Raw genomic sequence first — 68,462 nt, forward strand, 5'->3', positions numbered from 1 at the left:
ATAATATTAGACTTTCTCTCTCTATTGTTTCTGTGGGTGTCAATTGTGTGTTTGAGGCATTACATCATCTCTAACTAATTCTCTCTCTCTGTGTCTCTTTATCTCTCTCTTTCTCTCTCTCCCTCTCTCTCTCTGCACCACTTACATGACATCATTATTTTTTTCTTTTTCAAAAAACGAGAAAAAAACGGACCAATCAGCGTCGACCACGGTCTCACTCACACACGTATGAAGCGGGACACCCCCATCACACACACACACACACACACGCACTGACCCAGAATCTCTCATTCACTTTAGTCGATCTTAAATAATTCAAAGGTTATTAATTATTCATAAAGACATTTTGGAAAATCCTTCTTTTTGTTTCTTTTCTTTAAACATTTTCTTTATTTTCCAGTTGTTTTTTGTTTTTCTTCTCTTTTCTTTTATTTTCTCTCTGCTTTTATTTTGTAAGATTTTCGCTCCACATCCGTCGCTTTTGTTTATGTTTATATTTTGTAATCATTATATACATTTTTTTTTTTAATTTAATTTAATTTAAAATAAGGAGAGTTTCAGCAGCGGCGGCGAGCACGCGCACACGCCTTTGGCAGTTCACGCCTCCCTATTCTGTCAGGCACGCGCGCACCCATTCACCCCACCTCCACAGACACACCCACCTCCGACACACGAGGACATTTTACGCACGTAATTTTGTCTCTTTTATGATAAAAAAAACCCTGAAAAACAAACAAAACGAATTCGAACTAAAAACACTTTTATTTACATGAGAAACAATAATGATGTACACATGAAACCTGGACTTATCACGTGAACACATTAAAAACCGTGGAAGAGAGTCACGTGGTGATGTGGTGCAGCAGCGCGCGCCAAATTCGCCAAACCTCCGCGGGCAGCAGCCAATCACAGAGCAGCAATTTATTACAAAATAAATAAAATAAAAAAAGACAAAGAAAGATGGAAATATAAAAGTATCTTTGATTATATTTCACCAGTTATTAATTATTAATATGAATTATTTCTATGGAACATTGTTCATACGTTTTTATGTTTTTTATTTTATTTTACTTTATGTTTAAATAGATCACACACATATATATAAATATAACTTAAAATGTAATAAAAAAAATATTAACAGCTGTTTCTGTAACAAAAGCAGTGACTGAGGATCCTGCGTCTGAATAATTCATCACACACACGGACGCGCGCATACACACGCACACCTCCTCCACAGCCTCGTTATGCAACAGCACGAGGACAAATGATCTTTTTATTTGTAAAAAAATGTTGTTGTTTTTTCTGTTTTTTTATCGATTTTTTAAAATCTTTTTTGTTTAATTATTTAACGTTTTCATAAATAAATAAATAAATAAATAAATAAATAATGAGATTTAAAAAATCGTGCAGGATCTATTTTTGCACCCGTCATGCACGCGCATGCACCGGAACACGCAGGATTTCACGTGCTTCTTTTTGTGTTTGAACAAATGAAATAAAACGAATAAAAAATAAAAACAATTAAAATTCTTTTCATGTCTTTTTTTCGTTCGTTTATTTATTTATTTATTTATTTACTTATCAGAACCGGAGCCGGTGCCGCGTGATTCTGGCTCGTTTTAGCCGCTGTTTTTTTAATCCCGTTTTTACTGAACACACATTGACGTCATTTATGAATAAACGTGAAACGAAAAATATTTTTTTTTATTAAATGTTTTAGGTTTAAATGATGCGGGTTTTTTCTGCAGGTGTGAAAATGTTTGAGCTGTAGTGAGTGAGAGGGTGAGGCTGGTGACGGGGTGAGGGGGGCTTCCCCTTAGCACACGCACACGCGCACACGCACAGTCTCCGGTGTGAAGCGCAGAGCTCGCGTGCCTTCAGTGTTCAGCGTCATTCAAATATCAATAAATGAATGAATAAATAAATAAATATAAATCATTAAAAAACCGCTTTACTTTTATTCATTTTCAGTGAAAAACGAATTCAATTATTAAAACAGAGAAATTACATCAAACGAAAACCGATCTTAAATGAAAGCAGAAGCGCGTGAATCTGCGAGTTTTTCTCTTTTAAATTATTTAAAAAATACAATTAATTCCTTTAAAAAAAATCCGCAGCAAATACGAAAAAAAAGAGATTTATTTAAAAAAAATCAAGGTTTTTTTTGACAGAAACAAAATCAAAGTAAACATATGAAATAATAATCACGCGTGTTTTCTCCGTGTCTGCTGCTGTGAAAGGATGAAAGTGATGAAAACGTGAAGATAGAAATAAAGGTGAGAAACTCACGGATGTGCAGAGCGAGGCAGAGCGCGAGGCTTCCTCCTCCCATCCTCCTCCTCCTCCTCTTCTTCCTACTCCTCAGCCGCAAACACTCACCAACCGCCGCACATTCCCGCAACAACTGCGCTGAAACAACACCTACATCCGGAACTGCGGCCCCGCACCTGCTGCTGCTCCTGGTCCCGGTCTTGAACCTGGTCCTGGTTCTCCGGGTGAACCTGCTCCTCCTCTGTGTGTCTGTGTTTTCTGCGTCTCTCGTCCTCTCTGCTCCTCCTCCTCTTCCTCCTCCTCTTCCTCTGCAGCTCCCGCCTGGTTTTAGTCTGAGGAGAATAAAGAGAGTGAGAGACACACACACACACACACACACACACACTCTAATAATAATTTGAACAGTACATAAGTGAATCCTTTAGTTTTTACTAATATTTCTTTGATTGTATTGATTATGTTTTTTTATATAAATTATATTTCATTCCAATCTAATTGTCTATGTTTATAAAGCACATGTAAAAACAACAACAGCATGCTGCACATTCATATTAAACAAGAATAAAAAGATAAAACATTAACATTTGTACATTTGTTTTTCTTATATATTTTATTATTATTATTATTGTTGTTGAGTATATTTTGTCTCTTACTTGTTAGTTTTGTGTCTTTTAGTATTTGTATGTTTCTGTTTAATTTATTTTAGTTTCTCTGTGATTTTTTATGTCTTTTCATCATATTTATGTTTTTCTTTCATTTGTTTATGTGTGTGTTTATGTGTCTCTGCGTGTGTTTCTCTTTTATTCTTGTACATTACATTACATGTCATTTAGCAGACACTTTTATCCAAAGTGACTTACAATAAGTGCATTTAAACATTTGGGTACAAACAAGAGCTAATTATTCTTCATCTTGTAAATGTTTTTTCTCAGCTTCTGTTTCAAACTTTATATTTTTAAACTTTTTTTCCAACAGAGAAAAGTGAAACATTTAGATGTGTGTGTGTGTGTGTGTCTTTGACTCTGACCTTCACTCTCTCACCTCCTGTCCCACTTATGACTCTTTAAAGAAACAGATTTAGTCTCAGCAGTGACGCCTGGTGGCGAACAGGAGGAACTGCAACGTCAATCAAAAAGAAAAAAATTACCAAAAGAAAAAAGAGTAAAAACATTAATTTAAAAGATGCAAAAATAGAGCAATAAAAAACATTTATAAAAAATAGAATAAAATGTAAAAATGCAAGAAAATCATTGAAAATTCATTGACTTTCATTGTTTGACACAGTGGCGCCATCTTATGGACAAAACATGTAACAACAGGTGAATTTTGTTTAAATCAACTTCTTTGATACTTTAACAACAAGTAAAACAAACAAAGATGAAAGAGTTTGTTTTCGTAACGTGTGTGTGTGTTCTCCTGAGGCTGTGACGACGAAGCTCAGAGGAATTTACTCATGTTCAAACACAAACTCTAGACGAGACACGAGGACACCACTCACTCTCCCACACCAAAGCCCATAGAGAAGTCAGTGATTTTAGCTGACAGGGACACAGGAGCTGCTGGTCCTCTGCTGCCTCGTGTGGTCACTGTGTCACTGAGGTCAATCTGAACAAAGGTATTTTAAAGCCGAATGAACAAAATAAAACATTAGAGCTTAGTGATGGAGGCAGCAGTGGACCCTGAACTCCTGTGTGTGTGATGTTAAAATCACTGATTTTCTCTGTGAGGTTTGGTGTGGGAGAGTGAGTGGGTTTTGATTTTTCTGAAGTGATTTGTTTGTAATATTTAAGTATAAAAACACATCAAGTCCATTTTTCTACAACCACACTTTAAAACAGTGGTTCCCAAACCCTGGGTCGGGGCCCTCAGATGGGTCACCAAACTTTGACTTGAGATGAATGTGTTTGAAAGTTTTCATTCATGTATGAGATCAGCTGACCTCTGCTTTCACTTCCTGCCTCAGAGATAAGTTGACCCGACTTCTGGTTTTCTTCTGTCACATGACCTCATCCTTCTCTGTCCTCTTTGACATTTTTCTTCGTCCTTCCTCTAATTTCTCCTCTTGTTTTTAATTTTTTTGTTTTTCTGTCCTTTTCCTTAGTTTTTTCGGGGACAGCTGGAATGTGGAAATAAACATTTCCTCTCTGTCTCTTGTTGTGTTCTGCTGTTCTGCTGACAGACCATAATAATCCTCTGCTGGTTCTGGTTCTGAGTCAGGACAAAGAGACAGTGACTCGTCCTGTGAGGACAAATCCTCCTGAAAACCTGAAGACAGACTCACAGACTCACAGACTCACAAACTCACAAACTCACTGACTCACAGACTCACAGACTCACAAACTCACAGACTCACAGACTCACTGACTCACTGACTATCAGACTCACTGACTAACAGACTCACAGACTCACAGACTCACTGACCAACAGACTCACAGATTCACAGACTCACAGACTAACAGACTCACTGACTAACAGACTCACAGACTCACTGACTCACTGACTCACTGACTCACAGACTCACTGACTAACAGACTCACAGACTCACAGACTCACTGACCAACAGACTCACTGACTAACAGACTCATTGACTCACTGACTCACAGACTCACAGACTCACAGACTCACTGACTCACTGACTCACAGACTCACAGACTAACAGACTCACTGACTAACAGACTCACAGACTCACTGACTAACGGACTCACAGACTCACTGACTCACAGACTCACTGACCAACAGACTCACAGTCTCACAGACTCACTGACTAACAGACTCACAGACTCACAGACTCACTGACTAACAGACTCACAAACTCACTGACTCACTGACTCACAGACTCACTGACTAACAGACTCACAGACTCACAGACTCACTGACCAACAGACTCACTGACTAACAGACTCATTGACTCACTGACTCACAGACTCACTGACTCACTGACTAACAGACTAACAGACTCACAGACTCACAGACTCACTGACTCACTGACTCACAGACTCACAGACTCACTGACTAACAGACTCACAGACTAACAGACTCACTGACCAACAGACTCACAGACTCACTGACTAACAGACTCACAGACTCACTGACTCACAGACTCACTGACTAACGGACTCACAGACTCACAGACTCACTGACTCACTGACTCACAGACTCACAGACTAACAGACTCACTGACCAACAGACTCACAGACTCACAAACTCACAGACTCACAGACTCACAGACTCACTGACTCACTGACTATCAGACTCACTGACTCACAGACTCACAGACCCAGTGACTCACTGACTAACAGACTCACAGACTCACAGACTCACAGACTCACTGACTCACAGACTCACTGACCAACAGACTCACAGACTCACAGACTCACAGACTAACAGACTCACTGACTAACAGACTCACAGACTCACTGACTCACTGACTCACAGACTCACTGACTAACAGACTCACAGACTCACAGACTCACTGACCAACAGACTCACTGACTAACAGACTCACAGACTCACTGACTCACTGACTCACTGACTCACAGACTCACTGACTAACAGACTCACAGACTCACTGACTCACAGACTCACTGACCAACAGACTCACTGACTAACAGACTCACAGACTCACTGACCAACAGACTCACTGACTAACAGACTCACAGACTCACTGACTCACTGACTCACTGACTCACAGACTCACTGACTAACAGACTCACTGACTCACTGACTCACAGACTCACTGACTAACAGACTCACAGACTCACTGACTCACAGACTCACTGACTAACAGACTCACATACTCACAGACTCACTGACTAACAGACTCACTGACTCACTGACTCACAGACTCACTGACTAACAGACTCACAGACTCACTGACTCACAGACTCACTGACTAACAGACTCACATACTCACTGACTCACTGACTCACTGACTCACAGACTCACAGACTAACAGACTCACTGACTAACAGACTCACAGACTCACTGACTAACAGACTAACAGACTAACAGACTCACAGACTCACAGACTCACTGACTCACAGACTCACAGACTCACTGACTAACAGACTCACAGACTAACAGACTCACTGACCAACAGACTCACTGACTAACAGACTCACAGACTCACTGACCAACAGACTCACTGACTAACAGACTCACAGACTCACTGACTCACTGACTCACTGACTCACAGACTCACTGACTAACAGACTCACTGACTCACTGACTCACAGACTCACTGACTAACAGACTCACAGACTCACTGACTCACAGACTCACTGACTAACAGACTCACATACTCACTGACTCACTGACTCACTGACTCACAGACTCACAGACTAACAGACTCACTGACTAACAGACTCACAGACTCACTGACTCACTGACTCACAGACTCACTGACTAACGGACTCACAGACTCACTGACTCACAGACTCACTGACTCACTGACTCACTGACTCACAGACTCACTGACTAACAGACTCACAGACTCACTGACTAACAGACTCACAGACTCACAGACTCACTGACCAACAGACTCACTGACTAACAGACTCATTGACTCACTGACTCACAGACTCACTGACTCACAGACTCACAGACTAACAGACTCACAGACTCACAGACTCACAGACTCACTGACTCACTGACTCACAGACTCACTGACCAACAGACTCACTGACTAACAGACTCATTGACTCACTGACTCACAGACTCACAGACTAACAGACTCACAGACTCACAGACTCACAGACTCACTGACTCACTGAGGACGTGGACAAAGTCAGAGGCAGAGGACTCATCTTTGTGTCAAAATAAGAAAACAACGCAAAAACAAAGTCATGTGATAGTTAAAGGGATTATTCAGTGCTGTGAGCGCCCCCTGCTGCTGAGAACCTGCTTCAGAAAACATGTCCATAAAGGTGGTTTTCTCTTTGAGGTTTGGTGTGGGAGAGTGAGTGATTTACAAACTTCAGTTTCCTGTTGGAAAAGTGAGAAAAAGATGTGAACGTATTCTTAAAACATCATAGATTTGTGCAGATTATATTAAGTCCGTCTTTTGATCAGTGGTTGATCTTTTTTTCCAGCTGTTTTGCAGCTGTTTTACAAATAAAGTGACTCTTAAACATGAGTTTTTAAACAATTTTTAAATTTGCTGTGATGAACAAACTGATGATCAACAATTAAGATTAAAAACAACAGCAGAATAAATCAGATTTTTATTTACTGAACAAAAACTGCATTAAATGAATCAAATCAAATAAAAACAGAATAAATGCAGAAGTCAAGTAAATCACTGTGTCAGCTGTTCTGAGGTCAGAGTGACCATGTGACCACAGGTCAGTGTGTTTGGGTTGAGGTCACCTTCACACACACACACACACACACACACACTGATGAATCTTCATCTGAACAAACAAATTGAATGAGTTAAAACTATATTAATATGTGAGGAATAATCAATAATATGTAACATTTGCAAAAAAAAATTAACAACCTGATTGTTGTTTGTCTTAAAGGAAAGACATGAATGTTACACACACATCACAATAATCACAACCATAACCTAATCTAATCTAATCCAAAACCAACATAACAACATTTAATCACAAAATCACAAGGCAAACAAAGCAATATGACAAACAACAAGTAACTTGACAATAAACACAAAAAATCATAATACAAATTTAAAGTGTCACAAAATAAGTGAATTGTATATTTTACTTTTAATAACTAAATTATTCAAATGGACTACATATAATAATATACAGTGTACACATATGTATATACATATATACACATATACATATATATACATATACATATGTATATGTATATATATACAGTATATATATATATTCAACCACTAAAACTCTAAGTAAATAACTTTACATTTTAATCAGGAAATAATAATAATCTGCTTTACTGTTATTTTTTTCTTTTGGTAAACAGTAAATTTGAAAATTCATAGAAAGGTTTTTTTATATTTTAGCATTAAAAATATCGTTTGTGTTAAAGAGCTTCTACAAACTGGTGTATGAACCATTACAGACACAGAAAACATGATTCTGTTAATTTAGGGCAGCGGTGGCATTTATACTGTATATATTGATTTATTATTAGACCACCTCTCATAAAAATAAGAAAACATTTTAAAAATCTTTCAAAAATAAATAATAATAATAAATAAAAATAATAATCATTTACAATATTTACAATCATATTGTTATTTGCTTAAGACTCAAATTTGAGCTGAGGGCTTCACTGGGCTTCTCTGACAAGTCCGGAATTACAGGAACTACATACATACATACATGTATACATACATGTATACATACATACATGTATGTATACATGTATGTATGTATGTATATATATGTATGAACCATAGGGAGTGAGGACATTTAGTCTGGTCGTTACAACTTTAAAGGGCTTTTATGGGATTAAGACTTGGTTTTAGGGTAGAATTGGCTTTAGGTTAAGGGTCAGACATTAACATGTGACAGTTAAGGTAAGGGTAAGGTGGTTCTAGGTCCTCGGTAAGAATGCTGTGCGAGAATGTGTGTGTGTGTGAAAAGAGGAAGTGGTGTGTGTATATAAAGTGATGCTGAACGCTGATCCTTCATCTGATCTGATCGTCAGAGACTCCACAGGAAAACTTCTCTCCTTCTTCTCGGTGGTGAGACTCACATTTTTCCCAAAAAAATGTATTTAATGAATGTATATTTTTCTTGGATAAATATGTGTTCACCTCATTTTTGTCTAAACATCACCAACAGATAACAATGTTTTTATCCTCTCATGAAATTTGATCACAAATTTAAAATTTTACTCAGCATTGTACTCAGCTGTTGAATATTTGATTATGTTTGCTTGTATATGAATGTCACATCATATTTATACCATATTGTTTTTAAGAGCTTTTTAAATGATGGAAATATAGATCAGCATGTTTTTAAATATTTTGTTATAATTTTACCTAAGAAGAAAGTAGCTTTGATGTTATTATTATACTTTTCAATGTGTATTTTGTAAGTTTTTGGGTTTTTTTTTGCTTTATTTTAACTTTTTATTTTCATATATCTGTTAATATTACTTATATTTTGAATTAGATTCAGATTTAAAAGTGGTTCTGATTGTATATGGCAGGTTTGTTTTGACTCTCCGTGTGAAGTCGTCACCATGTCTCAAACACGTGTGTCAAAGAAATCTAAGGGGCGTTTCGGTGCAGAGGTATTCCATCCAATAATATTTCACTTTGTTAAAAAAAAAAAGAATGAAAAATACTTTTTATTTGTTTAAATTTTGTAATGTTTCAGGTGCCAACCACCAACCTGTTAGATGACGATGATATTCCAGAATTTGAACCTTATGAAGACGCAGCGGTCAAACCCAGATCCCACCCACAAGGTGCCAATGATTTCATAATTTTCTTCTTTGATTTAAGTTTGTTTTTTCGTCGTGTCATGCAAATTATTTGCGTTTATTAGGTTTTGTGTTTTTTTTGCATGTAAATGTTGGTAACCACAGTTTTAAAGTGATATAAGTTGTTATGGCAACATTTTGAATTTCAAGTCATGTAAGACAAGAAAAAAGTAACAATAAATTATCACATAAAAGAAGTGGGAACCAGGAAATGACATTTACTAAAACGTTTTAATAATAAAATAATTATTTTTTATATATATTTATATTTGTATATATATTTGAGCCACTAGTGGCAAACAAAAAAACAAAAAAATCAATAAATGATCACACATGAGGAACCAGGAAATTTCATTTACTGAAAAACTTCTGAAATGTTTATTTCATTATTCATTTTATTTCAGTGTTAATATGTGTGTTGTCCTCACAGGGGCGCTGTCGGTGCAGGACGTTGACATGTGTCAACAGGTCAACAAACCAAAGCACTACACGGACAGCTACCACATCGATCAGCTGGTGACCCGCCGTGGTCAGGAGTTTGTCATGAGAGTGACCTTCAACCGTCCCGTGACCCCGGACGACGACTTCCACATCGAGTTCCGTATCGGTGAGTTTTTAATTTTTTACGCTTGGCACAAAATACTGAACCACGACTCATCGCTGAGCCTTTGGTGTTCTTTTTATACCCAGAATACATCTGTAACAGTTAACATGCTAATTATATATATATATATTATATTTACATGTATGTTTGCAAACTGCAAACCTAGTTTTCATATGTACAGTATGTTGTCCCAATATATATATGTATCTATGTATATATGTATATATATATACATATATAAATACATGTATATATGTATACATATATATTTCCAAACTTTTTTGACTTTCCAATTTTTCATATATATATTTTATATATTTATGAACAGTTTTTTTTTAATATTTGTAAAATGCCCCAATTTTTGTTACATTACATGTCATGTCATGTCATTTAGCAGACGCTTTTATCCAAAGCGACTTACAATGGAATTGAGTACAATCAGCCAGGGGTGGAGCCGAACTTGCGACCATTGCGACCATGACGTCTCTCGCACACAGGGTACCGGTCTTAACCACTGAGCCACTCCACCCCCTAACCTAACCACCTTGTTGTTGTTAAATGTGTTCAATAAATGTTTAAGTGATTCAACAAATTACAGCCACGTTTGTTTGGTGTCGTCACCGCTCTGTAAATGGCGTCTGTATTTGTTAGATTTTCCTGTTGTTCGGCGATCACAGTGATGAGTGTGGATCACACTCGCAGCGTCTGCACATGAAGCAGCTGTTTTGTCGCTGCAGGTTCCAGCCCGTCGTCCAACAAAGGCTCTCTGATCACCGTGGTGTTCGGGCCCAACAGCTGCAGCACACATTCCTCGAGTGGCTCGTGTGGCTCGTGGTCCGGCCAGACCGTGGAGACTGTGGGTAACACTGTGACTCTGGGCATCACGCCGAGGCCCGACGCCATCGTAGGGAAGTTTCGCACCTATGTCTCAGTGAGCGGAGCGTACACCAACAGAGACACCCGGACGGACCTGTATCTACTTTTCAACGCTTGGTGTTCAGGTACGAACACATGCACATTTTACTGCCCCCTACTGGCTGACAGAATAATAAACCCTATAAATATAAATATTAACTTGAGTTGTAAATAGAAACCCTCCAGTCTTTGATGTGTTGCACGTACTGTAATGCTCTTTTGTCTTTGCAGAGGATTCTGTGTTTGTCCCCAATGCGAGCGAACGTAACGAGTACGTCCTGAACGACATCGGGGTGATGTATCAGGGGACCGCTGGCGCTGTCGCTAACCGCAGCTGGATGTTTGGACAGGTATTAACAACACAGCTCAGCCCCGCCCATCACTCCTCTGGAAAAAGCTACGTCCCCAAAGCACACAAATGTTTTTTTTGTAATGTTAGTGACAATGTTTCTAACAGTGCTACATTTTGTTGAAATAACGTTCTTGTTACATTAGTAACATGTATTTTTAATAACATCTTTGTGTCATTACAACATTCTGTGACATGTTTTGGTTCAGGGAATAAATGTTCTGGAACAGTATAACACTTTGACTTTTTGGGACCCAAATATGTCGTCGTTCTATTTCTGAGGAATGAAACTCAACTGAATGTGTGCGTTTTCATTCTTGGCAGTTTGAACGTGGCATTTTGGACGCGTGCATTTACATCCTGGATACATCTCTGATGCCAATCTCAGACCGAGGCAACATCACCAAAGTGATCAGGAAGGGATCTGCCATGGTGAGAAGAACACGGAACATACGTCCACATGCAGGACGAGGACTTCATCCCACTGAGCTTCGTCCTCTCTCTTCCCTCAGATAAATGCTCAGGACGATCAGGGCGTGTTGGTGGGGAACTGGAGTGACGACTTCGGTCAGGAAACACCCCCGACATCTTGGACCGGCAGCACCAGCATCCTGCAGAAGTACGCCAACAGTGGAGTCCCCGTCTGCTATGCACAGTGCTGGGTGTTCGCTGGAGTCTTCAACACCTGTAAGAGACACATTTTGAGTACTGGTCCAACCAGTAGACCAACAGACCAACAGACTGTGAGACCGGGAGACCGGGAGACCAACAGACCAGTAGACCAACAGACCCACAGACCCACAGACCAACAGACCAGTAGACCCACAGACCAACAGACCAACAGACCAGTAGACCAGTAGACCAACAGACCCACAGACCAACAGACCAGTAGACCACAACAGACCCACAGACCCACAGGCCAGTAGACCAGAAGACAAGCAGACCAGTAGACCAACAGACCCACAGACCCACAGACCCACAGACCAGCAGACCAGAAGACCAGTAGACAGACATGAACCGGAAAATGAATTACAAAAATTGCATGACTTTTATTTTGTTTTTTACACAAGTTATATTTTAAATTTCAAGACGTGATATCAGCTGGTTTCTCATTCATTTGGCGTTGAAATGTCTTGGTCTCTGTGCAGTCCTGCGCTGCCTCGGCATCCCTGCGAGGGTCATCACTAACTTCTCCTCAGCTCACGACAACACCGGCAACCTGAAGACCGACCTCATCTTCAAGCAGGACGGGACACCGGACAGACGCCATACAAGGGACTCCATATGGTTGGTCCACAAAGACACACACCATAATAGAAGTTGTTATCGGGTCACAATACGATTGGTCGTATACACAGTAAATGCAGGTTTTCGTTTTCTGTGAAAGTCATCCTTACTCAAATCTTACATCTAACCCTTATTCTTAAATGCAAAAGACTTTGATAATGCAATCCTTAACTTAGACTTAGACTTCCTTTTATTGTCATTGCACAGAGAACAAAGCAGTGAAAACTGGCAACGAAATTACGTTGCTTGGCAAGCAGATAAAAAAGAACCAACACATAGCATTGAAGAGGTAGATTATTGTGTACTGTGATTAGTAAAGATCTTTAAGTAAAAAAACGACCATCATCAATAAACAACAACACGTCGCTTCAGTAACGGGATGTTTACGACTGCCACCACAGGAACTACCATTGCTGGAATGAGGTGTTCATGTATCGTCAAGATCTGCCGGGTAAATTCTCCGGATGGCAGGTGGTGGACTCCACGCCGCAGGAGACCAGCGATGGTAGGACACGTGGACAAATGGACGTATGACTTCATTAAAGCAGATGGTTGGATGATAAACCTCATGTCTTTGTTTGGTTCCCAGGATATTACCGCTGTGGTCCAGCCTCAGTCGCTGCCATTAAGGACGGAGAGGTTTCATACCCGTTTGACTGCGGATTCGTCTTCGCTGAGGTCAGTTGACAAAAAAAACAATAACTAAACTATTTTATTTTTCTTAAAATGGAGGTGAAACTCAACAATGAAATTTTTTTTTACCGCTACTGCAGCTGCTAACTGCTAGCTCAAGTTTATGTTTGACATCAGGAGCTAAATTAGCTTTGGCCTGTCATTGTACCATTGGTTTTTGGCATTAGCTTTGGCTTAAACACAAGATGCTGGCTACATTCGTTACATGCTAGTAACAGTAGCTGCTAGCATTTGGTGTTTGACATTAGCAGCTGCTGTTGTTATGTGTTGTGACATCTGTTTGATTTTAGTAGCTATTGTAGCTAGAACTCATAGCTTTGGTGTTTGACTTTAGCAGCTGCTTTAGCCTGTCACTATGGCATTGGTTGTAGGTGCTAGCAGCTAGCTAAAGTTTTCAGTCAGTGTTTGACTTTAGTAGCTACTGTAGCTAGAAGTTTTGGCTTTGGTAGTTGACTGTAGCTGCTAAGTTTAGCTTGTCCACTTGTGCTTGACGTTAGCAGCTACCTGTTAAAAGACCGGTGCGTCCGGCTGACACATGCCAGCTAGCCAGCTAAAGTAGTCAGACACCAGACAAACATTGTTTGACATTAGCTGTTGTTAGCAATATGCTGTGGCTTTGATGTCTGAGTTAAGCTAGGTCTTTGATGTTAGCAGCTGTGGCTAAAGCACAGATATCACAGTTTGTGGCTACAGTAGCAGCTACATTAGCTAGGACTTGAAAATAAATGAGTTATATTTCTTAACACTATGATTCATTCTCATATTTTCTAAACTGTCACGACGACCGTTGCCCTCTCTATCCAGGTGAACAGCGACGTCGTCAGCTACAAAAGGGATCGCTATGGAAACCTGAGTCCGTTCAGTGTGGACAAGACGCTCATTGGACAGCTGATTTACACGAAATCGATAAGCAGCGGTGCACCTATGGACATCACATACAGCTACAAGAATCCTCAAGGTAAGACACAGTTAGTTAGTTAGTTAGTTAGTTAGTTAGTTATAGCCTGACCTTTTGACCTCTGTGTGTGTGTGTGACTGTGTGTGTGTGTGTGTGTGTGTGCAGATAGTCCAGAGGACCAGAATGCGATGGCTCTGGCTGAGAGCTTTGGCCTGTTGAGGGATCACTCTGAGGTGCCTGACGTCCCACTGATTGTCACCATCCATGGCGACCAGGTAACAATCAGGTGTTGTGTGTGTGTGCGTGTGTTTTTTTTTATTTAATTCAAAACAACTTCATTAGTCACAGGTAAATGCAAAGACACCAGAAGTCAATTAACAAGCGTCATGTGTCACAAGGATCTGACAGAAGATTTTTGCCTCTTGACCAAAATACTCTGATATAAAATCTATGTCACTTGAAGTCTACGATATCTGAACATGTTCACATCTTCATGTCTTCATGTTTGTAAACCACTGACTCTCCCACACCAAAGCCCATAGAGAAAAGTCACACACACAACTCCACTGGTGTTCAGATTAACCTCAGTGACACAAAGTGACCACATGAGGCAGCAGTAGACCAGCAGCTCCTGTGTCCCCGCAGCTAAAATCACTGATTTTCTCTCTGGGGTTTGGTGTGGGAGAGTCAGTGGTTTACAAACTTCTGTTTCCTGTTGGAAGAGTCTGTCTGACAGTGAGATAAAGACGTGAACGTGTTCTTAAGTCTTTTGTTAAGCGTGCTCCTGCCTGTCTCCAGCCCAGGGCACCGTTAGTACGTTTAACTTCCATCCATCAGAACCACTCTGAACTTTGTCTCCGTCTCTCTCTCCAGTGCGTCATGTGCGAGGACGTGAACCTGACGGTGGAGATCCAGAACAACGGTGACGTTCCCAAGACAGTTGTGGCTCAGCTGAGCGCGGCGGTCATCAACTACACTGGATATCCCGGACCAGATTTCAAAACAGACATCATTGAGGTCACAGTGCCGGCCCAGCAGAGTGAGTGACGCCAGGCGCAACATCCAAGTCTTCTACGGCCTTTTTCATAAATAAACACACTGATGGTTGTGTGTGTGTGTGTGTGTGTGTGTTACAGCTCAGCGTGTGGACGTAAAGACAGCAGCTGTGGAGTACATGCCTCACCTGATCAATCAGCCGTTCCTCTACTTTACTCTGTCTGGACAGGCTGATGGACAAATACTGACCGCCAGGAAGGTGGTGACCATTTTGACCCCTCCCCTCACCTTAACGGTAAACGCACACATTCAACACACAGTCATCTACGGAAGTGTATTGCATTCGCTTGAAAAAAAATCCTTTTTCTGAGTTTAGAGAGCATTTAAAACAATAAACACTTTAATTCCTTCAATTTAATGGTAACAACATGGATGGCTTGTTTAGTTTAATCACGTTTTACTTTGATCTGATTTAAGACACTGGGAGATTGTTCTGTCTTTAAGTCACATGGATGATATCACCATTAGTTTGTCGACTTTATGCAGGCACCTGAGGACTTTGTGGTTGTTCAGAAGGAAAGCTCATTCAGATCTTCTAGTCATTACTAGTTATTTTTCTTTTCAAATGAATGCGATGCGCTTCCGTAATCATCTGTGTCACAAAACTGTAAAAAACAACAAACTAGCAGAAGCAGACTGAGCTGTTTGTGTTTGTTCACAGCTTCACAGTCAGCCTCGGCTGCATCAGCAGTCGTTTGTCACCGTGTCCTTCACCAACATGTTAAGCTGCACACTGCACGACGTCAGCCTGACCATAGATGGACCTCAAGTCATGAGTGTCAAAACACACACATTCGAGTAACACACGCACACACAAACACACACGCCTGTGACAACATGGCATCTGGTGTTTTATTGTCATTCTTATATTTGTGTTTGTGTTTCAGGCCCATTGCTCCTCAGGCTTCCATCTCGTGGACTGAGATCTTACAGCCTCGCGGGCATGGACCCAGATGCATCGTGGCTGTTCTGAATTCCAGCAACTTGACTCAGGTCAGGTGACCTCCACCACCTCCTCTGTTTATGTTACTGTATACGTTTAAAGGGAACGTTCAGGGTTTCAGAGGAAAACCTGACTTTAGCCCTTGAACAAAAACGTCAGTTTAAGTCGACGATATCTAAAGAACATGTTCACGGCTTTATCTCACTTTTAGACAGACTTTTCCAACAGGAAATAGAAGTTTGTAAACCACTCCCTCTCCCACACCAAACCCCATAGAGAAAATCATTGGTTTAAGCTTGCGGGTACACAGGAGCTTCTGGTCCTCTGCTGCCTCATGTGGTCACTTTGTGTCACTGTAGTGAATCTGAACAAAGTCACAAAGCCAAATCACTGATTTTCTCTATGGGGTTTGGTGTGGTGTGACGAAACAGATTTTTGCCACTAAACAAAAGACTCAGTTTATAAAACCTACGTCAGTTTAAATCGACGATATCTTAAGAACATGTTCACGTCTTTATCTCACTGTGAGACAGACGTTTGTAAACCACTCACTCTCCCACACCAAACCCCATAGAGAAAATCAGTGATTTTAACATCACAGCACACAGGAGTTGTTGATCCACTGCTGCCTCCATCACTAAGTTCAAATGTCTTATTTTGTTAATTCGGCTGTTAAAATTCTTCATTAAGATTTACTTCAGTGACACAAAGTGACCACACGAGGCAGCAGTAGACCAGAAGCTCCTGTGTAAAATCACTGAATTTATCTATGGGATTTGGTGTGGGAGAGTATAAAAGTTCCACAGATAGAAATATATGGAGTAAAATTTACATGAATCTAAGAAAAGTTCTAATGTTCTGATTTTCAGATGTGGGGATATAATGAATTCACTGTCCTACCCTGAGATGATTGGTTCACTGAACAGTGACCCCGCCCCTCGCCATTTCCACCAATCACAGCTGCTTCAGACAGAGTGGGCAGAGCAGACAGAACTGCAGGAATCATCTTTTAAAATGATTTGTTTTCCTCATTCAGACATGAAGTCTATAACATACATGGTACTTCCTGATATTATGATATATCTTATACCACCCCTCACACTGATTAGATATTATTTTTCCAAACACTATCATTAATTTGTTTTTTTAAATATGATACGTTTAAAAAAAAAAGAAAAAGAAAGAAGATAATCTTAACTATAAATCCATTTAAATCTGTTTGAAATTAATTTGTACTATTTGTTAAGTAGGTGAAATTGTTCTAAAATACGTATTTACACACACTGGATGTGTGATTTTTATGTTTGATGAGGAACATTTTTTTTATGTCAATCTCTTATTAATTGATTAAACAACAGACATGTGACTGTACCTTTAATTTGTCTTTGCTTTGTGCCTTTAATGACTGCTGTTAATGCCAATCTGTTTACTAACAATAAAGCATATTCAAAACCACATGTATTCTTTGATTTTGTTTCACTAATTTGACAATTTTAATTTATTCTCTTTCTGTTTTTTTTATGAATATTTCTACAATTATATACATAGTTATCTTAACTTAGAGAGAGAGAGGCCTCCCACACTTATTATTACTAAGTACAATGACAGGAAGGATATTTGGTAATAGATTGGGAAATAAAACAGTAAAAAAGTAAATAATCTACCTTTAAACAATGAAATAAACCCCTATGTGCCCTTATTTTGGGAATTGCATGCATATCAAATGTAAAATGTGTCATTTAGGCAGTTACTGATGAAGTAAATGTGGAATTGAGTTGCCTCCTAGATAAATGAAGACGAGAGTGAGTTTGTTGTTTTATTTATATTTTAAAAATAAAACGTGATATGTTTCACATTTTTGAATGCTTAATTTGTATATTGTACTTAATAAACGTGTTCATTATGATTTTAAATACAAATTTATTATTAAAGAAATTCAATACAAATACATGAGACGCGTGACCTCGCTTTTATTCTAAAATAAAACCGGAAGCCTCGGCGTCACCTCCGGGTCCTGCAGCTAACAGGAAGCAGCAGCGGCAGTGAAGCAAACAGATTCTTTAAAGTGTGAATAAAGGTGTTTAAAGGTGTTTAAAGGTGGTGCATCATGAGTGAGGATCATTATCTGGAGCTGTGTGAGAAACCAGTGCAGTTTGAAAACGCGTCCAGCGTCAACAACGTCTTTTTCGATGAAGCAAACAAACAGGTGAGCTAGTTAGCAGCGGCGCGGCTAACGAGGCTAGCTGATAAAACCCAAAAACCCCCACACACACAAATATCAATTTTCTTCGACCCCACCTCCTGTCACGTGGTGTGACTCTGTGTGTTTATGAGAAAAACATAGTATGTTACTTAGTTTTATTTATGTAATTTTACAGCACTTTAATCAACTGTTGTTGTTTTTTAAAATGTGCTGAATGAATGGAGTCATGTTAGTTTAAGTACATTGAAAGGATTTAGAAAATTAATATCAATTAAACTATCTTCCAAATTGAGATTATTTATTTAATAAACGGTGTAGAAATAAAGCCACAATAAAGTCAGTGCATTAGTTTACATTAAATCAGTACATTTGAGATTATTACAAGGATTAGGTGAAATAACACATTATTCTGACCAAAATAATTGCATATTTTGATGATTGTCTTCTCAAAAAAAACCCTCTAAAACATGCATTCTTGATTACTTGATTATTTTCTATTTTATTTGAATGTAACCTTTATTGTAACAGGTGTGCACACGCCTTAATACATGTCACACAATCAAGAAACAGATTAAAATAAAGTTCAATCTCTCTAAATTTGGTGAAGATTGTATATGATATTAATATTGTATATAATATTTGTTTCAAAGTCATACAAGACAAGAAATTAGGACATATTTGGCAATTTATTTTATACATAAAAAGAAGTTAAATATCATTGTTATTAATGATGCGTTCCATTTGTAGGTCAGTGGTCATATTACTTTTAACCTTTAACGTTAATTTTACTTCTGTCATAAATCAGTCGCACATTTCTGTAAAGACTCAGGCGCCCCTTGTGGCAGTTGAGAATAACTCGACATATCAGCATATTTTTCACTTTCACCATCTTTAAAAAAGAAAATGGTTGGCTTTACTTGTTATCATACGCTGTCCCATCTCTACCTGACACAGCAGAGTTGTTTTCTTGTCATTATATAGACAAAGAGTGTGCAGCGATGTGACCTCACTACAGTGTAGAGTCTGTTCTCTATGATGTTAAGTGGAGTTGTTTGTGGCTGCAGGTGTTCGCGGTGCGTTCTGGCGGAGCCACAGGTGTCGTGGTCAAAGGTCCGGACGACAAGAGCAGCGTTGCCTTCAGGTACGGTCAGATTTAGCAGGAATCGCGGAGTAAGATCTTGTAATGTTGAAATCATTTTGAGCAGCCCTTTTGACCCGGTTGGGATTTGAACCAGTAACCCTTCAGTCACAAGCCCAGTTCTCTTCCCGTCCCTTATCTGTAACCTAGATGTTATTATTATTATTATTATTAAATTAATTCAAACTTTCGTAACAACAAAAAAAGTTTAACTCATCGACTAATCATTAGCTAGTTATTAGGTCATTAGTTAACTTCTTATTTGTCAATGTTAGTTAGCTATTTACCAATGATTAGTAAATCATGGGGTCAAGTAATCATTAGGTAATGGTTACCTCTCTGTGTGTGTGTGTGTGTGTGTGTGTGTGTGTGTCCCTCCCTCCCTCTAAGAATGGATGATAAAGGGGAAGTGAAATGCATCAAGTTCTCCATCGGAAATAAGATCCTGGCTGTGCAGAGAACCCCGAAGTCTGTGGTGAGTTCACTGACGGTGATGTGTTTAAAGACCGAGAGATTGACTTTATTAAATATTGATATTTTCATAATAATTTGTAGGATTTTATCAACTTTATTCCTGACTATCCACACATGGAGTTCACGCAGGAGTGTAAGGTATGTCACAATCCACGTCTGCAATATCTACGTCACATCTTTACATTCACGTCTTTATCTCACTGTGAGACAGAATTTTATAAACCACTCACTCTCCCACACCAAACCTCATAGAGAGAGATTTAGCTGCGGGGACACAGGAGCTGCTGGTCCTCTGCTGCCTTGTGTGGTCACTCATCTGAATGCAGACTTTTTAACATCAAAGTGACGAAGTAAGACATGAACTTAGGGATGGAGGCAGCAGTGATCAACAACTCCTGTGTGTGTAACGTTAAAATCACTGATTTTCTTTATGGGGTTTAGTGGGGGAGAGCGCTCTTTGACTTACGTGTAAAACGCAGAGTTTGTATTTCAGACAAAGAACGCCAGCGTTCTGGGATTCTGTTGGACCAACTGGAACGAGATCGTCTTCATCACTGACCAGGGAATTGAGTTTTACCAGGTCATGTGACTCCGCCTCAGAACTCGCCACACGAACATGCAGCGTAACTGTTGAAACTCGGGGTCGCTGATATTTCTGTCTGTCTGTCTGTCTCTGTGTGTTTGCGTTTGCGTTTGTGTGTGTGTGTGTGTGTGTGTGTGTGTGTGTGTGTGTGTGCGTGTGCGTGTGCGTGTGTTAACAGGTGTTTCCAGACAAGCGCAGTCTGAAGCTGCTGAAGAGTCAGAGTATTAACGTAAACTGGTACCAGTACTGTCCAGAGACAGCCGTCATCCTGCTGTCCACCACCGTGCAGGGGAACGTCCTGCAGCCCTTCGCCTTCAGGGTGAGACGGCTGTTTGATAAAGAAAGGTTTACATGAGGACATATGGGGTTTTTTAGGCGGTAAAGTTATCGCACAGACCGATATCTTAAAGTGTCTTCATGTGCAGGGACATTTTGTCGTGCTTATTGGACGTGTTTTTCGTTGGTTCTTGTGTTGACAGAACGGAACCATGTCCAAGATGTCAAAGTTTGAGATCGAGCTGCCCGTCGTCCCAAAACCAGCCAAACTCAGCCTGTCGGAGAGAGACATCGCCATGGCAACCATGTAAACCTGCTCCCTCTCCACTCACACCTTTCTGTGTTGTTGTTGTTTCTTTTTCTTCTTCTTCTTCTCTGATTTATTAATTTCTGATTAAAAACACGGCGCCCCCTGTCTGTAGATATGGTCAACTGTACGTTATGTATTTGAAACATCACTCGAGGACGGCCAACAGTCCCAGTGCAGAGGTGGTGCTGTATCACCTGCCCAGGTACACACACACACACGCACACACACACTGCCATTTAGAAGTTTTCCAGTTTCTCCAGCACCATTTTGTGTGTGTGTGTGTGTGTGTGTGTGTGTGTGTGTGTGTGTGTTCAGGGAGGGCACGTGTAAAAAGACTCACGTACTGAAGCTGAACACGACGGGGAAGTTTGCTCTGAACGTCGCCGACAACCTGGTGGTCGTCCATCACCAGAGTTCACAGGTAACTTACAGGTGGAACATTAGAGCTGCAGTTATACAGTGCAGCAACAGGAGGGTGGTGTTGTTCATACTGTGTGTGTGTGTGTATAGACGTCTCTGATCTTCGACATCAAGCTGAAGGAGCCTGATGGTGCTGTGAACACACACCAGCCTGTCCTGCCTGCTCGCTCCATTCACCCCTACAGGATCCCACTGACAGGTACGCACGCACACACACACAGACATGCAAGCACACAAACACACATTCATCTAGAGGAGGCAGGAAACACCTCACTTGTTGTAATCCTGGTGTTATCTCATAATCTTGAATTAATCTCATAATTTAGATTTTTTATCTAAAACAATTTTTAATCCCATTTTTTTTACTTATCTCAGTTTCAACGTTTTATTTTAATCTCGACTTTTTATATCATAATATCGATTTTTTTTTCCCCATAATCTTTTTCATTCCATAATCGACTGTTTATCTCATTATCTCGATTTTGTATCTCATAATTGTGAATCTCAACTTTTCATCTTTTCATGGCATAATCTCAACTATTGTGTGTGTGTGTGTGTGTGTGCGCGTGCGTGTGTGTGTGTGTCTTCAGGTCCAGCAGTTGTTGCGTCTCAGCCTCCCGTCCCCTGTCAGCTCTGTATCCTTTTATTTAAAGTTCGACACATACAAATTCACTTTTACCAATTTTATTTTATTTTTTTATTTTATTTTATGTTTTTCATGTTTTATTCCTTTAGAAAAAAAAAGTTTTTCACCTTGACTGTCACTGCAGACTCTTCGTCCTGGAGCGTCTTCCAGCCTGACATCATCATCAGCGCCAGTGAAGGTAGACACACACACGTGCGCACACACACAGAGCTATGAATGAGTGCAGAGGATAATGTGTGTGTGTGTGTGTCAGGTTACCTGTGGTACCTGCAGGTGAGACTGCCCCCTGCTGTCAACTTGCTGCAGGACAAAGGCAAACTCATGGACTTCCTGTTACGACGCAGAGACTGCAAGATGGTCATCCTGTCCGTCTGCTCACAAAGTACGTGACGGCATCTAATTAACAATTCCTTGTATTGAGAAATCTTTACTTGCTAACAAACCTGGTTCTGGTTGTGGTTGTGAAACACACTGTGGGCTTTTATTGTGACAGTTCTGGACGACGGTGAGAAAGGAAGTCTCCCTGTCGTGGCGACTGTGTTCGACAAACTCAACCAGGTTTACAAAGATTATCTGGAGGCGGAGCAAAGCTACACAGTGGTGAGAGACGAGGCGTCAATACACAAAGATCAATCCATCTGCTCTTCTTACTTTATCTGTGTGTGCGTGTGCGTGTGCGTGTGCGTGTGCGTGCGCACGGGTGCGTGTATAGGCAATGGAGTCTGGTCCGAGTCGAGGCAGCGCCGCTCAGAAACGTCCGGTCAGAACTCAGGCGGTCATTGACCAATCAGACATGTATACACACGTGCTGTCGTCTTTCACAGAGAGGAAGGTATACATACACACACACACACACACTAACTAGTGACATTTGTTAAAGGGAAACTGAAGTTTATAAACCACTCACTCTCACACACCAAACCCCATAGAGAAAATCAGTGATTTTAACATCACACACACAGGAGTTGTTGATCCACTGCTGCCTCCATCACTAAGTCTTATTTTAACACTTCGGCTTTAAAAATCATTTGTTCAGATTGACGTCAGTGACACAAAGTGACCACACGAGGCAGCAGAGGACCAACAGTTCCTGTGTGTTGTGATGTTAAAATCACTGATTTTCTCCATGGGGTTTGGTGTGGGAGGGTGAGTGGTTCACTTATTGCTTTATATTTTTTCAACTGATAATGTGTGTGTGTGTACAGGGGGTGTCTCATAAGTTCATCATTGCTGTGTTGATGGAGTACATTCGCTCTCTGAACCAGTTCCAGATCACAGTTCAGGTAAAACGGAGCAGAGTGACTCCTCCTCCTCCTCTGACAGAGTCCATGTTGTTGTTCTTGTTATTGATTGTGTGTGTTTGTTTGTTTCAGCATTATTTGTATGAGCTGGTGATTAAAACTCTGGTGCAGCACAATCTTTTCTACATGTTACATCAGTTCCTGCAGTATCATGTTCTCAGTGACTCCAAACCTCTGGTGAGTGTGCGTGCGTGCGTGCGTGTTTTAGACATCATTTAAACACCATGCAGATGCACGATGGAAAGTGTAGGATGTGAGTGACAGACCTGGGGTCACCTTCTGTCATGTGACCTTTTCTTCTTCTTCTTGTTTCAGGCGTGTTTGCTTCTGTCTCTGGAGAGCACGTATCCTCCTGCTCATCAGCTGTCACTGGACATGCTCAAGGTGTCTCACACACATGCACTCTCACACACACACACACACACACACACACATGTTGGACATTCATGACTTAAGGGGACATTGCAATGACTTAAATTCATTTCCTGGACACTTACTTAACCTTAACCACAATTACTACTGGCCTAACCCTAATCCTAATCCTGACCTTAAAGTGGACATATTATACCTTATTTCCCCCATTAAAACAGTTCCCTGGTGTCCTAATGAACATGTCAGTGACATGCCTTGGTCAAAATACCATAAGGATGAAGCACAATAGCAGTTCAATAACCTTGCTAAACCCGCCCCTTTCAGAACGCTCGGTTTTCGTGCATGGTCCCTTTATATGCAAATGAGACACAGGCAAACACACACCCACTTCTTACAGGGGGTTTCTGATTTGTCCTCTTTACAGCGCTCACTCGCTCAGCTGCTTCTCGTCTCCCCCTCCCTCCACTAGTTCTCTGACAATATCAACATGGCAGCATGCGCAGAAAACAGCGAGAGTGCCGTCACAGGAAGAGACGTCCTACATAAGGATCGAGCCGAACAGTGCCGAACTGTGAATCAGTTAAAAGCTGAATAAACTGGCGCTGTATGTGGCTGTATCAGACCGGTGACTGTATGCTCCGGAGCTGGCGATCAGTGTAGGCAGCTCGCCGCTCGCCGCTGGCGATCAGTGGTGCTGTCTTTTTAACTGATTTTCACAGAGAGTGCAGCACCGCTGATCGCCAGTGGCGAGCGGCATAAATGGCCGCTGTATGTGACTGTATCAGACTGAGTCTGTGCTCCGGTCATGGAGGACGTACTGAACAAATATTTTTAATTAGGACGTGTCAGAATGGTCAGTTATGAGCTCCATTTGACCTTTTCTTAAAAATGTGTGTGTTTGTACGTCGGTGAAATACGTTCACTGACTAAATACGGCGACCGCTGGCCTCAGTCTGATGCGAAGTGGTGCGAACACACGTTTGCTGACTTTATCCGGCACATTAGCTTCATATATAAAATCCTCTGAGGCTGGAAGTTTGTGTAAAACACTGTGCTCCACTGTGCAGCCACCAACAGCACACTTGTCCCTCTGCGTTGACATAATACCACTCTTCCTCCCTCGCCTGCACTCTCGCAGGGTGGAGCTAAGGTGGAGCTCTCGAAGTAAACTTACTGGTGGGCGGTAAATCGCGGTGAAATGCGCATGCTGCCGTCATAAGCGCAGGGAATTCAACATCGCGTGTTTTATCGCCTATACTTACACTAAGGGGGACCACGAAAACATGACGGAGTATTCTTTTTCCACACTTTGGTGACTGGTAGGGCCTCCAGAGTCCCAAATATAAGTATTAAAATGGTTAAAAAGTTGATTTTGCATAATATGTCCACTTTAAAACATTTCTTCACCTTAAAATGTAGTCATTTACGTTATGGGGACTTGATTTTTGTCCCCACAAGGAAGACAAGTCCCCATAATGTGACTGTGTAAACAGGTTTAGGTCCCCACAACATTAGTAATACTTGGACACACACACAAGCACCTCTATAACACGTCAGTTGTTTTATTTCCAGCGTTTGTCGACGGCTAACGACGAGATCGTCGAGGTTTTGTTGTCGAAGCAACAAGTTCTCGCTGCTCTGAGGTTCATACGCAGTGTTGGTATGTCCACCTGTCCTTCATCTATCCTTCATCTGTCCACCTGTCCTTCATCTCTCTCTCTCTCTCTCTGTGTGTCTGTCTCTGAGCAGGTAGTCATGACAACGTGTCGGCGAGGAAGTTTCTGGACGCTGCTAGTCAAACTGGAGACCAGATGTTGTTTTATACTGTTTTCAGATCATTTCAGCAGAGAAACCAGCGAATGAGAGGAAGCCCCGCCTTTAACCCTGGTGAGAGACGCAGAGACACACAGACACTGAGAAATGATGTCAGTCATTATAAACAGGTGTCCATGAAATCACTGACTGTAGCTTTAAAGTGAACGTGTGTGTATGTGTGTGTGCAGAAAATAATAACAATGTTTGTTTGTTTAGGAGAACACTGTGAGGAGCATGTGACCCACTTCAAACAGCTGTTTGGTGAACAATCACTTATGAAACCTTCAACTGTGTAAACATCAGCTGTCATTAACCATTAACTACTGTTAACTACTCATAATAACACTTATAATAACAGCTGTTAAAGGTCTGTAACCATTATTAACTGGTAACAAACTGATTAGCTGTTAATGAACTGATATAAACAGTTAATAACTGGTGGCTAATAACGTGATAAAATAACATTACAACAGTAACAGTTAAAAAAAACCTGGTAACGGTCAATAATTGTTAATAGCGGTTATTAACTGTCATTCACATCACAATAACAGACTCGATGAACGAGCAACAACGTCAACATTTATGAATACTTCAAAAAACGTAATGTTTTTACAGTCACATCAAGTTTTTATTTAAAAGCTACCGTGATGAATCAGAGACGAAACTAATGTGATTAAAGTTTGTAAATAAGTTTGAATGTCAAACTTTGATCATGTGAAAAAAACAGACACGATGGTTGATAATAAAGCTCAGGAAAGGTTGTGGGCGGAGCCAGAGGCGGTACATATGAAACACATGACTTTAACAAATGTTATTTATTTTCTGTGATGAAGAAATAATTATGTCACCGAGTATAAAGTTTATGAAAATAAGAGCGTAATGTTTCTTGTGTACAACGAAATAAATAAACTGTAAATACAAGAGTTTTGAGTTTCTGATGATTTTAGTCTTTATTTGACTTTATTATACTAATTATACTTTATATAGACACTAAACTATGACTTTTTTGACTGATTGTCAACAGGAAAAGAAAAGACAAAACCACCTTTTAAAATAATTTTATTGATTTCTTGAGTTTGAATTTTACAGAAAATGTCTGATACACGAATTTAAACATGTTAAGTGCAGAAGATTCAACAAAAACCTAAAAATACAGAAATCAGTAGTGGCAAGTTCATCAGCAAACTCTACAAATCTGAGGGAGTTTACACCATTTGGACATATTTCTTTTCCAGTAATGAATTTTCACTTGTTGCGAGGGACTTTTTCTCCAAGAGGAACTTCCATCAGTTTCTGTCAGGAAAGAAAAGAAGCAAATATGGATGACTCATTTTCATAACCAAACTGGTGTCAAAAGAATCTGTGGCTCAGATTCAACTAAAGACTTGTGCGTACGATAACTGAAGAATATGTTCACTTTTTTATTTCAAGCCTTGGAGCCAGGATTCCTGTTTTTGGTGACGACAGTGGGTGTGAAAACATTCTGGATTAAATTGAAATCATCTCCACGTAAGGAGGGTCATTAGTGTCTGACCTTGAGCAGTCGTGCGTGGTAAACACTATCTTCCTCGTTCTCCAGTCTCTGAATGTCCACCTGGTATCTCTCACAGGCTCGAGTCAATTCCTGGACATTGTAGATTAGAGCCGGGTCCAGAGAATGAGCGTTGATCAGACTTACAAGGTATTCTCTGTAATGTTTCCTGCACACAAAAAGAAAACATTATGATAGTGTAGAAAGTAAAAAAAGTCATTGTATGGTGTCATCCAAAATAGTCAAAAAAGTCATAGTGTAGATTAGGGCTGAACGATATATCGTTATCGTATCGATATCTAGATGTGAACATTCAAGATATTAATATCGAAAAAGCAACGATATAAACAATATAGATAATTCCCCGCGCTCGCCCTGCATGTACAGCTCTGGCAGTCACAATAAACATAATTTTTACGATTGCCCTTGAATGCACCACTACGGCCAGCCAACCACAAACCTTATTTCATGCTTGCTGTGGATCGACAGCTGAAGTCAACCAATGACAAACATAGGAGGGCGGGAGGGAGACTGAGACGCGCGCGCACACACACACACACACGACATACACAGCGGGAAAGAAAAGTGACATGAGTGCGGAAGATAATGCGGCCAGTGGCGATTTTCTGCCAAAACATAAATCATTCTCCATTATTTGTAAGTATTTTGGATTTAAAAAGGATGATGTCAACCAGAGCGAGGTGTTGTGCAGGTCGTGCTTGGCGAAAATTGCGACGAAGCAAGGTAGCACAACATGTTTCACCACCTGAAACAACACCATCGCGTGCTGCACGAAGAGTGTATTACAATGAGAGAAACACCGGGGACTTCTCAGTCATCCCAAAAGAAGCCCAAGCAAAGTGTGTTTACTGATGCGTTCAGTAGCGTTACAGACGCTATAACATACCACATTGCAAAAGACATGGTACCCGTGTACACAGTCTCACAGTGAGTTCTCATCAATAAAACTGCAGTTTCCATGTGGAAAGTTTCCACAGTCTTTTGTATGATGATTATGATATTATTTTTGTGAAACATGCTTGGTTTTCACCGAACCCATAGTCATATTGTATCATATCAATATCGAGATATCTGGCATGAATATCGAGATATGAAATTTTGTCCATATCGTTCAGCCCTAGTGTAGATTGTCGTCCAAAATCAGTCATAAAAGTGATAGTTTAGTATGTTGTCCAAAATAGTCAAAAAAGTCATAGTATAGTATGTCTTCCAAAATCAGTCAAAAAGTCATAGTATAGTATGTTGTCTAAAATAGTCAAAAAAGTCATAGTGTAGTATGTCGTCCAAAATCTGTCAAAAAAGTCATGGTATAGTATGTCGTCCAAAATCTGTCAAAAAAGTCATAGTATAGTATTTCGTCCAAAATCTGTCAAAAAAGTCATAGTATAGTATTTCGTCCAAAATCAGTCAAAAAAGTCATAGTATAGTATTTCGTCCAAAATCTGTCAAAAAAGTCATAGTATAGTATTTCGTCCAAAATCAGTCAAAAAAGTCATAGTATAGTATTTCGTCCAAAATCAGTCAAAAAAGTCATAGTTTAGTATGTCGCCAAAATCAGTCAAAAAACTCATAGTTTAGTATGTCGTCCAAAATCAGTCAAAAAAGTCATAGTATAGTATGTCGTCCAAAATAGTCAAAAAAGTCATAGTATAGTATGTCGTCCAATATCAGTCAAAAAAGTCATAGTATAGAATGTCGTCCAATATCAGTCAAAAAAGTCATAGTATAGAATGTCGTCCAATATCAGTCAAAAAAGTCATAGTATAGTATGTCGTCCAATATCAGTCAAAAAAGTCATAGTATAGTATGTCGTCCAATATCAGTCAAAAAAGTCATAGTATAGTATGTCGTCCAATATCAGTCAAAAAAGTCATAGTATAGTATGTCGTCCAAAATCAGTCAAAAAAGTCATAGTATAGTATTTCGTCCAAAATCAGTCAAAAAAGTCATAGTATAGTATTTCGTCCAAAATCAGTCAAAAAAGTCATAGTATAGTATTTTGTCCAAAATCAGTCAAAAAAGTCATAGTTTAGTATTTCGTCCAAAATCAGTCAAAAAAGTCATAGTATAGTATTTCGTCCAAAATAGTCAAAAAAGTCATAGCATAGTATGTCAGTCAAAAAAGTCATAGTATAGTATGTCGTCCAATATCAGTCAAAAAACTCATAGTTTATTAAGACGTACAGTAACATTTCTCTGTGACTTTCGTTTCTCCTCCTCCCCCTTCTTCTCCAGCTCCACCCCCTGCCCTCCTCCTCCAGAGTTAAACACTTACTCGCAGAGTCCAGCTTGTCCCGGCTGTGTTTGGAGACCACACGGTGAATCAGTCTGTTCACCTCCTTCATCTTTCTGCTCCATCACTCCACAGCCATCTAACAGACATATATTTATTATGATTATGGTGTGTCGTTGTCATGACGACACTCTTAAGTTTCAGCTTTTGGAGCGTGAAATCTTTATTTATAATAAAGTTGTTTTACCAGTTTGAGCTCCAGTGTCAGGATCTGTGTTGAATTCCACACCACATTTCTGCAGAGAGGAAAAGTTCATTAAAAATATCTTAGAGTTTGTTTTGTGACAGTTTCACCTCAGCCTGCTGTATTTTCAAACATGGCTGAACATTTTTTTCTTTGATTTTAGTAGTTATTCCTACAAAATAAAATACATGTTATTATGCTGTCTTTTGTTTTTTGATAGTTATTCCTACAACATAAAATACATGTTTTTATGTTATCTTTAGTTTCAGTAGTTACTAAAAAAAGAGACTTAAGTAAATTTTTTGGACTCTCCTAAACTCTTTTCTCGTGTGCACAGGCCTGATTTGAATAAAACACATTTTTGGTCAAACTCAACCCAAACACTGAAGGTTATTTTAATTTTTAAACATCCAAATTCATATTCAAACCAGAAGTTTTACTTTCTATGGGACATTTTTCAGAAACAACACATAATAAATGTAATTCTTTATGATTTTAATAATTTCTGGTCTTTTAATCATGTGAAAGATCCCACATTAAAGGAGATGATGAAGAGTGGGGGTGATGATGAAGGCTCACCTGCAGCAGGTCCTGAAGTCTCTGAGGCTCCCAGTCTCTTAAATAGAAGAGACAGTCTCGAGGGTGATGTGCATGGAGACCAGGGTAACTGCACTGAGCCGTCTTACAGAGCGTCTACAGGAGGACAGAGTTTTACTAGTTATTCTTACAAAATGAAAGACATGTTTTTATGTTATCTTTCATTTTTGTAGTTACTTTCAAAATAAAATACACGCTTCTACGTTATCTTTAATTGTATGATTTTAGTAGTTATCCTTTCAAAATAAAATACATGTTATTATGTATCTTCTTTTTATGATTTTAGTAGTTATTCCTTCAAAATAAAATACATGTTTTTATGTTATCTTTCATTTTAGTAGTTATTCCTACAAAATAAAATACAACTTTTTATGTTATCTTTAGTTTAAGTAGTTACTCTTACAAAATAAATACTTATTTTTTTAGTTTTCTTTCATTTTAATAGTTACTCTTTCAAAATAAAAGACACATTTTATGTTATCTTTCATTTCAGTAGTTATTCCTACAAAATAAAAGACACATTTTATGTTATCTTTCATTTTAGTAATTACTCTTTCAAAATAAAAGACAATTTCAGATGTTTTTCATTAAACAGTTTTGTTAATTCTACTGAAACTACCTTGAATAAGACCTTTTATTGTGTGGTTTCTAACACTCTTTTACGGGGCTTTTTTTCCTTCTTGTTCAGCACTTTATAAACACTGTAAAAGTGCTGTATACACAAGGTTCATCATATCTGTCACACGAGCGACGCACAAACATGAACTCAGAAAGTGTTTGCTCCGACAGTGGACGTTAGAGAAAGTGTGAAACAGTACCTTGTGATAGGGGTTGTTGCAGCCACTGCAGAACTGGTACCTGCACTGGGAGCAGCTGAAGTGCATGCAGCCGCCTTTGGTCAGAGCGTACTGGAACCTGCAGTGTGGACACGCTGTAAAAACATCAATATTAATGCACATGTACAAACTATATTTAATATATAAAAGAACAAAAGAGGCTTTTGTCTCATGCTGTGCATATAAAAGCAACACACACTAACATACATGTCAGTAAATCATCACAGATTTGAGACTTTCTCTAAAGTGTCCTGATGCGACTCACTGATGCCGTTGTCTCTCAGGTATCCAGCCAAACCCTGTCTCTGGTATTCTGGATCGTTCTCTCGCTTCCACAACTGGAACTGTTCACAGGACAAGTCCTGGTGCTGAGCCTCCCACTGAAACCACAGACACACAGACAGACAGACAGACACAGACACAGACAGGCACACAGACACAGACAGAGAGACAGACATACACAGAAAGACACACAGACAGACGAAGAGACACACACAGACAGAGAGATAATCAAGACAAACGTTTCAAAGCTCAGTTTCAACTCCAGCGTCCTACTGTTGGCTGAAGGCAAAAGACGAGGACAGTTAGGAGACAGAAGGAGTTTGGAAGTGAGAGCAGGGACTTTAAATGTTGGTTGAGCTGCCAGGCAGGAGGAAAAGCAGAAGAGCACAGAGAAGGTCCATGGATGTTGTGAAGGAGGACATGAGGACACTTAGAGAAAGAGAAGAGGACACAAGAGAGAGAGGACAAGTGATCGGCTGAGGGAGAAGCAAGAAGAAGAAGCAGGAGAAGAGGAAGGAGGAGGAGGATGAGAAGCAGCAGCAGAGGTAGACAGAGAGTGAGAGCACTCACAGGTTTCTTGCACTGAGTACAGAAGCTCTGTCTGCAGGACGGACATGTGACCTTCAGCTGATCTCCATCATTGATGAACCCTGAGACACACTGACAACAAACAGAGGAGAACAACAACACACTGTTCAATCAGCTGCAGCAACATCATTTATAATCATCACAACGAACACTGAGCTGCTACTAATACTGTTATTATTATTATTACTATTATTGATAAAGAGACATAAAATAAATCAGTAACATTTATTTATTTAACTCTCACTCACTCAGATTCAATCTGACCAGTTTTAAGCTGTAAAAATAATCTAAATGTTCCTTGTTAGCTGGACATTTTCCTTAAATTACTCAAAACCTTTTTTTACTTTTATACAAATGAATATTTGTATACCAGTTCTGCGTGTGTGTGTGTGTACTCACGTGACAGCACCAGAGGAACTTAGGATCCTTCATGAGAGCGTGCTCCGTCAGCTTTTTATGAAACAGCTCATAAACGTCCATGTCCAGACAGTCGCGCAACTGTGGGAAAATAAAAATAAAACTATTTTTTAAAGTTTACACAAGTCTTACAAAGGTTACACAAGTATAAAGTGTATTTTTGTAAAAAAGTATTTTAAAATAATTAAACAAAGAAGCTAAGGGAGGCTTATTTGTGACACTTATTTATAATAAAAGTATTAAAAGAGAGAAAAAAGAAGAAAACTGACTGATAACGTAAAAAACGTTTAAAAAATTAAGATGAATTTTACGATATTTAATGTAAAAGATGAGTTTAATTCACTGTTTCACAAACCTTCTACACAAGGACCAACATTTTAAACATCACAATCAAAATCAAATCCTAAAATTTTACACTTTTCTTTTTTGGGGTCCCAAGAAAAATCTCCCACGGCCCACGCGTGGGTCCGTGGCCCAGTGTTTGGGCATCACCAGTTTATAGAAGCGCACCTGTATGTCGAGCGTGGAGAAGTAGCTGTCGAGCTGCTCGGGGTCATTGATGTCAGGTTCTCCACAGACGGGACAAACCATGTCTCTGATGTGTTTGTCTCTCACTGCGATGGTGAAGTGTTGACCGAAGCAGTCGTGACACACGGAGCACTGACACGACGTCAGAGACTGCATCTGAACACACACACGGGATATACACAGCTTACATATACATACAGTTTATGTATACACATATACACACACATATATACGTATATGTATATACACACACACGTAAACAGTTTATATATACATAGAGTTTATATACACAGTAATGTACAGACATAGTTTGCTTCCAAATAAATCACCAAATAAATATAAACTGCACTTTTATTGGTTTGATAAAACAGTTTTTATGAATTTTTGTTATTTTTCTGCCTCGGTTTGTGAACAGAAAACTTTTGTTCTTTTTAAACTCAATTTAAAAATATAAAATCAGAAAATTCATTATATTCAACAAGAGAAAAAAAAAACCTGTTTGTTTTTGTACTTTTTTCTCAAAACAAATCAAGAACAAATTTGGCCGAACCTGAAGTGGAAATTTTCCATTTTCAATTGAATATTAAAATGGGGGGGATTTGGATTAGGATTTGGATTAAGATTTGGATTAGGACTTGGATTAAGATTTTGAGTAAGATTTGGATTAGGATTTGGATTGGGACTTGGATTAAGATTTGGAGTATGATTTGGATTAGGATTTGAATTAAGATTAAGATTAAGATTAAGATTAAGATTAAGATTAAGATTAAGATTTAGATTGGATTAGGATTTGGATTAAGATTTGGATTAGGATTTGGAGTAAGATTTGGATTAGGACTTGGATTAAGATTTGGAGTAAGAGTTGGATTAAGATTAAGATTAATATTAAGATTTGGATTAGGATTTGGATTAGGATTTGGATTTGGATTAAGATTAATATTAAGATTTGGATTAGGATTAAGATTTGGATTAAGATTTCGAAACAAATAATGAAATAAACAATTTTTTTTTTCTTTTCCAATTTTAGAGGATTAAAGATAGATGCATGATTTTGTTTTTTCAATGAGATTTTTTGTTTTGTTTGTTGTTTTATTTTATGATTCAGCGGAATCAGTTTGTATTTCATTTTCTACTTCTGATTTAAACTCAAAATAATTTGTAAAAAAGCAACCACTTTTTTTCTAAAGAGATTATTGTAGATTTTAGATTCTAAAGTGGATATGGATGAAGGACATCTGGTCTCAGCTGACCCACCTTACTGCGGGGAAAGACGCACAGACAGCAGGGACATTCGTTCTTCAGGAGACGCCTGATGAAATCCCGGTCATGTGACTCCTTCACGGCCTGGACCACGTCCTCCAGAGAGTATGTGACGTCCGGCTCCTGCAGCAGGGACAGCACCAGCTCGCAGCGCCCCCAGCTGGGCAGGTCGTACAGCGCCAGGAGACGCCTGCACATCCTCTGAGCAGAGTAAACCACGTGTTAAAAATAGAAACTGTTTAATTTCAGTCAGCACAGGAACAAGGCGTGACCGCTCAAACCTGTTTGTCCGGGTGTGCGGCGTCGATCTGAGGCTCGGGAAAGTCAGTCCAGATACGCTGGTGGTACGGCTCCAGCAGAGGGCGCTGCAGCAGAGACAAAGCCCCTTTGACCTCGCCGCCGCTCAGCCGCAGCGCCTCCTCACACTTAGCCACGTCTCTGAAGCCAAGAGAGTGGAGCTCCCTCATCTGGACACGGAGAGAAACAACAGCAACAACAACAGAGGAACTTTAAAAGACAAAGATAAAGAGAGTGGAGCGCTATAATGATCACACACTAATATTACGTCATTTTTTACTGCATTTCCTGACCTTCGCCTGTCGGTCTCTCAGCAGCTGCGTCACCGCTCTCTCCGTGTCTCCGCCCGCCGCTAACCACGCCAGCTTGGCCTCAGCTCTGGACAGCTTCACGACGGCGTCGCTCTCCTGTGTCTCCTCGCCGTCTCTCTCCACGGCGGTGACGGCAGCGCGTATCCCAGAATCCCCAGGTCTGTAGTTGACCTGCACGGACGCGGCCATGGCGCAGATCTCGTCCAGCAGGTGGGGCAGTTCTGACGTGAGCCAGTCACAGGGGCTGACGTTGCTGCCGCCGCACACGCACAGAGCGGCGTACACTTCCTCTGGACTCACACCGCGCTTCTCTGCCTCCTGGAATAAAAGACACGGGAATAATCTTCACTTAAACACTTAGAGTATCTGTTTTACAGATTACTGGATTATGAAAATAATACTAAATGTATATGAAACGTAGTTTGCTGTTCTGGAATCTGGAGAAAGATTTGTTCTGAATTATATCAAAAATAGTTATTTTACTTAAACTTTCCACAGATATTAAGTGTCATTTATACATTAAAATATGATGAAAAATACTGAAACATATAGCAGGTTATTTCCTCTTTTGTTGAGCAATTATAGCAATTATAGATGAGTGACCGTTGTCGATATACAGTCTTATTTTCATAATCACACGTTTGGTCCATAAAATGTCAGAAAATGTTGGAACACCTTTCTCAAACCAAAAATTCTGTTGAATGATTTCTTTGTTTCATGGAGCAAAGAAACCAGAAAATATTCACATTTATGAAGCTGAAAAATCACAGAAACTAAAGTCGCACCCTGATGTGATGGATGAGGCCGAGTCCGTCCTCCCTCATCAGCTTCTGCCTCCTCAGCTCCACACACTCTCTGGGCTTGGGCTGCGGCTTCACGGCGACCTGAGGCTGCTCTGTGGCGACGGACGGCGGCGGCTGCTGAAGAGAGTGAGGCGCAGAGTCTCCGGCAGAGTCTTTACACGACAGGTTACACATCTCACACACTGTGGTGGGCTTGGTGTTGACGTAGGTGCAGAACTGACAGGTCCACTGAGAAGAAGGAGATCACAGACGGTCCAATCACAATCACACAAACAACAAACAATACCTTTGAGGATCAAATATTCAAACCTTTGTTCCGGTTTCACACCGAGGTCCAGAGTTGGACGGAGCTGGGACGACAAGTGGCACAGGCGGGCGAGTGGCCAGACGGGGGCGCTCACACACCTCACACAGGATGCTGCTGCCTTGATTGACCACAGTGCAGCTTCTACACTGCCACTCTGTGGACACAAACACACACGACAACGTGTCAGAACTTTGTGTTTTTGACGACTGTTTGATGTGTAAATAAAACCTTGGTTTACATGAAATTCAAAGACAGAATGTGTTGACACAATGAAAATGTGGAGGACAACTCGTCTTCGTCCATGACGGCATCCACTTTTATTGATTTGCAGCACGCTCTGCATGTGGAGAAGACATCATGTCACCACTTTCTCGTCTTAACTTTACTGGCTCGTCTCAGAGAGACAGAATGGACAGTGTCCACAACACTGCGAGTAATGAGGTCTCCACGTTTGTCCTGCGTCCAGGGATCCGTAGGAGACATTTAGCTTAAATATTAACAAAATTCTTGCACTTTCAATGACCATGTCTTATGTTTTCAAACACATTTGCTGTAGTTTCATCTAAATGGTCCATGCGTCACCTGAACTTGGTGACGTGGGAAGCGATGCAGGGTTTTCCTGAGCGACGGACGCGGCCGTGGCGAGACGAGGTCGCTCACAGGTGGAGCAGAGGACGGCTCGCATCTCGTTCACCGTGGTGCAGTGACTGCATTCCCACGGAGACAGAGACAGACTGAGAGACAACAGACACAATCATTCAATAATCCACTCGTCGTCCTCGTATATAAAGTCTGTGAAAACCCTGGTCCTCACCTGGACGTCTTTGCAGCTGTGACAAATGTCCTGTTGTGTCCTTTACGCTCAGGGTGAGAGTGGAAGAGGAGGTCACAGTTCTCACATAGTCTCTGCACACAGGTGGAGCACTGACACTGCACCACTGATATACCACAGATACCACACGGCTCTGTCCAACACACAGACACACACAGAGACGTCACAGGAGGAGGAGGAGCGGAGGAGAAGACAAAGAAGAAGACAAAGATGAAGAAGAAGAAGCAGAAGAATGACATGTGACGTACCGTGCTTGGTCTGGTGGATCTTGTCTCTCTTGTGATTGGCTCTGCTCGGGTGTCGGTGGAAGAGGAGGTCACAGGCGTCACAGAAGGACTGACCTCCACACGGAGGACAGACGAGGGACGGAGCCACGCCACACAGGTCACACTCAGAGCCCACACACACGGCAGCTAAGAGAGGAGGAGGAGGAGAAGAAACGTCTCAGGTCACAGTGAAACTTCAACTGAAAGCAGGTTTCACTTCAGCTTCACCTGCTGCTTCACCTGCTGAGGGTTTTGCTTTGAGGGGCGGAGCCACGAGCCTCTGAGGAGGTTTAGGAGGAGGAGAGACGAGCGGCGCTTTGTCCGTGTTCTGCTGCTCCTTCTCAGGCGGAATCACCATGGCGTCAGCTGACGTCACGTCCTGAACAACAGAATTACACTGCAAACATTTATACATCATTAACCCATTATTAATCCATCATTAATCCATTACTGCGTACATTTTCAAATTGTGAACCTTTTCTTCTTCCTTTGCTTTGTATAAACAAAAAGAATCATTAAAACTCAGGTTTCATTTCCAGACACTTTATGAATCAAATGTACAGATTAATCAGGAAAATAATCAGCAGATTAAGGGATAATGTAAATAATCTGTTAATGGCAACCGTCATCCAGATTAAGGAGTTTGAAATAAAAGTTTTTTTCAGTGTCCTCACTAAACAACATCCATTTATTTTTCATATTATTATCATTGTTTTGTAGAAAATTGAGATATTTATTGACTTATTATGCTTTATCTTGTAAAAGTCCCCGTTGTCTTATCTTGTATTAACTATTCAAGAAAATCTTCTTTATTCTACGATATTTTTCAGATTTAAGAAGCAAAAGAGGTATAATATGAAAATATTAATATAATACAACTTTATTTACAAAGCAAGTGAGAATAAAGACAATTTTAACATTTATTTCCATTAATATTGTACTTTATCACTAGTTTCCTGCCTGTAGTTGGCAGCATTAAATGTCTTTAAATGAACAATATTGAATATTTAAGGTTTAATATTGCAATGAAGAGAGGTTAAAAGTGGTTAAAAACGATGACAGAGTGAGTGGACGATGGAAACAGAAGAAGGAAAATAAAAACACACCTGCTGAGCGACAAAAGGGACGATGTCTTTGAAGTTTTCTACGTGAGGATGAGTTCCCTGAGCAAACACAGATACAAAAACAATTCAAATAAAACCAGATGAAACATGGCGGAGAAGAATCTGCGACAAGACAGACGATCGTCTCCACTCACCTTCACCAGCATGTCCACTTCTGTGCGCAGGGTCATGACCTCCAGTGTCACCGCCGCGACCTTGTCCGTGTCCGGCTCGCTGACGTCATCGGGGAAACTGAGGCCGTCCACCTGCTGGTTAGTGTAACCGTAGAGGAAGAGGACACGACGTCCTCCCTGTGAGCAGAGACCACAGTGAGGACATGGTTCACATGTGTGTATCTCAGTGACATCTCATGTTTATGTCAGATGTTAATATTGAGAAGCAGGTCAAGTTCTACACAGATCCAGAACGTTCTTGTGATCAAAAGGTAGATCCTTCAGGTGTGTCCTCACCTTGACAGCGTCCACCGTGGTTCTGAAGACGGGGTTGTTGTGCTTGACGCTCCTCCAGTATCTGGGTCTGGCAGGAGACGTCAGGTTACAGCCGTACTTCTCCAGGATACTCAAGGCCTTGACGAGGCGACTCAAAGACTCCATGACCTGATGCAAAATAGAATATTTATATATATTATTTAATAATTAAAAAAACACTAGCTGATGATTCATTTAGAATTTAACAAATAAACATCATACTTGCAGCCCTAGTCTTTGTTTGTAGTATTATTTATCTGAAATTTGCCCTTCCGGTTCAAACAAGTATGTCTAAGTATGTTAGGATGTCATACTGAGGTAACAGTGACACCCAGTGTTGAAACTGCAATGAAAGAAATGATGTCGGTGGAAACTAAAAAGGAATTCAATCAGCAGCAAATCTAAGAAGGTAAATATTATCTTAAATAATCCTCAGAAAACTTCCTGAAGAGAAAATAATTAAAGTAAGGTCGTGTGTGAGGAGTGTGACGTCACTGACCTCGTGTTTGCTGCGGCTGCTTGTGTTCTCCCTCAGCACGGTCTCCGCCGCCAGGTGTAGGTATTTCTGCGACGGGGGCAGAGCGGCGTCCGCCATCGCCTGGACATCGGCCTTCACGTCCTGAGCGACACCAGACGAGGACAGGACGGACAGAGCTCTCCTCCTCACCTCATCCATCGGCTCGGACCCAGAGCTGCTGCTGCTGCTGCTGCTGCTGCTGCCGCTGCCGCCACTGCTGCTGCTGCTGATCATCGCTCTGAGAATCACACAGACAATAAATCGTTAAAATATCGTAATTTAGCAAATAGCAAAAACCTAAATTACATTTGTTCAAGTTCTGAAACATAAATGTTGAAAGTAAATCATGTTCTATTTGAATAAAGAGTGGTTTAGATTATAATGTGTCATGAATCCATGTTTTAAATTAAAAAGGTAAATATAATCTTAAATAATCATCAAAAAAAATTCCTAAAAAGAAAATGAGAAAACAATTAACAAGGTATTTTCTTCAAACAAAAATTAAGAAAAATGTCGGTAAAATTGAGGTGAAATTGAAGATTAACTTTTTGTGTGTGTGTTCAATCACCTGACTGTATTGATTAATTGATTAATTCCAAAATGAATAGGCAACTATTTTAAAGTGAAATTATGAATTATGAATATGAACAAATAGTGTTAAAACTAAATTTTAGTGAGACTAAAAACATCATGTTTTAACATTTAATGTTTTTGGGAATAAAATTGAGTCAACTTAAAGATAATTAATATAAGTGCTGGCAGTTGTTCCTGTTATAAGTTCCGGCAAAATGGAAAATCAAAAATAAATAATAAAAGATAACTTAATGAATTAAAGATACATTTAACCTGTTCTACGTTGTTTTATAATAAAGTTAAGGACAAAATAAGACCTGCTTAAATGACACTGACTAAATACTGTTTCTGCTTAAGATAGAAGCAGTGTCATTCATTTCAATTAAATGTCATTTAAAGCTATTTTAGTAAGAGTGCGTGACAGTAAAACTGTGCTAAAGTCCCAGTTAATAATAGCTTCATTCACACTGACAGTAAACACCTACTAATAAAAGACTCAATTACAGCATTAACACGAGCAGGAGACACTCAGATTCATGTTATTTACAATAAAAACGTGTTAATCTAGTGCAGTTTTACTGTGTTTTTACGGCATGTCACTGTGATTAAACCTTAAACACAGTGAAATTTCTCGTAAGTTGAAACCGAAACTTTGTCAGATATTTAGCGTCATCGTCTCCTCGGGTTTATTTAAACTGTTGTTTCGTGTCCAAACAACAAAGTCACCGATTACACATGTGAAATACATATTTTAAATAACGAGTTTTAACGCGTTTTAACGTATTTTAAAGTGCGTAGTTTGTGGTTAAAGTCTCACCTTGTATGTTTGTAGCTGCTCTGCTGCTGCTGTTGTTAGCTTCAAACACGGAACTACACCGTGACGGCTCCACTTCCCGTTTGGTTCTTTCAAAATAAAAGTAGAAGAGTTACAAAATCAGAGCATACAAAGAAAGAGCGCAGTGTGAAATTTAGCTTTTTCTTTTTCCTCGTCGTGTACAGATTTTCACACTATTTTAAAAGAAATAAAAGTATTAAAGTAGGAATGTATTTTAAACTGAAGGAAATCAGTTTAAAGTTACTTTATATTTTCTGTTAAAATGACAAAATTCACCAATATTTCTTTTGATTTTATACATTTTCTCAATGACCACACTTTCATTATTTTATTTTATTCTATTTTTATGTTTGCATTTGTGTGTAAGGTGACCTTTAGGGTCAGAAAGTAAAATGTGCTGCTAAAAAATAAAACAAACAAGTAACAAGTAGTTATAATAATCATTATTATTATTATTTAATAATTATTTATTTTTATTGAAGTATTGATTACATTTTTACGCCCACATTAAATAATAAATGTATAATTTAATAATAATAACTTCTTTTCTTTTTTAAAGAGCTTGTGGGAGGAGATTTTTAAGTGGGCGGGGCATAAACACGTCATCCGATGTGAAACCGAAAATAAAGTGAATGAGGAAATAAATGTACGGTTCTGTGTGTTTCTGTTCTCCCGCAGCGGCAGAAACAGCAGAAAACAGCAGAAACGACTGAATTCTCCTCGCTTATTACAAGAAAACGCGTGAAAACACTCGTTTATTTATTAATTTTTATCACAATCTGCGTCGTCATGCCGAAGACATCGGTGCTGAAAATCAGCAGCGTGGCTGCGGTGAAGGTGAGTGACAGACAAACAAAGTATTTGCTTTAAAATCACTTACACTTAATGTATTATGATATAATAAGTGTTTTAGTAAAGTACAAAGTCACAGTTTAAAGCGAGTAGCAGAGGAGGAGGAAAGAGGAGGAAAGTCCCGGAAAAACGAAAGTAAAGTCGACTCGTGACTCAGCGACTTCAACTTTAATTTAAAAAAACACAAAATTGTTCACATGAAACTGTTCAGCTTTAAATTATTGTTAAACTGTGAGAAAACTGTGTGTGTTCCCAAGGTCTGGGTGGGGATGAAAATTAGTTTACAGGTTTTAAAATGATTATTCAGTGTTACAAAGGGTTTAAAACAAACGTTTCTTGAAGTAAATGCAGTAAAAAGGGAGAATAATGATTTATTTTTGTTTTACAGGTGGAAAACTACAGTCAGTCCCTTTATCATGAGGTCTGGAGACAATATCATTGTTATTGTGATATATAAGACTTATGCAGCGTTTCTTAATTCTTTTTCTTTTTCTGTTTTTCAGGTGGAGAATCTCTTCTCTAATTACATCCCACTGAAGATCACACAGCTGGACGCGATGCTCAGGGTCAGAACGTTTGGAACACGTGTGAAAACCAGGTTACTAGATATTTCTTTTCTTTTTTCTTTTATTTACCCTTCTCCATCTTGTCTCTCTGTTGTCAGGATGACGCTCTCAGCATCACTGACCTGTGCTCACTCCGGGCTCCGCTGGACATTCCCATCCCAGACCCTCCGTCTCCAGAAGAAGAGGTGAGAACAGGAGACCGTGGACCAGATTACAGGGACAGTTCAGGAACCCCCAAAAAAGATTTTAGCCACTTAAAAAAATAATAAAATCTATGTCAGTTTAAGTCTTACGGCGTCTTAACAATATGCTTATGTCTTTATTTCACCGTTAGACAGACTTTTCCAACAGAAAACAAAAAAGTTTCACTCCTTGCACCAAACCCCATCAAGAAAATCAGTGATTTTAACATCACACACACAGGCGTTGTTGATTCACTGCTACCTCCATCACTAAGTTCAAAAGTCTTATTTTGTCACTAGAGAAAATCAGTGATTTTAGCTGGCGGGGACAAAGGAGCTGCTGGTCCTCTGCTGCCTTGTGTGGTCACTTTGTGTCACTGAGGTTAATCTGAATGAAGGATTTTAAAAGCTGAATTGACAAAATAAGACATTAAAACTCAGTGATGGAGGCAGCAGTGGATCAACAACTCCTGTGTGTGTGTGTGTGTGTGTGATGTTAAAATCACTGATTTTCTTGATGGGCTTTGGTGTGGGAGAGTGAGTGGTTCACAAACTTCACTTCCTGTTGGAAAAGTCTGTCTGACAGTGAGATAAAGACGTGAACATGTGCTTGAGACATTGTAGACTTAAAGAGATAATGATCTTAAAGCAATATGTGTGTGCTTTTTTTTAGTTTCTTAGTGAATAATGTGCTTAAATGTCAGTACCTCATTCCAAAAAACCTGAACTATCCCTTTATCATGGAGTTCAACTCATACCCACATTTGCAACATTAATCTGGTAAGATTACAGGCTGTTTTATAGCTTCATAAACTTGTCCAACAGGAAATGGAGACGGACAAGAATGAAGACAGCGCAGAGAAGAAGAAGAAAGGTGAAGAGTTTTTCCTCCTCACATTCACTCAACATAATATACTGTCAAAAATAATCATTTAAATATTTTATATATATATATTTATCTGCAGCTCCAAAATGTGGCTTCATCAAGGGGAATGAGAAGATCATGGCGCTCCTGGACAAAGTCAAACCGGAAATTGTGTCTCTGAGAGAAACCATCATTAACGTAAGTGAGTGAAAAAACAGTGAGTTTGACATTTTTGAACAGAGATAATCTCTCGTGTGTCCATGTTCTTCTCCCCTCAGGTTTCATGCTGGATTCAGCTCCTCATCCCAAAGATAGAAGACGGAAATGACTTTGGAGTCGCAATCCAGGTCCGCTTTTTACGTCAGTTTATTAACAAGAACTCGAGACTCAATAACTGGGCTGATAGTTACCATTTATTAATAATGAGGCTTTTTCTTCGCTCTCAGAAACATAATAAATGTCACTAAAACGTCCATGGTTTTTTCTCAGATGGAGGAACATTATAAAATTGGTTAAATATGAGCCAAAAAAAACAAACTCGCAAAGGAAAAACAGCATCAGTCATAGAAAATCCCACATTAATCCATCTGTGTTCACAGCTGTGAGACTGTGACATATTTCAGTTTGTTTAACATTAAAATAAATATAACATTCTTCTATTTTCTTTCTGCACCACAGGAGAAAATCCTGGAGAGAATCACCGCTGTGAAAACCAAAGTGGACGGTTTTCAAACAAACATCAACAAGTAAAACTTTGACTTATGGTCGCCTTCATTTAAACCTGAAAACAATAGAAGAATAATAATGTAAGTTCTCTGCCGTGTGCAGGTACTTCTCAGAGAGAGGAGACGCCGTCGCCAAAGCCTCCAAAGAAACTCATGTGGTGAGTGTTTTCACTGGTTTTTAAACGTTCTCTTAAACAACCTGCACTAAAATAAAGGTTTGTTTCCCGATACTTTTTAAGATTTAAATCAATCACAGGAACGAAGAACTCGTTTAAGCTTTTGTTTTATTTCATCAAAGTCAGGAAAGCTTAGTTGATTTAAAATGCTACATTTGTTCACGCAAGAGACGATCTGAAGACGAGGATTTTACATAAAACTGAGACAGCAGTGTTTAAATCACATGACACACGTCACACAGATCCAGGTGTTTGTCAATAAAATGTTTGAAATGTTCTCAAATGTCCGATTTTTTTGTTATGTGGACAAAATATTGACATTTAAAGAGCCGAAGAACAAATGTCTTGGTAATTGATTAATTATTGATGAATTGTCAGCTCTGTGGTGACTGACTCTTACCTGTGTATAATAAATGTCAGAACGCTCCTTTAACTCCTCTCTCTTCAGATGGACTACCGCTCGCTCGTCCATGAGAAGGACGAGGCCATCTACAGCGAGGTCCGAGTGATCGTCCTCGACATCCGCGGCTTCTACGTGAGTCGCAGCGACGTCTGAAGCAGCGCGTGGAAAATAAATGGAAAAAAACAGCGGCAACGCATTAACGTTGTTTTTCTGCATCTTTCCTCTAGGCGGAGCTTTACGACATCATCAGCAAGAACCAAGAGAAGGTGACCAATCCTAAAGGAGAGGAGAAGCCGTCCATGTACTGACCGTTAAGACGCAGAAACCCGCAAAACACGTCAGAGAAAACCTTTCAATTCAAAATCTGTTCCAGAAAACATTCAAGGAAACACTTAAGTCTTTCTTTCTTTGCACCAAATCTTTTTTTAGTTGTGCAAGTGTGACATTTGAAATAAAGAAATAAAAACAAAGACTGTTGCGTGAGATTCACTGATTTATTTATAACAAAAAACTCATCAGGTGTTTTCTTTTTAATAAACAAAAAAAGAATCAGAATCTTACTAGAAAAATATTTTCCTCTATAAAAGCAAGAGGGGAAAAAAAACAAACATGAACAACAAAAATACCAAGGTTCGAAACAAATGAAAAAGCCAGCATGACTCAAACTTCAGGACCTTCTCCTCCAGGTATGAGCTGGAAATACAATAAATAAATGTAAGCATTGACGCATTTATGATCCTGTACAGTGAAATTAAAGGGATACCACGGGTGATTTTGGACATCTGGTTTAATGCAGTAATGACACTCACTCTCCCACACCAAACCTCAGAGAAAATCAGTGATTTTAGCTGGCAGGGACACAGGAGCTGCTGGTCCTCTGCTGCCTCGTGTGGTCACTTTTTGTCACTGAGGTCAATCTGAACAAAGGATTCTAAATGCCGAAGTGACAAAATAAGACATTTGAAGTTAGTGACGGAGGCAGCAGTGGATCAACAACTCCTGTGTGCTGTGATGTTAAAATCACGGATTTTCTCTATGGGCTTTGGTGTGGGAGAGTGGTTTACAAACTCTGTCTAACAGTGAGATAAAGACGTGGACATGTTTTTAAGACATCACAGATTTAAGGTAACGTCAATTTTAAGAAGTGAGCCTTGAACAAAGTGGCTAAGAAAAGTTTTTCCTGTCTCTAAGCAGAGGATTTGTTTGTACGACAGTACCTCAGACATCCACACGTTCAAAACACTACTCTCGCTTTAATATTATACATAAAAGGAGATCACTTTCATACCATAGTGATGTTGTTGCCGTTGAGGAGGATCTGATCCAGTTTGGTTATCCTTCGTCCCTCTGGTGTGATTTCACTGCAACATGTTCATTTCATCAGTGAACTCGTTTAACAGCAACAACAAAATCTACAAAAACCTTAAAGTTCACTTACAATTCTGTCACATCCTCCAACACCATATCTGACACGAGAAGTTAAGGAAACGGAGGTGAGGAGGTGGCTCATTTAACGACACATCTGTCACATTTCTACTCATACATTTCAGCACTGCTCAGCCCGGGGTGGGTCACCTGACAAGTAGAAGCCTGAAGCCTGTCAAATGTTATGTGATTAAAAGTCAGACAGATGGTTTTATATTGCCACCCCCCAGCTTTAAATACAGCCCACAGAGTGTGTGTGTGTGTGTGTGTGTGTGTGTGTGTGTGTGTGTGTGTGTGTGTGTGTGTGTTTTTAGAGGTAAAAGGATACTGACAAAGTCGTCGAATCCCAGCAGAGTCCCGACAATTTCTTTATCCGTCTTCATGACGATGTGAATCCGTGAGCCGATGCATTTGTCCACCAGCTCTGAAAAATGACAGAGGGAAGGAAACAGAACATGTTCACTCCGTGAATCCAGCAAAACAGGAGAGAAAACTGCAGATATCATGTGATTTGGAATCATTAACACTAGAGCTGCAACTAACGATTATTTTCATAATCGATTAATCTGTCGATTATTTTCTCGATGAATCGTTTGGTCAATAAAATATCAGAAAACCGTACAAAATGTGGATCGTGTTTGTCAAACCTGGAAATGATGACGTTCTTAAATGTCTTGTTTCGTCCACAAACCAAAATGTTTCACTTTTAATGATTTCTTTGTTATCCAGAGCAAAGAAATGAAGAAAATATTCACATTTAAGAAGCTTAAACAATCGGAAATGTTGCTTTAATCATGAAAAAAAACTTCAAACCGATTATCGATTATCAAATTAGTTGTCAATTCATTTAGTAATAGATTAATAAACGATTAATTGTTTCAGCTCTAATTAACACACACACAAACCTAAGACCTAAAATCAAGTAGAACAGATGTTGTGGAAAATGAGAATTTGTCCACATTCACATGGGTTGTTTGGTCTGATTTTCACAAGCCTTTAAATGTGTTCATTTAAAGCCAGAGGTGAAGCAACCATGTACAAAAAAAGGCTGGAAGAAAGTTCACCTGCTGCAAACAAATAGACTGTAGCAAAAGTAGAGCTGAAACGATTACTCCACTTATCGGATATTATCTTTTTTTGGGACACTTCTTGATGTGAAAACATTTTAGACGTTTTGGGTATGACATTAACTTAGCTTGACACCCACTGTTGTATTTGTGAAACTTTTATTTTATTTATGAAAATGCTAAAGGGGAGATTTCACCGTTTTTGTCTCATACCTAGACCTCATTAGACCAGGTCCACATCAAAAACCACTGTACCTAGACTCCTCAAATCTGTACTAGATTATCCTGAAGATTCATAAAAACACAGTCTCTGATTTGTGAACGGTGAAATGGGCCTTTATTGCATTTTCACAAATAGAATAAAGGTTTCCCAAATCAGAGACTGTGTTTTTATGAATCTTCAGGGTCTGTAGGATAATCCAGTCCAGATTTGAGAAGTCTAAGTAAAGTGGTTTTTGATATGGACCTGGTCCAAAGTTGTCTATATGCTGAAAAAACAGTGAAATGGGCCGTTATTGTATTTTCACAAATAGAATAAAGGTTTCACAAATCAGAGACTGTGTTTTTATGAATCTTCAGGGTCTGTAGGATATTATTCACCTGTGAAAATAACCGTATACTGTAGCGCTAATCCCTAATACAATACCTGTTATAAGCCCACTACTAACTATAACTCCACCTGCTGTCCTCGTCATTACATGTCCTTTACATTACATATCATTTAAATTAGCAGGCGCTTTTATCCAAAGCGACTTACGCTTAAACTACACGTGAGCATCACCTTTAACTAAAATAACTCACCTAAAGATTAACAAATGAATCAAATCACGAGGTCAAATAAATTTGTGACGATTCCGAATCTAACTTTGACCACAAATAAAAATAAAAAGTGCCAAACATGGGAGTTTAAATCAATATTTCAGTATTTCAAGTGTTAGCTACGAAGCTAACGCTGACGCGAGCAACTAGAGAACGCCGGCTTTCCCCAAAAAAACTTCTCACTTTTGCTGCGGCTCAGAGTTAAAAAAAACAGTTAAACACAGTTAACATCGATGTTATTAAAATCACACACGTAAAAAGCAGCAGTAATTTGAACATTTACAAACCGAGCGGCAGAAGCTGAGAGGGGTTCGTCGTCTGAGTGGCCGCCATATTTGATGACTCACACGCAGACAGAAGCAACCGAGGCAAAGATCGACAGCGACCAGACAAAAGCAATCGAACTTGTCAGTTTTCTGACAAGTTCAATAGTGTTTTAAATCTATATTTAAATATAATTACAGCGGCAGAAGATTAGAGGGATTTGTGTTTCACAAAATGGCGGACATGTGACAATTTTTTATTCTTTACCAAGTTTACCTATTAAACTTAGCCTAGAGATATTTAAAAGCATAGTCAAGGAAGAAAAAACACTGACTAGTCCTGTTTTGACCAAATAAATAGATGTTTAAAAGGTTTATGCCCGCTAATGTAAATTTATCTTATAGTAAATATTAAGGTGGCCTGAAAGTGCAACACATGAAACACTTTTACACACTCCAGAACAAATGAACAAAAGCAACAATTCGTACGGAAACCAAAACAAATTTATTACAAGATGTGAAACTTACAATTCCCAAAACAAATTTTATGGACGCTGTTCGCTATAACAAAAGAATCAATGATGTTTTCACTCAATCATCCAGTCTTATAGACAGTTGTGACTTGATAGGACTCAAGTAGACCATACAGAGACTCAGGACGACTCAAGTAGACCACACAGAGACTCAGGACGACTCAAGTAGACCACACAGAGACTCAGGACGACTCAAGTAGATCACACAGAGACTCAGGATGACTCAAGAAGACCACACAAAGGCTTGATAGGACTCAAGTAGACCACACAGAGTCTCTGCTCGTCTACATGTGCCCTTGAGCAAAGACACTTAAGCCATGTTACAGCGTGTGAACGGGTGAAAACTGTAGTGTAAAGCAGCTCATCAAGACGAGAATATAGACCTCTATAGACCTCCTCTCCTCAGTCCTGTCCACGGTTCTTCTCATTCTCTTCTAATCACACTTCAAAGCTCCTCAGCGTCGCTTAAAGCTCTCCACCCCGCTGCGATGTTGGAGAATCGATGATGTCACCGTGAGAATGTAGGAAGATGACCAGGCAAGAGTCCTTTGAGGTCTTTAATGTGGTCTAATGAAATTACTTGATGTACATGTGGCAGTGAGCCACATCAAACCTTCTGCAGGGAAGGTACTAGACCTCCAGGACCATCTCACAGCTCTCAAGAACCTCAACCAGTGTCAACATGAACCTACAAACACATAGTTTGTCTCCAGAGAACCTGGAGGAGACAATCAGTGACCTCAGTGAGGCGCTGTGTGAGGCCATCTCAGAGATCAGGTCTCTGACCATTGAAATCAGGACACTTAGACACGAGGTGGACCAGGTGAAGCTGGAGCAAAAGAAAAGGCGGTCCACTCCCCTCAAACCTTCTACTCCAGCAGTGTCCTCCTCTCCTGCTTCTTCTGTCCACAGTCTACATAAAAAGATGACGCCAGAGAAAAGACGAGGAGAGAAAGTGGAGAAAAAAGCCACACCTGCAAGTCAAGAAGATGTCGAGATGAACGGGTCTCAGCTGGAGCTGCGTGTCGGACAAATCATTTTGGCGGAGAAGCATCCCGACGCTGACCGGCTCGTTGCGGTCAAGGTGGACGTCGGACAGGCCTTGCCCAGGACTGTGGTGAGTGGTCTGCTCAAGCAGGTTCCTCTGCAGCACATGCAGAACCGCATGGTGGTCCTGCTGTGCAACCTGAGGCCGGCCAAGATCCGGGGCGTCCTGTCCCAGGCCATGGTCATGTGTGTTACCTCAGCGGACAAGGTGGAGATCCTGGATCCTCCGGGAGGAGCAGAGCCGGGCGACAGAGTCACGTTCCTGGGCTTCCTGCACGAACCAGAGAAAGAGCTCCACGCCAAGAAGAAGGAGCAGGTTCTACGAGACCTCCACACAGACGCTCAGTGTGTCGCCACCTACAGGGGAGCTGCGTTTTACGTCAACGGCAAAGGATTGTGCCGAGCGCAGACCCTGAGCAACTGTAGAATCAAATAAATGTTCATGTGAATACTATTTATATATATATATATACATACACATGCATATATACTAAGATTTGTTTAATGAAGCAAATGAAGCAAACATTAAAGCAAACACTCATTAATGTCATATTTTAATTTCACATTGTACATTCTCTGTAAATATTGCGACTAAATTAAATTCACGTGTTTTTTTGTTGAATATAAACCTAAATGAACATGATACAATTGTGTTTTATTACATATATACTTCTGTGTTGCCAATGATATTGTGTGTCATTTAAATGAACGTGTGATTTTATTAAATGAAAATAAAAACGTTAAAATTGAGCTTTGGTCTTTTTTTATCCTGTATTTTAACGAATTTTTATTCCAAATTCTCTGGATCTCATTCATCCTGTGAATTTTTTTTATATTTTAACAAAAACACGAAATGATAGTATGTTAAGATTCTGCTGTTTTATTTTATCCATAACCTTTATAAAAAACCTTTTTTTCCCCTCAAAAAAGTGGTTAAATTTGATTAAAAATGTATCATTAGTCTGTTTTTGTTGCTATCAATTCAGTACGTAAGAAATTAAACAGAAAGTCATGCCTCCGTATTACTTTTTATTCATTAATATTGTGATAATTATTGTACAATACAGTGTGAAAAGTTGGAGATTAATTATGTTTACATAAAGTTTTATGTATGTCATATTTTCTACAGATTATGTCTAAAATCTACCATTTATGTTTATAATCTGCTGTAAATCATCACTGGTGTAAAGCAGGAATCAAATAAGAATTTGATGATTTCAAAAATATTTTTTTCGTGACTAGGGGGGTGTGTCTGGGTTGCTAGGCAACGTGACGTCGATCCACGGGGCGGGGCGAACAACACTAATCTCGTCGTGACCCTAATGGCTCGTAAGTAACACGAATTCTCTGCGGGAGCGCGCGCTTCATTAAAAACGTTAGAGCTGTAAAAAACGCGTTCATTAAAGGGAGCGCGCGGCCGCCAGGGGGCGATGAACAGAGTTGGTGTCGTTTGTGAGGACGAAGCTGAAGCTGCAGAGCAAAACAAAGGTCAGTGACCGCGTTTAACGTGAAGCAGCTGTGGCGCCACTGTGTGAATGTGTGACGGTAACCGTGACTCACGTTTTCACGCACAGATGGAAGAAGAAGTGACGGAGTGATGGATCTGCTGAGAGCCGCGCTGACGCTGCTGTCTGCCGCCTTCATCATCCTTACCTTCCCCCTCACTGCCTGGATGTGTGCCAAGGTACACAACCACACATCGACACACAACACAACACAACTACACACATCTACATACATCTACACACAACCACATAACTATACAGACATCTACACACAACATAACTACACACAACTGTTGCTGTTGTGTGTATGTGTATGTGTGTGTGTGCAAAAATTTCATTATGTCTCATAATGACAATAAAACTTCTTGAAATCTATGTGTGTGTTAAAGTGACCTCAGCAGCTTCACTGAACTAACAAACACAATATTTGCTCAACAGCAGTGAACAGAAAGACAAACATGTGCGAGTCGATTGTGTCATGTAGTTGTGTGTGTGTGATGTCACAGGTGGTTCTGGAGTATGAGAGAGCGGTCATCTTCAGACTGGGATGCATTGTTAAAGGACGACCCAAAGGACCGGGTATTATTTATGTCTTATAATTTAAAACATACAAGTAATAACTGACTCATCACAGTAACATCGTCTGTAAACCACTCACTCTCCCACACCAAACCCCAGAGAGGAAATCACTGATTTTAGCTCGCAGGGACACAGGAGCTGCTGGTACTCTGCTGCCTCGTGTGGTCACTTTGTGTCACTGAGGTAAACTTGTACGCAGGATTAACGACTCCCGTGTGTGTGATGTTAAAATCCCTGATTTGCTCTATGGGCTTTGGTGTGGGAGAGTGAGTGGTTTACAAACTTACAAACAGTGAGATAAAGACATGAACATGTTCTTAAAGATGTCTCCCTGTGTCCCTGCAGGTCTGTTCTGGTTCATTCCCTGGTTGGACAACATTCAGATCGTTGACCTGCGAACAGTGTCCTTTAATGTCCAACAACAGGAGGTGAGCAGCAGCAGCAGCAATATCTGTGGACATTAATGCTGTTTTTCCATTCATCAATAGAATATTTGCAGATAAAGTGAAATATTTCTAAAAGTATAAAAGGCAAAAGAAAGAAAAGTTAAATGTTGAATGTCCTGAACATCTTGGTTTATTTGTCTGCACAGGTGCTGACAGCGGATGGCGTCTCCTTACAGGTGGACGCCGTCATGTTTTACCGGGTGGTGGATCCGTCTCTGTGGGTGACGCGTGTGCAGGACGGTGACGAGGCCACGCACACGCTCGCCCAGACCACGCTGAGGGCGGCGCTCGGAGTGCACACGCTGACGGATGTGCTGGCACAGCGGAGACATATCTCAGAGAGGATGAGGGTGGGCGGATTCATCAGTGAGACAGACAGACAGGGAGACATTTTAAATGGAGGCCATAAACATGTAGTACATGTGTTTGTCCTGCAGGAGGCGCTGTACACCACCACCAGAGTGTGGGGCGTTCAGGTGCAGAGGGTGGAGCTGAAGGACATGAGGCTGCCTGTGAGTCTGCAACGCTGTCTGTCTGCTGAGGCTGAGGCTGTGAGAACGTCCAGAGCCAAGGTACACACACGTACACACACACAGACAGACTCAGAGAAACACAGAGAGAGACAGACAGACACACAGACACAGACACAGACACAGAGAGACACACACACACACACCCTTGAGTTATTTTATATTTGTGTGTGTAGTTTATTAATAACCCTCAGGCCTCATCATGGACATTTTTGTCATTAATGAATTGAGAGTGTAGTAAATTAAACTGTGTGTGTGTGTGTGTGTTGAAGTTGATCGCAGCTGAAGGGGAAGTGAAGGCGTCTCGCGCTTTATCGGACGCGGCATCAGGGTTGTGCCCCGTGGCTTTCCACCTCAGATACCTGCAGTCTCTGTCCTCGGTGTCCAGCAGCTCGTCCATCATTGTCTTCACTCTGCCCACTGAGCTCCTGCAGGCCTTCTTCTCTCATCAGTCCTAAAAACACACACACACACACACTGAGCTGAAAAACCAAAGAAACACTTAAAGTTACATTAACACGAGCTGCTTACGCGTGTCTGCTTTTAAGCCGTCTTAAAGCAGACGGCTTTAAGTCTTTTAATTATCTGTATTCTGTCAAAATAACTACATTTGTGAATGTATGTAAATATACTTCATATTTTACTCTCTATCAGTTGTTTGAAATAAATTTTATTTTTGAGTCACTTTGCAAAACCACCTTTTTAAAAAAAAATCACTTAAAATAAAGAGTCTTTATCTCACTGTTACACAGACTTTTCCAACAGGAAACTGAAGTTTGTAAACCACTCACTCTCCCACACCAAACCCCATAGAGAAAATCAGTCAATCAAATCAATCTGAATGAAGGATTTTAAAAGCCGAAGTCACTAAAATATCACATTTGAACTTATTGATGGAGGCAGCAGTGGATCAACAACTCCCGTGTGTGTGATGTTAAAATCACTGGTTTACTCTGGGGTTTGGTGAGGGAGAGTGAGTGGTTTACAAATTTCAGATTCCTGACCAAAGCCCATATAGGAAATCAGTGATTTTAACATCCAGAATTCAGATTTACTTCAGTGACACAGCGTCAGAGAGTGGACACACGACGTCAGAGAGTGTACACGCGACATCAGAGAGCGTACACAAGGTGTCAGAGAGCGTACACACGGCGTCAGAGAGCGGACACACAAGGTCAGAGAGTGGACACACAAGGTCAGAGAGACACACAAGGTCAGATAGTGGACACCCAACATCAGAAAGCATACACATTGTGTCAGAGAGTGGACACGGCGTCAGAGAGCGTACACGCGACGTCAGAGAGTGTACACGGCGTCAGAGAGTGTACACGGCGTCAGAGAGCGTACACCCGACATCAGAGAGTGTACACACAAGGTCAGAGAGCGGACACACAAGGTCAGAGAGTGGACACACAAGGTCAGAAAGCGTACACATGGTGTCAGAGAGTGTACACAGCGTCAGAGAGCGTACACACAACGTCGCATCCTATTATCATAAAACGTTGATAGGGCATGAATATGTCACCGTGGAACAGTTGAGCCGTGATTATCTGTGCAGCTTTGGCTGAAGACTCTGGGAATAGAACGTCCTGACCTTCTGACATCCTGACCTTTGACCTTCACCCGGCAGCTGCAGCCTCACTTTTACCTGAACTTGACCACTGATTAAACACCAGTGACAGACTCACAGGACGTGGCTGTAAATCCTTATAAAAACACTCACTAAAGGTGGATTCTGACATTTATTAAAAGTGTGTGTTGTAAAGTACATTTCTGAGCTCATGAAATAATAATGACCTGAAGTGAGATTGAGGTCACATGATCCGAGGCTCACGCTCCATCTCTGTAAGACTCCGCCCACTTTTACTTGCTGTATATTGCGCTTATTCCTCGTCTTTCCTGTAGAATCTTTTTTTTTTTCAGGGTTCTTTGCAGCATCATCTGGTTTATTAACAACGAAAACCTCACGATTACATTACATACATGTCATTTAGCAGACGCTTTTATCCAAAGTGACTTACAATAAGTGCATTTAAACATTTGGGTACAAATAAGAGCCAGAAGTAAGTAAGAGCTTCTAGTAAGCCAAACTATGAAGTGCTAGTCATAAGTGCGATGTATAGGCAAGTTTGTTTTTTTTGTCATCTAAGTCAAGGTAGAGTCGGAAGAAATGTGTTTTTAGTCGGCGGCGGAAGATGTGGAGGCTTTTCGCTGTCCGGATGTTGATGGGGAGTTCGTTCCACCATTTGGGAGCTAGGACAGTGAACAGTCTCGAGTTCTGCGAATGCCTCTGCGATCCTCTCAGTGAGGGGGCAGCAAGCCGGTTTGCCGATGCAGAGGGGAGTGGGCGGCCTGGGCTGTAGGTTTTGATCATGTCCTGGATGTAGGCTGGACCGGCTCCGTTTGTAACATGGAACGCAAGCACTAGAGTCTGGAAGCGAATGCAAGCAGCTACAGGAAGCCAGTGAAGGGAGCGGAGGAGCGGTGTAGTGTGGGAGAATTTTGGTAAGTTGAAGACCAGTCGAGCTGCTGCATTCTGGATGAGTTGCAGAGGTCGTATGGCACACGCAGGGAGACCAGCCAGGAGGGAGTTGCAGTAGTCCAAGCGTGAGATTACAAGAGCCTGGACCAGAACCTGTGCCGCCTTCTGGGTTAGAAGGGGCCATATCCTTCTGATGTTGTGCAACATGTATCTGCAAGATCGAGCTGTTGCAGCAATGTTGGCAGTGAGGGAGAGATGGTCATCAAGTGTCACACCCAGGTTCCTTGCGGTATGAGAAGGAGCCTACACAGAGTTGTCGAGGGTGATGGTTAGATCTGTGGTGGGAGAGCCCTTTCCTGGGAGAAAAAGAAACTTAGTCTTGTCAAGATTGTCAAGACAGAACCCTGAGGGACCCCAGTAGCTAGAGGACAGGGTTCCAACACAGATCCTCTCCAGGTTACTCTGTATGTTCGGTTTTGAAGATAGGATGAGAGTAGGCTAAGTGCAGAGCCTGAGATACCTAGTTATTGAAGGGAGGAAGTAAGGATCTGGTGGTTAACTGTCAAACGATGCAGAAAGGTCCAAGAGGATGAGCACAGAGGAGAGAGAGGCAGCCCTGGCCGTGTGGAGTTGCTTAGTGACAGCAAGAAGTGCAGTTTCGGTCGAGTGACCTGCTTTAAAACCAGACTGATGAGGATCAAGAAGGTTGTTCCGGTGAAGGTAGGAGGAGAGTTGATTAAAGATAGCACGCTCCAGAGTTTTGGAAAGAAAAGGAAGAAGTGAGACAGGTCTGTAGTTATTTACTTCAGATGGGTCAAGGGTGGGTTTTTTAAGGAGGGGGGTCACTCTGGCCTCTTTAAGAGAGTCCGGAAAGCAGCCAGATGATAGAGATGTGTTAATGAGGTGGGTGAGGAAAGGAAGAAGATCAGAAGCAATTGACTGAAGAAGGTGAGAGGGGATAGGGTCAAGGGGACAGGAGGTGGGGTGGGCAGAGGTTATTAGGGAAAGAACTTGATCATGAGATAGAGGGGTGAAAGAGGATAGAGAAGGAGCTGAATTTGTGGTTGGTAGAGTGGTGAGATCAGGAGGTGGGGTTGAGAAAGAAGAGCGAATGTCATCTACTTTTTTGTGAAGTAGTTGACAAAGTGAATTTGTAGAAGGGAGGAGGGGGAGTGGGGGGGTCAAGGAGGTTAGAGAAGATCGAGAAAAGTTTTTTGGGGTTAGAGAAAGAGGATTGAATTTTAGTCTGATAGAAAGATTGTTTGGCTGCAGAGAAAGAGGCAGTGAAGGTGGAGAGAAGAGAATGATAGGAAAGCAGGACGTCAGGGTGTTTTGATTTCCTCCATTTCCTTTCTGATTGTACGTACGTGGTCTGATTTAAACTCCATCACATGATTCTCAGCTGTTCACCGGTGAAGACGGCCACACGATTAATAATCTGTCCTCCTCAGGTTTGAGCCAAGTCAGGTGACCAACGAGAGGGGGCGTTGCCTGCAGCCCTAAGCTCTTTAAGTAGCCAGGACATTGTGAACTCACGTTGAGAGTTTACTTGGCTGCGTCACAATTAGACACATCAGCTTCAGCACTGCATGGAAACCTGGCTGTGGGTTTTATCACAGAAGTGAAATTAACACAAAGAAAACAACTGATTTTCACCCTTTTAATAAACACTCACCTGATAAAATCTACGTCAGATTAAGTCTACCATGTCTTAAGAACACGTTCACGTCTTTATCTCACTGTAAGACAGATTTTAACAACAGGAAACAGAAGTTTGTAAACCACTCACTCTCCCACACCAAACCCCATAGAGAAAATCAGTGATTTTAGCTGCGGGGACACAGGAGCTGCTGGTCTACTGCTGCCTCATGTGGTCACTGTGTCACTGAAGGAAACCCAAATGTAGGATTTTAAAAGCTGAAGTGACAAAATAAGACATTTGAACTTAGTGATGGAGGCAGCAGTGGATCAACAACTCCTGTGTGCTGTGATGTTAAAATCACTGATTTTCTCTATGGGGTTTGGTGCGGGAGAGTGAGTGGTTTACTTCAGTTTCCTGAACAATGTCCCTGCAGGATAATGTTTTAAGTCTGCATTTAATGACAAAAACCAACAAAGTAAGAACATAAATAATTCAGTTATAAAATAAGAGAACAAAACATCATATTAATCACATAAAAATTATGAATACAAATAAATTAAATTCATTTGCAAGCAGACTGAAAGGATGATGCAAAGAATAAAAATGATCCTGCTATAACTGTACTACAGGTATTATTATCTCCTGAACTATAAATGTGATTATGGATAACTTTTCTGTTTCTTTTTTAAACTTTTACTGTTAAACATTGTTTGTTAAAACTGTAAAACTGAAAACTGGGACTCCTCTCATTCATGTGCCGTATGATACGTTACATATCGATCTAATATAATAGTAAAATGATGTGAAAGAGTCATAAATAATACATGAATAAAGAGAGAGTTATAGCATGGCGTTGGTGGGTACAGAGTTGGAGCCCCAGCAGTGACGGTTATTAATAGCTACACAGTCTGTGACCACACTGCACCCTGCCCATCATACCCTGTACTCACGACACATGTAATTTAACGTCACTGGAGTCTGAGAAATGCTTGAGACGCAGTGAAACGCAGAGGAAAAGAGAAGAAAGAAAAGAAGGAGAGCTGGAGTCTGATTTAAGACTAAATAAATCAAACTTTCAGCCCTGAATTTTAATTCATTTCACTTTTTTCTTCAGTTAAAATGATAATTCGGGTTATTTTGAAGTATTAAAATAAAAATATTGTCAGTGCTGACTGTCTATGATATCTACGTCACATGATCACGTCTTTATCTCACTGTTAGACAGATTTTTCCAACAGTAAACTGAAGTTTGTAAACCACTCACTCTCCCACACCAAAGCCCAGAGAGAAAATCAGTGATGTTAACATCAAAGCACACAGGAGTTGTTGATCCCCTGCTGCCTCCATCACTAAGTTCAAATGTCTTATTTTGACACTTGGGCATTAGAAGTCCTTTGTTCAGATTAACCTCAGTGACACAAAGTGACCACACGAGGTGGCAGAGGACCAGCAGCTCCTGTGTCCCCGTCAGCTCAAATTGCTGATTTTCTCTATGGGCTTTGGTGTGGGAGAGTGAGTGGTTTATAAAAGTCTGCCTGACAGTGAGATAAAGACGTGAACGTGTTCTTAAAAGGGTCCGTGTGGAAGAATTAGTGACATCCAGTGGTGAGTCAGCAGATTGTCAGACCCCCTCCGCTGGGACTACGGTTGCCTTCACAGACCAGAAAGAGTGTCATTCGTCTTTGTTTGGACAATAATGGTGGGTTCCATTTGTCGTTGACAGTTTCAATAAATAAATCTTTTAACTTCAGTACTTGTTTTCTTGTCTCCACCACTTCGTCCTTCCGGAAAGTGTTGCAGACACAACTCCTCCTCCTCTTCCTCCTCCTCCCTCTATCGCCTCACAGTCCCTCCCTCCCTCCCTCCTTCACTCACCTCCTTCACTCTGCAGTGTCAGGTCCTTGTTCCTCACTCTTCACATCTTTCCTTCCCTCGTTCTGCTCTGTGCTTGGAGAAAGGATGAAGTCTGGCACTGTGCTGCTGCAGCTGCTGCTGGGACTCCTCGTTCTCTGCAAAGGTAAGAACAACATTTATCTCTGATTCTAAAGCCCATGCTCTGACAGTCGAGGCTTAAATCTTCAGAGAGGCCGTCTCTGATCTCATCAGGAGAAGAACTGGAGGTAAAAAGAGGAACAGATTATTTTAAGTCAGACCCGTCTGCTCCAGGTCCAGGTTTAAAATAAGTCAATAAATAAATAAGGTCTGTGTGTGTGTGTGTGTGTGTGTGTGTGTGTGTGTGTGTGTGTGTGAGCTCCTCAGAGATGAGGTTCTGCCTCTTTAGGACCAGGTTCTGGTCTCCATGACAACCCCTGTTACTGGAAAAGTCAGAGGAAACAAATACAAGAAACACAATGAATTGGGGCCATGAGGCCCCCCGGTTTGATTGACAGCTGTAATCACCTGTTGAGTGTTGTTGTTTTTATAAAAATAGCCGTCTGATCCTATCGAGGGCAGTGTTGCGCACCTGTGTGCTAAATGTAGCGCCAGGGACGTCACGCCGACAACGCATACATACATAGGTGATTAGCTTAGCTTAGCATAAAAACAGTTGTATGAGGTTTGAATGCACTCTCATGTTTGTGTGTTAAGCACAGAGGTGATTAACTTAGCATAGCATTAGACAGTTATGTGAGGATGGGCACCACTGTCACACTTCTGTGTTAAATGCAGAGGTGGTTAGCTTAGCTTAGCATAAGGCAGTTACTAATTTCATGCTTGTGCATTAAACACAGAGATAGTTAGCTTAGCTTAGCATAAAAACAGTTGTACATGGTTTGAAACCACTCATGCATGTGTATTAAGCACAGAGGTGGTTAGCTTAGCATTAGACAATTACGTGAGGATGGACACCACTCTCATGCTTATGTGTTACGTACAGAGATGATTAGCTTATCTTGAAGACAGTCATGGAGGGTAAGATAACACGCTCATTATTTTGTGTTAAGTACAGAGCTGCTTAGCTTAGCATAAGACAGTTACCAATGTCATGTTTGTGTGTTAAATACAGAGGTGATTATGTTAGCATAGCATTAGACAGATATATGAGAGGATGTGTACCACACATATTAGCTTAGCTTAGTGTAAAAAAAATCATATTCAATAAAATGCGACAGAAAAAGATCGAATGAACACATGAAAACACATGTGAAGCATGAAGGCTATGGTTTCCTCCTTACACCAATATTTAAGTTAAGCTAAGATAAACTAAGCTAAGCTAAACTAAAATAAGCTAAGCTAAACCGACATGGAGACTCTGTTGTCATGGTTACCAGTTTAATCCCGGCCTCACAGAGCTTAAAAGAGGTCACTGAAAAAAGCAGACAAAGACTCAGCATTTACAGTCAGACGCACTAAACCTTTAATCTCACCTTTGACCTTTGGGCAGACGACCAAACATGGAGGTAAATATTTACATAAAGACACTGAGGCAACAACACTATCAATTATTTTCATTTCAATCCTCTACTTAAACATTTATATAAATCCATACTTTTAAATGTGTTTTAAGAAATCTCATGCATGTTTGAATCACTTTTGTCACAAAGAAATTAAAGTATGGAGTCAATAAATGTTGAAAATCTCAAAAAACTATTTTTTGTACAAACAGGAAAACTTTTGCTCTGACAAAATAACTGTGATTTATGATATTTTCCACCTGGAAAACGCTCAGATTCTCTGCCATTGTGGACACAACGTGACAAGAGACTAATCTAGGAACAAAATGAAGTCTACGACGTGTTAAGAACACAGGAGCGCCCACTATCTGGATCTGGTGCACCTGCTGGCCGAGCAGGAGGACATGAACTTCATCGTGATGGACTGGAACAAGGGGGCGGCAAACCTCAACTACTTCACTGCTGTGACATACACGAGGGAGGCAGCAAACAACCTGACAGGATTCATCTTTATCTCACTGTGAGATCAGTTTCCTGTTGGAAAAGTCTGTCTCACAGTGAGATAAAGACGTGAACATGTTCTTAAGACATCGCAGACTGAAGCTTGTTGCTTTTTATTATCATGCACAATAAACCTGGTTCTCCATGAACGTCTGAGCGGACCTGTGCCTCAGCTGTGGCCTGTTTGTCGCCTCAGGTCAGGAGGAGAGCGGGGACGGCGAGCTCTGCGATAACTTCACCGATCTCAACCTGTCGCACTGCTTCATGGGAACCAGCCTGTACGTGCGTCTGCTGCTCTACACCCGCTCCAACCTGGACTGCGGCCGTGAGGTCAACCATCACAACCTCTCCTCGCAGCCACTCTTCAACCTCTCCCGCCCCACCGCCTTCGTCATCCACGGCTACAGGCCCACAGGAGCGCCCCCTATCTGGATCGACCACCTGGTACACCTGCTGGCCGAGCAGGAGGACATGAACATCATCGTGATGGACTGGAACAAGGGGGCGGCAAACCTCAACTACTTCACTGCTGTGACGTACACGAGGGAGGCGGCAAACAACCTGACAGGATTCATCCTGACCATGGAGGTGAGACACTTGACGATCTCTGCTGCATCAGCCCAACTTAGCCCTCATCCAAGCCAACTAACTTCATAAAACCTATGTCAGCTCAAGTCTATGACATCTTCAGAACATGTTACACAGCCTTTTCAGACAGGAAACTGAAGTTTGTAAACCACTCACTCTCCCACACCAAACTCCAGAGAGAAAATCAGTGATTTTGCTGCGGGGACACAGGAGTTGCTGGTCCTCGTGTGGTCACTTTGTGTCACTGAGGTCAATCTGAACAAAGGATTTTAAACGCCAAACTAACAAAATAAGACATTTGAACTTAGTGATGGAGGCAGCAGTGGATCAACAACTCCTGTGTGTGTGATGCCAAATTCACTGATTTTCTCTATGGACTTTGGTGTGAGAGAGTGAATGGTTTACAAACTTCAGTTTCCTGTTGGAAAAGTCTGTCTAACAGTGAGATAAAGACGTGAACGTGTTCTTAAGACATCGTAGAATTAACCTGACGTCGCTTTAATTGACTGAGCCTTTTGTAACAGCCGTGCTTTCACTGAGATTCAAGTCAATCTTCTTTCACATTTCCCTCATTCGTGTGATAAATGTCTCCACCAGAGGTCATGAAGTACTGATTCTGATGAGTCGTAACGGTGGGAAATGTTTAAAGAGCTCAGAGAAAGTACCTTGCATGTAACACTGACGTGTGCATGTTGCGTCTGCAGGAGGAAGGAGCCTCTCTGAGTTCAGTCCACCTGATCGGCGTCAGTCTGGGAGCTCACCTTGCAGGATTTGTGGGTGCAAACCTGCAGGGAAAGATCGGACGCATCACAGGTGACGACTCTATGTGTGGCCGGAAGACAGTTTGTTTTTCTCTTTTTTAACGTAATCTTTTCTTTTGAGAAACACAACCCAGAAATGTTCATAATTCAAATGTCGTGACCTTTGACCCCTGCAGGTTTGGACCCGGCCGGGCCGATGTTCACCAGCGCCACAGCAGACAAGCGGCTGGACCCTACGGACGCCATGTTTGTGGACGTCCTTCACACTGACATGAACTGTGAGCAGAAAACGACACTGTTATTAGAAAATAATGACGTCAGTGTATATTTTATATGTTTAAAAACATTTGAATAATTATATAAATAATCATTTATTCTTACAGTAGTTATATGGAGGTTGCAAAAATACTACTTTCATATTCAAATATTCTAAAACTCTAAAGCACATGAAGAGAAAGAGATGCATTCAAAGACCCCGGTAAACTTTTTTTACACTTTTGGTGGATGTACTGGAGTGGTTCGAAAACTGGTGGCTCTGGTGTCAAAAAGCAGATTTCTGAAAAACGTGATTTAAAGGAGATTCTGTTGCTAGTCATAAAGTTTAAATATATATAAAAAATATATATATATATATATTATTATTATTATCATTATAATAATAATAATAATAACGTGTGTGTTTGTGTTTTCAGCGTTTGGACTGAACGGAGCTCACGGTCACATCGACTTCTACGCCAATGGTGGAGCCGATCAACCCGGGTGTCCAAAAACCATCTTTGCAGGTGAACGAGCGCAGAAACAACACATTAAAGGAACACTTCAGGTTTTTATAAGTGAGGTTGTCTCAGGTAGTGACACATAATCAGTGTCTGTGCTGAGAATTAGCGTCAAACAGACAAAGTTTCACTCACTAAAAACACAAGAAAATCTGATCTTAGCCGTTTAACTAAAGACTCACCTAATGAAATCTGCATCAGATTAAGTCTATGATATCTTTAAGAACATGTTCACGTCTTTATCTCGCTGTGAGACTTTTCCAACAGGAAACTGAAGTTTGTAAACCACTCACTCTCCCACACCAAATCAGTGATTTTAACTCGAGGGGACACAGAAGCTGCTGGTCCTCTGCTGCCTCGTGTGCTCACTTTGTGTCACTGAGGGAAATCTGAACAAAGGTTTTTTTTCAAAAACAGAAGGGACAAAATCATTTTTTTTTTTTTATATTTTATTCATCCCCTTAGGGAAATTATTCTCTGCATTTTGACCCATCCTAGAATTAGGAGCAGTGGGCTGCCACACTGAGTAGTGCCCGGGGAGCAATGGGGGTTGGGTACCTTGCTCAGGAGTACCCCAGCCCTTTCAACCTGAACCGGCGACTTTCCGGTTACAAGCCAAGTTCCCTTTCCACTTGGCCACAGGCTGCCCAAGTGGGCAAGTAGTGATTTGAACTTAGTGACAAGGCAGCAGTGGATCAACAACTCCTGTGTGTGTGATGTTAAAATCACTGATTTTCTCTCTGGGGTTTGGTGTGGGTTTTTACAAAGCAACACAAATGTAAGTTTCCAGTCTGAATGACCTGCAGCTTTGTGCGTATGCGTGTGCGTGTGTGTGTGTGTGTGTGACCCACAGGTAAATCATACTTTGTGTGTGACCACCAGCGTTCAGTGTTTCTGTATCTGTGTGCTCTGAATGGAACGTGCAACCTCAGCGCTCAGCCCTGCTCCTCCTACAGCGACTTCCTGGATGGCAGGTGTTTGACCTGTGAGGCCTTCAAACCTGCGTCCTGTCCTCTGCTCGGTACGTGGTCTGTCTGTCTCTCACACACACACAGGCACACACAATGTAGTGATGAGTGTGTTCACCTGCAGGTTATGACCTGAGTCAGTGGAGAGAAACTCTGTTGAGACTCGGACAAACCAAAGTGTTCTTCAGCACCACGGCGACGCTGCCGTACAGGAGTGAGTATGTTTACTTCTTTTTCAGCTGTTACATTATTTTCTGAGCAGTTACAAGACTTTTTGGAGCAATGATATATTTTTTGAAGCAGTTGTGTGTGTTGTAACCTGTTCTGTGACTTAATTAGTTGAATAAGTTTTTTAAGCAGTTGCACAACTTTTTTGCACAATTAAATCATTCTATTGAGCAGTTTAGTGCAGTCTGTATACAGCTGCACACATTTTGAGCAGTTAAGTGACATTTTTAGAACTTACATAAATGTTTATACAGTTACGTGACTAATAACAGAGTTGTGATTGTGTCTTTTGGTGTGATGGAAAGAATAAAACTATGAGATGTGGTTTGTTATGCAACTGTCCTCTGTGTGTGTGTGTGTGTGTGTGTGTCAGAGCTGAGCTACAGAGTGGACATGGTCACGTGGAACCAGTATCTGCGCTGGAGCGTCATCTATATCAAACTACACAGCGGCAAAAACTTCACTGAGGCTCGAATCGACCAGTGAGTTTGTTATAAACGGATACTCGCACAGAAACTAACATTAAATTATATAAAAACTTTATTAAACAGTCACGTGACCCTTTAAGCTTTGTTTAGCACTTACATGATTTATTTCAGCATTAAAATTACTTTTTTCAGCTGTTAAGTGACATTTTTGAGCATCTGTGAGACTTTTCATGTGAAGATTTTCTTCAAAGTTGCAGGTAGCTTTACACACGTCCATCACTGACCACAGAAATCACAGAATAACTGAGTGAGTGTTCGTGTTGTACCTCGATTTCCCATCTCTCTCTCTCAGTAAACTCTTCCGCTTGGAGCAGTACACGTCCACGCGTCTGCTCGCTCAGTTCAACGATGACCTGCAGAGCGTCCAGAAGATCACGCTGCGCATCAACACCGGCAACGTCATCGGCCCTCGGTACAAAATCAGACTCCTGAGGATTCGCTTCACGCCACTGGAACGTCCTGAGAGGTCAGAGTCAGCACAGAGCCATTCACCAGCTCCACTCTGAGAGATTATAATCTGATAATCTTTGCCTCCCTCAGACCTCTGCTGTGCCGCTTTGACATCATGATGGAGGAGAACAGGGAGGTGACCTTTCGACCTCTGCCCTGCAACTCCCACCTCTGACTCGAGAACAACACAAGCTCCTCCTCTTTGGGGGGGTTGAACACTCCAGGGGGAATCATGTGACTTTTTTGAGAAGTTACAACATTTTTGAACAGTTGACGTGACTTTTTTGAGCAGTCAGTATTTTCTGAGCACTAATGAGTTGTTTTTTTACATTTACATGACATCACGTGACCTTAAGTGCAATTACATGACTGCATGTTTGAAGCAGTTTATTTTTTTACTTTAGCAAAACCAGTATTTTTGAGCAGTCATGTGACTTTTGCGAGCAGTAACACCGTAGTTTAAGCTGCATTACATGTTAGGACATCAACTGTATTCTCTGATTAGTCATGCGACTTTCCTGAGCAATTACACAACCTTTCTGAGCAATAACAGTATTTTTTGAGCAGTTACTTTTTGCGGCAGCAGCAGAGTCTGCAGACGCCTCGTCTCTGTGTCCCTCGATCGGGCGACATGGGTGGGACAGGAGGAGCCTCTGCGTCCTTGGTGTCCTCGGTAGACGTGGAAGACGATGCAACGTGAAGCTGTGCAGGTTATTGAAGCACGAGTGAAGTTGAAGAGTTGTGACTTCATCAGTGATTCTTCACTGTGGTCAAACATGCTGTGAATGACTCAGCAAAAACACAATATTCACACATGAGGAAGTACTAGGTGTAATTCTGTTACACGAAAGATGTCAATCATTTCCAACACTGACACATCAACTTACATTTATATTAAAAATCTTAAAAGAAAAAGACTTAATTTATCTTTGATTTAAGTAAAAACATCAAGAACTATAAAAACAAACAGAAATAAACATGTTCTATGTTGTAATGACTGGAAATATATCAACACTACCTCCAAAACGTCTTCTATTTCATTGTTCAGGCTCGGAAATGTGAAACGATTCAAAGGTTTAGATGTAAAAGCTGTTTTATTATATTCATTCTTTTCTCTGTGCCTTCTTTCAAAATGAAAACAAATGTAGTCTGAAGCGTCTTCACTGTTTTTTTAATGCATTTTTTATTGTTATTATAGAATTTTCACAGAATCTTTGAAATAAAAACTAATTTCTAAACATATTTTGGAAATTTGTGGACAATCGAGTTTTTCAAACATTTTGGACAAAACATTGACTTTTACATAAAGAAAAACAAACAAAAATGAAAGTTGACCATTGTTTAATTTGCTAACGTGTGACTGGAAACAAAGACGACAGCGCTACCTACAGGTGTGTAGATGTACAGACACAGTGATGTCATTAAACATCAGTGTTTGCCTGATGAACGCTGATTTTAAACGTGTGACACGCTTTTTTTAAACGGACGTTGAACAAAAAAAAACACCAGAGAGAGAAGAGAGAAACTAAAGGTGTAAACGCAGCAGAGGCTCATTCACAGCTTCATCTTGTTACAGTGACTTTGTCCTCTGTCTGCTCACCACTGAGGACCTGAGACACACAGACACAGACAAAAAGAGAAAGAAAACAAAACAGAGAGAGAGAGAGAGAAAGCTGAGTCATGTCAAATATAAAAACCATCTGGATTGATCTATATCAATTAAATATAAATGTGAATATTTTCTAGTTTCTTTGCTCCATAAAACAAAGAAATGAATTTTGTCTATGTGGACAAAACAACACATTTGAGAACCTCATCATTTCCACGTTTAATCAACATTATCTGAATTAAATGACTAAGTTGTATTCGTCCCTGTGCTCTTATGTCCTCTCTCCATGTGTAGTTGTCTGTGTCTGTGTGTGTGTGTGTGTGTGTGTGTGTGATGTTGTTACCTGTGTTAATGTTACGGTTGTTGCTCTGTCGCCTCACCGGTCCAAATCGGTTCCCGGTGCGATTGTTCCTGCGCTGGAAACCTGTGTTCTGTCTGTAGAAAAGTCCTCCTTGTCTCTGAGCCTGAAACAACAGCGAATAAAAGCACCATTTAAAGATAAAACACAATAAAACATGTCAAAACAGTTAAAAATGATGAGCCTAGTTTTTGGACTTCCAGTTTGGTAAGATGGAGTAGATGCGTGTGTGAGTCCCGCTCCCACAACTTTTATCAATTCCAACCTTTTGTTACCCAAACAAATCAGTGCGCTGTGTCATTAATTCATCTAAGAGATACAACATTGAAAAATGACATCCCATTCAACCAGGAATGGTACGAGAGATCAGTGTACCAAGCCCAATCCCCCCCAGCGGGGGTGACGGCAAGCTTAACATGTCGGCCATAGCTAGCCTCCTGGAGGAACATCGCCAAGCCCTCGCCACGGATTTTAAAACCACCATTTCGACGCGTTGCTTCAACATGTAGCGGTACGTCAAATTTGAGAAACCACCCGCTAGAAAAAAGTGCTGCCACTCACTGTTTAATAAATACAGTTTTGTTAACTTTGACTTAGTTGTGATTTCGAATGAAAGTTTAAAATTAGCATATATTAACGCAGTATGAACAAGAATGTTTTAATGTAGACATATAGAATCATCATACTGGTGTGATTGTATGCATCAGTGTTAATTCAAGGCCAAGGCAAAATATCGAGATATATATCGTGTATCGTGACATGGCCTAGAAATATTGCGGTATTAATAAAAGGCCATACCGCCCAGCCCTAGGCCGCTTCCCTCCACCTTTTTCGCAGAAATGCTTTTTGGCGAGGGTTTCCTGGAGTCACCGCCGGAGTGCGACAGAGCCCACCGGACACTTTCCGACAGCACCGCTGATCGCCAGCGGCGAGAGGCGAGCTGCTTAAACTGCCGCTGTATGTGGCAGTTTATGCAGCTCGATGGCGATCAGCGGTGCTGTCCCTAAGTCTTTTTAACTGATTTACAGTTCGGCAGTGTTCGGCTTGATTCTTGTGTCGGAGGTCACTTCCTGTGACGGCACTCTCGCTGTTTTCCGCGCATGCTGCCATGTTGATATTGTCAGAGAACTAGTGGAGGGAGGGGGAGAGGAATGGAGCGGAGGGAACAGGAGCTGAGTGAGCACAGTAAAAAGTACAAATCAGAAACCCCCTGGAAGAAGTGGGTGTGTGTTTGCCTGTGTCTCATTTGCATTTAAAGGGACCAGGCACAAAACTGAGTGTTCTGAAAGGGGCGGTTTTGGCAGAGTCATTGAACTGCTATGGTGCTTCATCCTTATGGATTTTTGACCAAAGCATGTCACAGACATGTTCATTAGGACACC

At 40.7% G+C, this 68,462-nt stretch overlaps 10 protein-coding genes and 1 long non-coding RNA gene across 15 annotated transcripts in view; 6 read left to right on the forward strand and 5 right to left on the reverse strand.

The window, feature by feature from the left end:
* Positions 1–2,578, reverse strand: part of nrn1a (neuritin 1a) — a 9,316-nt gene extending 6,738 nt beyond the window's left edge. Inside the window, exon 1 of the mRNA XM_058650029.1 lies at positions 2,290–2,578. Within this exon, the coding sequence (XP_058506012.1) occupies positions 2,290–2,332 (43 nt within the window). The 5' untranslated portion in view covers positions 2,333–2,578. The remainder of the gene's footprint in view (positions 1–2,289) is intronic.
* A 6,300-nt stretch (positions 2,579–8,878) lies between these two features.
* LOC131456865 (coagulation factor XIII A chain-like) lies at positions 8,879–17,899 on the forward strand. The gene is made up of 18 exons (XM_058625536.1): positions 8,879–8,953; positions 9,594–9,684; positions 10,130–10,306; positions 10,902–10,905; positions 11,021–11,304; positions 11,450–11,568; positions 11,892–11,999; positions 12,080–12,254; positions 12,716–12,854; positions 13,256–13,359; positions 13,444–13,532; positions 14,352–14,505; positions 14,611–14,720; positions 15,319–15,484; positions 15,582–15,736; positions 16,163–16,299; positions 16,389–16,494; positions 17,314–17,899. The coding sequence occupies exons 1-18, from the start codon at positions 8,879–8,881 to the stop codon at positions 17,347–17,349; spliced, it is 2,229 nt and encodes a 742-aa protein (XP_058481519.1). The 3' UTR covers positions 17,350–17,899.
* Positions 17,900–18,454: 555 nt separating this feature from the next.
* On the forward strand, positions 18,455–26,903 carry rmc1 (regulator of MON1-CCZ1). Its single transcript, XM_058623482.1, has 21 exons — positions 18,455–18,650; positions 19,712–19,788; positions 20,176–20,260; positions 20,341–20,397; positions 20,753–20,839; positions 21,021–21,161; positions 21,322–21,425; positions 21,541–21,630; positions 21,744–21,849; positions 21,939–22,047; positions 22,439–22,483; positions 22,619–22,672; positions 22,748–22,876; positions 22,988–23,094; positions 23,207–23,326; positions 23,700–23,777; positions 23,868–23,972; positions 24,111–24,179; positions 25,740–25,827; positions 25,917–26,054; positions 26,199–26,903. The coding sequence occupies exons 1-21, from the start codon at positions 18,552–18,554 to the stop codon at positions 26,276–26,278; spliced, it is 1,968 nt and encodes a 655-aa protein (XP_058479465.1). The 5' UTR covers positions 18,455–18,551; the 3' UTR covers positions 26,279–26,903.
* A 121-nt stretch (positions 26,904–27,024) lies between these two features.
* Positions 27,025–40,893, reverse strand: LOC131455662 (E3 ubiquitin-protein ligase RNF31-like). 3 transcript variants are annotated; one of them, XM_058623481.1, is made up of 24 exons: positions 40,834–40,893; positions 39,426–39,681; positions 38,909–39,055; positions 38,594–38,749; positions 38,442–38,498; positions 37,564–37,714; positions 37,318–37,482; positions 37,052–37,202; positions 36,820–36,971; positions 36,240–36,391; positions 35,913–36,158; positions 35,110–35,445; positions 34,801–34,986; positions 34,514–34,720; positions 33,242–33,415; positions 32,714–32,812; positions 32,297–32,386; positions 31,710–31,824; positions 31,427–31,539; positions 30,591–30,704; positions 30,015–30,063; positions 29,810–29,906; positions 27,517–27,682; positions 27,025–27,275 (listed from the first exon to the last, which is right to left on the reverse strand). In XM_058623481.1, exons 2-24 carry the CDS (start codon positions 39,675–39,677, stop codon positions 27,228–27,230), a joined length of 3,423 nt encoding a protein of 1,140 aa, XP_058479464.1. In that variant the 5' UTR covers positions 39,678–39,681; positions 40,834–40,893; the 3' UTR covers positions 27,025–27,227. The 3 variants fall into 3 exon arrangements, with proteins under 3 accessions (XP_058479464.1, XP_058479463.1, XP_058479456.1); XM_058623480.1 differs by having other exon boundaries at positions 37,576–37,732; XM_058623473.1 differs by having other exon boundaries at positions 37,564–37,732.
* Positions 40,894–41,449: 556 nt separating this feature from the next.
* Positions 41,450–45,090, forward strand: psme2 (proteasome activator subunit 2). Its single transcript, XM_058623483.1, has 11 exons — positions 41,450–41,688; positions 42,092–42,124; positions 42,207–42,269; positions 42,368–42,454; positions 43,277–43,325; positions 43,417–43,514; positions 43,595–43,663; positions 43,995–44,062; positions 44,145–44,199; positions 44,666–44,752; positions 44,848–45,090. Exons 1-11 carry the CDS (start codon positions 41,641–41,643, stop codon positions 44,926–44,928), a joined length of 738 nt encoding a protein of 245 aa, XP_058479466.1. The 5' UTR covers positions 41,450–41,640; the 3' UTR covers positions 44,929–45,090.
* A 10-nt stretch (positions 45,091–45,100) lies between these two features.
* lsm5 (LSM5 homolog, U6 small nuclear RNA and mRNA degradation associated) lies at positions 45,101–48,323 on the reverse strand. Its single transcript, XM_058623490.1, has 5 exons — positions 48,219–48,323; positions 46,374–46,469; positions 46,059–46,086; positions 45,909–45,981; positions 45,101–45,313 (listed from the first exon to the last, which is right to left on the reverse strand). Exons 1-5 carry the CDS (start codon positions 48,262–48,264, stop codon positions 45,281–45,283), a joined length of 276 nt encoding a protein of 91 aa, XP_058479473.1. The 5' UTR covers positions 48,265–48,323; the 3' UTR covers positions 45,101–45,280.
* Positions 48,324–49,096: 773 nt separating this feature from the next.
* Positions 49,097–50,544, forward strand: LOC131447361 (aminoacyl tRNA synthase complex-interacting multifunctional protein 1-like). The gene has a single exon (XM_058619142.1). The coding sequence runs from the start codon at positions 49,410–49,412 to the stop codon at positions 50,208–50,210; it is 801 nt and encodes a 266-aa protein (XP_058475125.1). The 5' UTR covers positions 49,097–49,409; the 3' UTR covers positions 50,211–50,544.
* A 526-nt stretch (positions 50,545–51,070) lies between these two features.
* LOC131447254 (stomatin-like) lies at positions 51,071–53,514 on the forward strand. Of its 2 annotated transcripts, XM_058619020.1 has the most exons (7): positions 51,071–51,262; positions 51,349–51,458; positions 51,786–51,858; positions 52,204–52,286; positions 52,451–52,654; positions 52,742–52,876; positions 53,107–53,514. In XM_058619020.1, the coding sequence occupies exons 1-7, from the start codon at positions 51,205–51,207 to the stop codon at positions 53,290–53,292; spliced, it is 849 nt and encodes a 282-aa protein (XP_058475003.1). In that variant the 5' UTR covers positions 51,071–51,204; the 3' UTR covers positions 53,293–53,514. The 2 variants fall into 2 exon arrangements, with proteins under 2 accessions (XP_058475003.1, XP_058474920.1); XM_058618937.1 differs by having other exon boundaries at positions 52,451–52,876.
* Positions 53,209–65,043, reverse strand: LOC131447437 (uncharacterized). The gene is made up of 5 exons (XR_009234041.1): positions 64,930–65,043; positions 62,365–62,479; positions 62,108–62,227; positions 58,834–58,967; positions 53,209–53,288 (listed from the first exon to the last, which is right to left on the reverse strand). It is a non-coding gene; the product is annotated as an uncharacterized LOC131447437 (long non-coding RNA).
* Positions 58,842–66,161, forward strand: lipib (lipase, member Ib). The gene is made up of 10 exons (XM_058618804.1): positions 58,842–58,975; positions 61,051–61,442; positions 62,147–62,255; positions 62,380–62,481; positions 62,896–62,985; positions 63,833–64,000; positions 64,072–64,161; positions 64,549–64,657; positions 64,956–65,129; positions 65,204–66,161. The coding sequence occupies exons 1-10, from the start codon at positions 58,918–58,920 to the stop codon at positions 65,286–65,288; spliced, it is 1,377 nt and encodes a 458-aa protein (XP_058474787.1). The 5' UTR covers positions 58,842–58,917; the 3' UTR covers positions 65,289–66,161.
* A 276-nt stretch (positions 66,162–66,437) lies between these two features.
* Positions 66,438–68,462, reverse strand: part of zgc:112982 (uncharacterized protein LOC503771 homolog) — a 14,478-nt gene continuing 12,453 nt past the window's right edge. The window contains exons 10-11 of one of the 2 annotated variants that reach the window (XM_058618633.1): positions 67,066–67,186; positions 66,438–66,723 (exon numbers count right to left, since the gene is read on the reverse strand). In XM_058618633.1, the coding sequence (XP_058474616.1) occupies positions 66,710–66,723; positions 67,066–67,186 (135 nt within the window). In that variant the 3' untranslated portion in view covers positions 66,438–66,709. Of the gene's footprint in view, positions 66,724–67,065; positions 67,187–68,462 lie in introns of those variants that run through there. The other variant, XR_009234006.1, reaches the window with a different exon arrangement.

The sequence above is a fragment of the Solea solea genome, chromosome 1 (assembly GCF_958295425.1).
Source record: "Solea solea chromosome 1, fSolSol10.1, whole genome shotgun sequence".
Classification (NCBI taxonomy): Eukaryota; Metazoa; Chordata; class Actinopteri; order Pleuronectiformes; family Soleidae; genus Solea; species Solea solea.

Coding starts and splice junctions, on each gene's coding strand:
- LOC131456865 (XM_058625536.1), top strand. CDS start 8,879: ATGCTGAACGCTGATCCTTCATCTGATCTGATCGTCAGAGACTCCACA. Junction 11,569..11,891: donor GCAGCTGGATGTTTGGACAG/GTATTAACAACA, acceptor CATTCTTGGCAG/TTTGAACGTGGCATTTTGGA. Junction 13,360..13,443: donor GCCGCAGGAGACCAGCGATG/GTAGGACACGTG, acceptor TTTGGTTCCCAG/GATATTACCGCTGTGGTCCA.
- rmc1 (XM_058623482.1), top strand. CDS start 18,552: ATGAGTGAGGATCATTATCTGGAGCTGTGTGAGAAACCAGTGCAGTTT. Junction 24,180..25,739: donor TGTCACTGGACATGCTCAAG/GTGTCTCACACA, acceptor TTTTATTTCCAG/CGTTTGTCGACGGCTAACGA. Junction 25,828..25,916: donor GAGGTTCATACGCAGTGTTG/GTATGTCCACCT, acceptor GTCTCTGAGCAG/GTAGTCATGACAACGTGTCG.
- LOC131455662 (XM_058623473.1), bottom strand. CDS start 39,677: ATGATCAGCAGCAGCAGCAGTGGCGGCAGCGGCAGCAGCAGCAGCAGC. Junction 35,446..35,912: donor GCCTCATCCATCACATCAGG/GTGCGACTTTAG, acceptor CTTTTATTCCAG/GAGGCAGAGAAGCGCGGTGT. Junction 34,987..35,109: donor TGAGAGACCGACAGGCGAAG/GTCAGGAAATGC, acceptor CTCCGTGTCCAG/ATGAGGGAGCTCCACTCTCT.
- lsm5 (XM_058623490.1), bottom strand. CDS start 48,264: ATGGCGGCCACTCAGACGACGAACCCCTCTCAGCTTCTGCCGCTCG. Junction 46,087..46,373: donor GGGATTCGACGACTTTGTCA/GTATCCTTTTAC, acceptor TTCTCGTGTCAG/ATATGGTGTTGGAGGATGTG. Junction 45,982..46,058: donor TTGGAGGATGTGACAGAATT/GTAAGTGAACTT, acceptor AACATGTTGCAG/TGAAATCACACCAGAGGGAC.
- LOC131447361 (XM_058619142.1), top strand. CDS start 49,410: ATGAACCTACAAACACATAGTTTGTCTCCAGAGAACCTGGAGGAGACA.
- LOC131447254 (XM_058618937.1), top strand. CDS start 51,205: ATGAACAGAGTTGGTGTCGTTTGTGAGGACGAAGCTGAAGCTGCAGAG. Junction 51,859..52,203: donor AGGACGACCCAAAGGACCGG/GTATTATTTATG, acceptor GTGTCCCTGCAG/GTCTGTTCTGGTTCATTCCC. Junction 52,287..52,450: donor TTAATGTCCAACAACAGGAG/GTGAGCAGCAGC, acceptor TTGTCTGCACAG/GTGCTGACAGCGGATGGCGT.
- lipib (XM_058618804.1), top strand. CDS start 58,918: ATGAAGTCTGGCACTGTGCTGCTGCAGCTGCTGCTGGGACTCCTCGTT. Junction 61,443..62,146: donor GATTCATCCTGACCATGGAG/GTGAGACACTTG, acceptor TTGCGTCTGCAG/GAGGAAGGAGCCTCTCTGAG. Junction 64,658..64,955: donor ACTGAGGCTCGAATCGACCA/GTGAGTTTGTTA, acceptor TCTCTCTCTCAG/TAAACTCTTCCGCTTGGAGC.
- psme2 (XM_058623483.1), top strand. CDS start 41,641: ATGCCGAAGACATCGGTGCTGAAAATCAGCAGCGTGGCTGCGGTGAAG. Junction 42,125..42,206: donor GTCAGTCCCTTTATCATGAG/GTCTGGAGACAA, acceptor TCTGTTTTTCAG/GTGGAGAATCTCTTCTCTAA. Junction 43,515..43,594: donor TGAGAGAAACCATCATTAAC/GTAAGTGAGTGA, acceptor TTCTCCCCTCAG/GTTTCATGCTGGATTCAGCT.